Here is a 72,089-nt window from a genome sequence, read left to right as displayed (position 1 = left end):
AAAAAGTGGAACAAAAAGTAACCGCAGGGGAAATCCAACAGTTTTGATGAAAACAAAGATATAAATTTGTGATTACCACTTTGTTGCATGTAAGTCAACAAGTTCGATGACTGGAAGCAACACTAGGAGAGACCTATCCATTATTGGATAACTCATCTACTTGAAGCATCAAATACTCGTCCAGTCAATCCAAACAACGAATGGAATAAGCACCTTATTTGAATTATCAATTTATTGTAGTTTATATGATTCTATTTAAAAGGAACATATCTGTGAATCTATCTTTTATTTCCTTTTATGTTTAACGATCATATTGAGTTATGAATAATAGATATGAAACGTCAAGATCCTACCCAATAGAAACGCACAATATTTGTTTATTTGAGGAAACAAGATCAATCTGTACAACAGTCATTACATTCAATTCTGAAGATACTCTCCACAATTATGAGCATCTTTGTACCTATAAATACAACAAGATCAATCTCCACAATGATCATAACATTCAATTCTGAAGATACTCTCCACAATTACGAGTGTCTCTCTACCTATAAATATGGATTGAAGAACATTGACAAACGTACAAAGAAAGGCAAGAGTCGTGAATCAAGAAACGAGAGAAAAGAAAAATACTTGTTGAGAAACACAATAAGCTTAAGAGAGTCCACCCTTTGTAGTATACAAAGTATTAGTGAGAGATAAGAACCTTATTGTAAATCCACTCTTTAAGTGTTATAAAGAATCTAAAAAGGGGAGACCACAGGTGACAACATTGAGAATTGTAAAGAAACTGGACTCCATGTCCATTGAAGAATTGATTCAAACCTTAAAGGTTCATAAGCAAGAACTTCAACAAGATGAAGGTTTTAAAAAGGGCAAATCTTTGGCTCTAACAACACACAAAGCCAAAGCCTCTCCAACGTGTAATGAATCTTCATCCAGACTTGCGTCCATAAGCTCATCCAAAGCTATCAACACTGATACATCTTATGATGATAAGTCTGATGATGAAAGTTCATACGAAGATGATCAGTTAGCCTTTATCTCAAGGAAGATAAGGAAAATGTGGAAGAAAAAGAGTGGATTAAACTGAAAAGGATCCAAGAAACCATATAGAGAAAGAAATAACAAGGATAGAAGTTCCATCATATGCTATAAGTGTAAGAAACTAGGACACTTCAAGTCAGAATGTCCAGACCTTGATAAGTTAGATCACAATAAAATATACTTTAAACCAAAGGACAAGAAAGTGCTGATAAGCACATGGAAAGAATTGAATGACACATCATCTGATGAGGAGACAAAAAAGAAAGAAGAAGCCAACCCTGTCTAATGGCAAACATTGCATAAGAAGGATCAGATTTTAAATCATATGAAGAGGTAAATATAAACAACCATGAAACTCTTCTATTAGCATATCATGAACTTCTCTCCAACTCACCCATTTTGTCCAAAGCTTATCAAAATCTAAGAAAGGAATTCAAAAGTCTTTCAAAAGATTACAAAGAACTTCAATGAAAACATGAAGAAAAGATAGATAATTCTTCAGAAATTTTCACTCAATCATGTGATGACTTTGAAAGTCTAAAGTTAAAGACAACAAAGCTTCACCTTAAAAATGAGGAAACTTGTCAAGAAAGACCTAGTCTATTGGAAGACCTTCAAAAGTTGAAAAATCAATTGGAAGGCTTACAAAATAAGTATATCACACTCAATCAACTTCATGATTGCCTAAATGAGGAAATGAGTAATCTATTGAAAGAATGTTCACAAGTCCATTAGAATTATGAAAACTTGGAGGCAAGTAAACATAACTTATAGGTTGAATGTGAAGGATATAAGAAAAGCCTGAAATTTTTAAATGATAAATTTGAACAGTATGAGATTCTCCAAAAGCAACCTCAAAATGTTGTTACACTTCACCAAGAGATTGAATTTTTTTAGAGAAACACTATCCAAATTTTTTGGAAGCACTGAGAAACTTAACAAAAATGTTAAGATACAACAATTGCCCAACTGACGAATTTGGAAATGGATATAAAGGAAAAAGGTATGTTCATGATGAAGAAACCATAGTATGTTACTGCTTTGGAAACATTGGACACATGACATCCAAGTGTTAGACATCTACCAAAGACTGGATCGTCCAATGCTTTCAGAACTAACCAGAAAGGACCCAAGAAAATTTGGGTACCTAAAGAGAAAATCATTCTTGTTGCAGATATATTTAACCACAACAAGAACACACCAATCATGATAGTTGGACAGTGGCTGCTCATGCCATAGGACAAGAGAAAAGTGTATTTTCCAATGCTTGACTCCCATGCATGGTGGAACAATCATTTTTGGAGGAAATCAAAAGCAGAAGATAACAAGGGTAGGAAAGATAACTATTGATCCCTATCCTCCCATTGATAATGTACTGTTTGTTGAAGGGCTTAAACACAATTTGCTTAGCATAAGTCAATTATGTGACATTGAACTTGATGCCTTTAGTTAAGATGGGTGGGTTGTCCAACACAAAAATAGGACCCAGCTTTTCATTGCCAAAAGGAAAGCTAATCTTTATAAGATTAATCTTAGTGAACTATCAAATTAAAATATAACATGTCTACTATCAATTAAAGGAAATCATTGGGTATGGCACAAGAAACTTGGACTTGCAAGCTTAAAGTTAATCTCAAAACTACAAAGACACGATGTTATGAGAGATTTACCAAGAATGTCATACAAAGATGATTTACTTTGTGAAGCATGTCAGAAAGGGAAATAGATTAAAACCTCATTTTCAAGAAAAAACTTTGTTTCCACCTCAAGACCACTTGAATTGTTATATATTGATTTGTTTGGTCCAACATGAACAACCTCTATTAGTGGAAAAAGATATGGCTTGGTAGTAGTGGATGACTACTCAAGATGGATATGGGTTATGTTCCTTGCTTACAAGAATGAGTCCTTTGAGGTCTTCTTTAAATTTTGTAAAAGAGTTCAAAATGAAAAGAGATTATTCATTACTTCAATCATAAGTGATCATGGTGGAGAGTTTGAAAATCAGAGCTTTCATCTATTCAATGAAGAAAATGGAATTCTTCATAACTTTTCCATTGTTAGAACCCTTCAACAAAATGGTGTTGTTGAGAGAAAGAATAGATCATTGCAAGAAATGGCCAGAGCCATGCTCAATGATAACTCTATACCTAAACATTTTTGGGCTGAAGTAGTGAACGTTGCTTGTTATTTACAAAACAATATATATATATATATATATATATATATATATATATATATTATATAAATAAGACCCATTATAAAAAGGACTTCTTATGAACTGTGGACGGGATGAAAACCCAATATTTCATATTTCCATCCTTTTGGATGCCAATGTTTTATCCTTAACACTAAGGACAACTTGGGAAAGTTTGATTCTAAGTGTGATAATGGAACATTACTTGGGTACTCTAAAATATCCAAGGCATACAGAGTTTATAACTCTAGTACCTCAGTTGTGGAATAAGCTATTCATGTAAGATTTAATGACACAAAGTTTGATACAAAAATGCCAAAGCTTGATGAATCTTTTATAGATATAAGACTGGACGAAGGCATTGGACCACTGATAGAACAATATCCAGAAACAGACGTGTCTAATCAAGTAACAGAACAACCTCAAGAAGAAAGAGAACCAACTAGATTAATTCTAAGGAAGAACCATCCAGAGTGTCAAATCATTAGAGATCCCTCAACCCCTCAACCAAAGTCCAAACAAAAGGATCTCTCAGAAAACAAGGTTACACAACTCTCATTTCAAAAGTGGAACCCAAGCATATTGATGATGCTATGAAAGATAAGAACTGGGTAAAAGCCATGCAAGAGGAACTTGAACAATTCCAGAAGAATGAGTCTGGAAGCTTGTAGAACTACCACAAGGAAAGAAAGCAGTGGGTGGTAAATGGGTGTTCAGAAACAAGCTGGACAAGGCAGCTAAGGTTGTGAGAAACAAGGCAAGATTGGTTGTCAAAGGTTACTTACAAGAGGAAGGTATAGACTATACAGAAACCTTTGCTCTTGTTGCTCGTCTAGAGACAATACATATTTTACTCATTCGCAGCTCATAAAAAATTGAGACCATATCAAATGGACGTAAAAAGTGCATTCCTCAATGGAGTAATACAAGAAGAAGTCTATGTAGAACACCCCCTAGGTTTGAGAGTAACACTTTTCCACACCATGTTTTCAAACTCTACAAAGCATTGTATAGACATAAGCAAGCTCCCAAAGATTGGTATGAACATCTTAGTTCATTTCTTGTAAACAATGGCTTTGAAAGAGGAAAAATGGATACAACGTTGTTTCGTAAGAACTATGGCTCCCAATTTATATTAGTTTAAATTTATGCGGATGACATTATATTTGGTGCTACTAATGAACCTCTCTGTGAGGATTTCTCTAAGTTAATGCAAGCTGAATTCGAAATGAGTATGATGGATGAACTAAAGTTATTTTTAGGACTACAAATAAAACAAACCAGCAAAAGTGTATTAGAATAAACGAAATCCGTAAAAAAGTTCCTCGATGGTCATACAAATTTATTGACGAATTGGAACAACTGGAGGGAAAAAATGAAGTAGAGAATCATCAAATTCGTTCTAGAAAAGCTAAACGTGTAGTCATTTTGACTAATAAATCTAAATTTTAGGACTACAAATAAAACAAACCAGCAATGGAATCTATATCTATCAAACCAAATATGTCAAGGAACTTATCAAGATGTTCAAGTTGGAAGATGCAAAAGAAATGAAGACTCATATGCATCCAATGACATGTCTTGGACTAGATGAGGAATCCAATAAAGTGGACAACTCTCAATACATAACAATGATTAGATCCTTACTATGTCTAACTACGTCCATACCTGACATACTATTTAGTGTTGAACTATGTGCCTGATTCAAACAAGACCCAAGGGAAGTTCACTTAACGGCTGTCAAAAGAATATTTAGATATTTAATTGGAACTTCTAATCTTGGTATTTACTTTAAGTATATAAAGGATTTCATGTTGATTAGTTACTGTGACGTTGATTACACTGGTGAAAAAATTGAAAGAAGAAACATTACTGGAAGTTGCCATATCATTGGTGGAAACCTAGTCACTTGGATCAGCAAAAAACAAGGATTAGTAGTGTTATCCACTGCAGAAGCAAAACACATATCATAAAAAAGTTGTTGTACTCAACTAATATGGATAAAGAGTCAACTAAAAGACTACAACATATATGAAGAAAACATCCTTATCTACTGTGATAATAAGGCTGCAATAAGTATCTCTAAAAACCTTGCTATGCATTCATGAGCTAGGAATATAGAAATTAAACATCACTTTCTAAGAGACCATGTTCAGAAGGGAATAGTGGAACTACAATTTGTACCCACTGATAGTTAGTTTGCTGACATTTTTACAAAACCCCTTATTGAAAAGAGGTTGATTTTGTTAAGAGATCAACTTGAAATGGCCTTAGTAAAGGAATGCTTAATGTCTAAATTCTTGACAAACTACACTCTGCATCTAAAGGACATGTCATCCAATGGTCATACAAACATACATGCATGACCGAACGACTAAGAGTGGACGAGGGATATTTTGAAAACTCTATATCTTATTAAAACATAGTGGTTTGATTTTTGAGCTATCCTTAAGTAACGAACCTATTAATTACATTTTTAAGAGTCTAGAGAAACTGCTCACATTCCCTTATAAACTCTGAGAAATTAGGGCAGCAGTCTATCTTCACTATCCTTGCAAGAACTCTCAAGATTCTCTAAAGAAAACTCATAAAAACCCTAATCCTTTTCTCTGCCCCTACCACAACCATCAACACCACAGACACCATTACCATCCACATTGATAAAGAACCTATTGTTCACATTGAACACTTCTTCAACATTGTATGCTGGAAGGTCTTGGCCTTAACATATAGCATACTCTGCTTCTTTGTGAAATTTGTGGCTACTTCAACGATCCACAACTGATATACCCAAAACTCATTAGGATGTTCTAGAGGAACGCTCAACTTAAGGACTGGAAGACCATTGTGTCCAAGGTTCTTAGAAAGTAAGTTGTGTTGTCCATGGAGACCATCGCACAAGTCACTAGGTGCAGAAGGAAAGGAAGCACATACTAAGAAGACTAGAAGAAGACCTATGAAAGCCACATTCCAAAAACTCTCTATGGGAAGAAGGTCAAGGAGGCAGATGGCAAGAATAAGGTTTAGGAAAATATTCTATGTGATATGGCCAAAATCTAGTCCAACATCACTCGAAAGAGCTTTATGCATAAAGTAGGTTCAAAAGACTCTGTGTCTGGCCTACAGAAATTTGTGCTCTTCCATTTGATGAACGAGATTTCATCTAACCTTCCACACATTGTTTACCTCAACATACCAAAGAACATGAAGACCTTGGGCGGAGTGATGACATATACTATGCCACCCTCATGAACAAACTCCTCTGGGAACACCAAGTATTCCATGTCTTTGAAAGACTGGACAAGGACTCCAAGCACTCCATCATCAGCAAGGGAACTTTTGTTGCCAAACAACAACACTTTAGTGTTGTCAACCTGAAGGTAATGAAAGTTGACATCAGAAGGAACAAGCCCATTCCTCTAGTAGATCAAGATGATATCCAACAGAGGAGACCGAAGAAGCTGGCCAAGATTGTTGCTGATGAAGATAAAGCTTTGGAGACCTTTGGACTTTCTAAAAAGGTTCAAAGGATCCTTAGAGAGTAGTAGGGCAAAGTTCAAACTAGGAAGTAAGCCCATCAATAACAAGAAGAAGAAGAGATTGTCTCCAAGGAGCAACTAACAAAGAAAAAACATGAGGAGTCCAAACCTTCTCATTCAGTTCAGTCTCAAAGGACTCTTCTACAAACCACTCTAGTAAGAAAGAGTTAGAGATAGATCATTGAGTAGGCTACAAAAGCTGAGGGATTTGTGAAATAAGGACAAAGGCCCTCTGATAATCCCAAGGAAGTGAAAAGCAAAACAAGAAGAACTTGTTGTCCAAAAGAAGCAGAGGCATGATTAGCCAATCATCCCCTTGTCCTTTCCATAGAAGAGGAAGACAAGAGTTAGACGCAAGTCCTTGACCCCAAAAGAACCCATCAAGATTTCATCCTCTGACGGCTCTAGTTCGTTTAATAGTGGGGCAACTTTAATTTCCACTCCACAACCATCCAATCCACCACTAGTGCAAACTAAGAAGCCTCTCTCCCCAATCAACACATCCAAGTTTCCATTACTTGGATCCACATGGAGAAGAAGCTGGAGACCCTGGATCCAACAAACCAAAGAAGAGATTGCTCATAAGAAATCAACGGAAGTATTGCCCTGAGAGTGAGCCCATCCAATGGCCATATATGAAACCCATCCAAAGACAACATGAGCTAGTGACTTAACCTCGATGGATGAAGTACAATCACATCCATACTTCATTTGTTGAATATGCGGCTCTGCCCCCAGATGCCATAGTAGCTCTGGATACCCTTTCTTAGACGAGACCAATGTATCCCAACCTAGTCAAGATGTGTCCTCAATGGATGCCAAATGGTACCATTAAAACCACTCGTCCATCCGTTGTGTCAGCTAAGTAAAAGCAAAAACATGCAATCACTTCCAGTGATCCATATGACAAGCCACCAAAACTCACTATGCTTGCAGCAGATCAACATGGACCCCTCAAAAGAGAATCCCATTCCTCAAACACTATGGTCCAAGAAGGTGCTAATCTAAAATTCTCGCACCAGATTCAATACCTCCCATCTTGGTTGCCTAATACCCTCCGAACAATATCTTAATATGATAGGATGCATCTTAAAGTAAATGTACGTACTAGACTAGGCAACTACTTATCCCATTGGACTCCACATTAGTAGATGCACTGACATCAAGATGGTGCCTAACAGAGTTTTCCCAAGACTGCCCATCTATGATGAAAGGAAGAAAAAGGGCTTCAAGCTCTACTTTAATGAAACCCGACCCAACCAAAAATAGAAGACACAATTGGTCAACTACTCCCACAACTGAAAGACTCTATTCCAGGGACAAAAGCTCATTAGAAAGCTTGATGTTGATGGCGCTAATACCTCTTGGAATTAGATGGTGGGATATGACACCAAAGGAGCCAACTCCTCTAACTCTGCACATGTACCATTCAATAGGCAATAGCTACTCAATTTAGTAGTCTCGGTGAATCTATCATTCTAAATTTACAATAAGCCCTTATGCATCTATTCAATGTTTTTGCAACTCCAATGTCACTTCCACCTACCCAACCTCAACCACTAGTACGTGTTCCACCCACTCTTCCAACCCCTACCCAAACCCAAACACTTAGCCTTGACCCTCCATCACAAATAGCCATTCCCTAAACACTTCAGCCACCACTTACCCACTCTGATATTCCACCACCACCAAACCACCCATCGCCATCTTAACCACCAATACCACCCACTCAGGATCAACAATGATGCCCTTCATCAATTCTTTCACCTTCAAACCCACTGTCCTTTTGCTAATGACAAAAAAGGGAGAAGTTTATGAAAGAAATTTTTTATGTAAACACCAATCAATCAATAAAATAAGGTGTTTTGAAATATATATGTGTCTACAACTGCATCTACTCATGCAAATACATATTAGACTTAGGGGGAGCTGAAAGCTACCAAACATAGCATTATGGTTTGTTGTCATTTGTACTACAATTATTCTGATATATACTTGCTAGATTCACTGCTCAAAATTTATATACATTGTCATCATCAAAAAGGGGGAGATTGATAGACACTGGATGACCCATCATTGGACAACCCAAACATTTCTTACAGTTTTGATGAAAACAAAGATATAAATTTGTGACTCATGCACATACATATTAGACTTAGGGGGAGCTAAAAGCTACCAAACTTAGCATTCTAATATATTATCAGTCGTACTACAATTATTTTAATATATACTTTCTAGATTCACTGCTCAAAATTTATATACTTTGTCATCATCCAAAAGGAAGAGATTGTTAGATGCTGGACGATCCATCACTGGACGACCCCAACATCTTTTACAATTTTGATGAAAACAAAGATATAAATTTGTGATAACCACTTTGTTGCATTTAAGTCAACGGGTTTAATGACTAGAAGCAACACCAGGAAAGACCAATCCATTACTGGATAACTCGTCTATTGGAAGCATGAAGTACACATCTAATCCACCAAACAATGAGTGTAATAAACACTTTATTTGAATTATCAATTTATTCTAGTTTATATAATTTTGTTTGAAAGGAACATATATGCGAATCTATCTTTTATTTCCTGATATGTTTAACAGTCATATTGAGATATGAATGACAGATATGGAAAGTCCTGATCCTATCAGATAGAAACACGCAGTATCTGCTTATTTTAGGAAACAAGATCAATCTGCAAAATGGTCATTACATTCAATCTTGAAGATACTCTCAATAATTACGAGTGTCTCTCTACCTATAAATACGACAAGATCAATCTACACAACGGTCATTACATTCAATTCCGAAGATACTTTCCATAATTACAAGCGTCTCTCTACCTATAAACATGCATCAAAGATTGAAGAACATCAACGAACGTACAAAGAAAAGCAAGAGTCATGAATCAAGAAATGAAAGAAAAGAAAAACACTTTTCGAGAAACACATTAAGCTTAAGAGAGTCCATCCTTTGTAGTATGCAAAGTATTACTGAGAGATAAGAACCTTATTGTAAATCCACTCTTTGAGTGTTGTAAAGAATCTCTAATTCTATATCAAACTTCTATTTGTGAAACCTAAAAATGGCTTAGTGACAAAACAATACTTGGGTGTTCTTAGATTCAAGGGGAGTCTAAGGGTTGTGCCAGAAGTGACCTTGAGAATACTTGTAAGCCAAGAGTGGCCTTGAGAATACTTGTAAGCCAGAAGTGGCAGGAAAAAAATACTTAGACTAATCAAATTTGATTAGTAGAACCCTTTACTGGTTGGTAAAGGAGAACTAAACATAGCTCGGGTTAAATGAACCAATATAAAACGAAGTAGTTTTACTACTCTTCATTAGCTTATTAAAGTATTTCATTATCCATTACTATCACAATTTGCACACAAGATTTTTACCAAAAGACAAGTTTTGCACCACATTGGACGACAGTCCACCTTTTGTCACTACACGAGGTTTTATAAATTTGTTTATTATAACATCTTCCATTTTGAAAGGGTTTTATATTTAAACTAACACACTAGTCACCCCCCCCCCCCTTCTAGTGTGATTTATTATATTTCAGTATTGCTTTTTTCTTTTTCAAAAGAATTTATGGATGCAAGAGATCATTTTGCTGCCTTGAAGAAAGGGAAAGCTACCCAGTCCCAAGATTGATAAGAAGAGGAAACGGGACAAGAAGCTACTCGATCCCGAGTTTACCAATCCCAAGAATGCTCCCATTTCGAAGGTGCAATCTAAGGAAGAGAAGAACCCTGAGGTCAACATAAAAAAGGCTCAAGTTAAAGTTCCTTCTCCTTCCGAGAAGTCCAGGCATGGCAATGCCCAGAAAGATTAAATTAAAGGTACTCATGTTATTGGTGTTGTGAAACTGCCAAATGCAGGTTTAAGTAGCCACACCTAAACCAAGATACTTGCCAGGATCAAATATTTTCTTCTTGTTGGATTAGCTGGGAATCTAGAAGGGCAGTAGAATAGATTCTGTTGAAATCTTTACCACTTATCAATACGATGGTAGTAATTGGGTTGAGATAGAGCCAAAGACCGATAAGTATTCTTTAGACTCAAAGGAAGAAGAAGCTCCTCGTCTCGGAGAAAAACCACAAGGGTCGAGAAATGAATATGTCAACCAAGCCGAGAATTATGTATGCCTTTTTTCTGACAAAAATGTTGATAAAGATAAGGCCTACAAGGAACAACTTGGCAACACAAATGTTCCCACTACTAAGAATGTCCTTCATCACGACAAAGCAATTGATATGGAGAATATTGTCATTGTTGAATGAGATTTTGAAGGGTTAAGATGCCGATTTACTTTGTATTGATTTCCTAAACAATTTATTTCTTTAAGTTTCCATTTCCTTTTACTTGTTTGAATTATATAATCACTTTTGTTGAACACCATCTGTTTTGATAGTCTTTATAAGTATTTTTGTTTTTTTCCATGAATCATTTATAAGCACTTCTTGCTTCTTCCTTTGTAGGCCTATTGAATACTCATTTATGTTTGTTATTGAATCATAGGTGTTTGTGTCTCAGCCCCACCACATTTATTGCTTGTAACTTATTTACACAAAGGTCACACATTTTTGTTACAAAATTTCAAACTTCTCATTTATTGTGAATCCACACTTGTTGCATATATCTGTTTTCACTTAGTCATTAAAGCCCTTTATTGTTGCTGCAATTCTATTGGTCGTGCTTTTTAGGTGTTAGGTGTGACTCACAAATATAAGTAACCCTCTTTGTTATCTCACTAAGAGGCATATCTTATCTTGGTGCTTCCTCCTTCATCATTTATTCCATGTACCCTAAACTTAATGAAATCCTAATGTTCTTGGCGTTTATGTTCCATAAGCTTAGGGTGCTTGAATGGATGATGGGGATTTTCACCATAACCTTGACCCTTTTCTTTATTTTACTCCACATTCCCTTAGGGTATTTTGAATAGATGTTTGTGGACTTGTGCTCTTTTCCAATCAACTCCTCTTCTATTTTGAATAGATGTTCGTGGACTTGTCCCTAGTGGCCTTAATCGAAGCCCACCGAGGCAACCTTGACTGTGTAGACAATCATTCTTTTTTCTGTTTGTTGATCTCATTTGGTACTCGCTTCTTAATGTTTTACTAGCATAAATTAATCAAGAAAACCTGAAAAACCTTATCAGTATTTGGGGTTACTTGATTAATAGATGTTTGTACTATATTAAAGTTCTTAGGGTATCTTGGTTAACTGACGGGGAACCAGGGGCCGAGTTGTTCCTTATGAGAACACCATAGCCAAATCGGTCCCATAACTTGTTGTGGGCTCCCACAAACGCTTAGATTCCTTCATCCTACGTGCTCAAATGACACTTGTTGGAGTAAACACTAGAGGTGCCCTTGTGTTTGTGCTTCCATGATACCAACTCGGTGAGATTTGACTCCCGAAGGCTTTCTTGTTTCTATTTGGCGGTTAGGACTTTTTAGCTCGCATCCCTACTCTTTAATGGGCCAACTGCCTAAGGCTTCCGCTCGACTCGTGGTTGCATCATCTTCTAAATCCAACGAGATTATGACTTCAGATACATCCTTTGTGAATGGCTTGAAGATTGGACAAACAACCTTTGTCTAATCTTGGGGTGTGATAGTTTCATTTATTTTCCTTTTTCCTTCGGGTTTTCTTGGGGTGTGATAGTTTTGGCTTATTGACCAATTCGGTCTTCAACTTTCAGTTGTTGAAGACCCTGCAACTAGAACATTACATAGCCTACCATAGGAGACGAGTTGTCAAAGATGCCTTTTCTCTTTTGGCCTAGTCGTGATCCATCCATGCTCTCTCTCTTTATGGAGGGATATTTTTGTCCAAACTCTTGCTTGGTGTCAACCTTTTCCATATGCATCTTCTCCTTTCTTTTTATGCAAAGAAATTTTGTGTGTAATGCTTTGTGTTGAGGTGTCACATATTTCAAGACATATAGCTTATTATCCATATTTTACTTTGTAACTTGCCTTCTAAAATGAAGATTTATTTTAAGAGATATTTATTTCTGAAACTTGTATTTTAACCTCGTCCTTGAGCTATATATGAATTTTGTAGGTAATGGTGGTTGACCTTACGAAGCTACTAACTAATAGTGGTAGCCACGAGTCTTGTCATTTTGTCGTCCATCTATGTTGGTCGACCTTTTGAAGCTACCAACTAAGGGTGGTAGTCACGAGTATTGTTGTTTCATCGTCCAACTATGTTGGTTGGCCTTTCGAAGCTACCAACTATGGGTGATAAATCTCATCGTTTTGCCGACCAACTATGTTGGTCAACCTTTCGAAGCTACAAACTAAGGGTGGTAGCTGCAAGGCTCGTCATTCTGCTAACCAACTATGGTGCTCGGCCTTTCGAAGCTACCAACTAAGGGTGGTAGCCGCAAGGCTCATTGTTCTTTTGACCAACTATTATGGTCGACCTTTTAAGGCTTCTAACTAAGGGTGGTAGCCATGAGTCTTGTTGCTTTGTCGACCAACTATGGTGGTCGATCTTTCAAAGCTACCAACTAAGGTGGTAACCGCGAGACTTGTCGTTCTTACTGGACTAGCTTTTGACACAAAAGTTTTGTTAAATGATGGTAGTATCATAATGATCATACACAACTGGCTTTTATAAAGCCTATTCTCATCTAAAAGTTGCAAAAAAAGTGTATTGAAAAGGAAATCTTTTTACTCAACTATAATACTTCTACAGATTCATCATGTTCCAAGTTCATGGAATTAACTTCCTTGAAAAAGTTTTAAGTGAATATGTGCCTCCTCCTGACTCAAAGACTATGCGATAAGGACCTCATAATTTTCAATCATTTTTCCATCCTTGGCATTCTTTTTGCCGAAATTTTCCCTTCTAAGAACTAAATCTCCTTCTAAGAAGATTCTCGAAGTAACTTGCTTATTATATTTGGCATCTATCCTCCTTTTCAATTAAGCTTCTCTTATGCATGCCATTTCCCTTATTTCTTTAGCTAAATCCAATTAGAGCCTAATGTTACTCTCATTGTCCCCGTGATCATAATTGAGCACTCTCCACAAAGGTTCTCCTATTTTAACAAGAATCATGGCTTTTATCCCATATGCTAGCCTAAATAGAGACTCTTCAATCATAGAATGTGGGATTGTTTTGTAAGCCCATAGAGCAAGTGGGAGCTGCATGACCAAACATCCTTTAGTAGAATCCAACCTTTTTCTTATTCCTCTCAAAATTACTCTATCACAGCTTTGACTAACCCATTTGTTTTTGGGTCCTCAATAGAGGAAAACTCATGCCTTATCTTCAAAACCTTCTAGCCACTAATTAAACCTTTTCCTCAAAAATTGAGTTACATTTCCCGTGACTATAATATCTGGAATCCTAAATCAATAGATTGTTTGTTGGTATGCAAAATTATCGGCATTCTTTTATGTGGTTTTGGCCAATGACTCATTTTTTATCCATTTAGTAAAGTAATCGATGACAACAATGAGGTAGTTGACCAAACCCATTGCCTAGTGGAAAAGACCTAAAATCTTGATCCCTCACCAAGAGAAATGATGGAAGCTTGCTTGAGAAGCTTCTGTGGAGGTTGGATCTTTGGGCTTCAATGAGGTCCTTCAATGGTGATTTTCAGCCATGGAGTTGCAGCAAAAGATAAAGGAGAAAAGGTGAGAGAAGGCGTCATCCACTAGGGAATAAGCCATGAAAGGAAAAGCTTCACCACCAAAAGAATACCTTGGATAAGAAACTTAGAGAGGAAGCTTCAATGGAGGAAGAGAATAAGGGAGAGAGAGAGAAAGTGGCATGGAAAATTGAAGGAAGAAAGGGAGAAAAGTTGAACTTTGAAGTGTGACTCACAAAACTCTCATTCATCAAAGTTGTGACAAGTATTACACATGTTTCTATTTATAGCATAGGTCACTAACTAAATGAAATTCACTTTGTTTGTGAATTTCATTTTCATTTCATGTGAATATAAGAGGAATATTCCAAGGATATGTCAAAGGCATCTTAGCATATTCCAAGGATATGCCAAAGGCATCTTAGCATATTTCCTTTAAATGCCACAAGAATGGAAGATGTGACTCTAGCACATGAGAAAGGAATATGCCACAAGAATATTCCAAGAATATGCCAAAGGCATCTTAGCATATTCCTTGAGAAGCTAAGGGGGGGAAATTACACACACCCATTCAATAGCTAAGCTCACCCCATGCCAAAATACATGAAAATACAAAAAAGTCCCTACTACAAAGACTACTCAAAATGCCCTGAAATACAAGGCTAAAACCCTATACTACTAAGGTACCCTTAACTCGTAGGGTAGAGTGTTCTTAATTTGTAGGGTACCCTACAAACCTAAAATGGCCAAAATACAAGGCCCAAAAGAAGGAAAACCTATTCTAATATTTACAAAGAAAAGTGGATTCATACTTAGCCCATGGGCCCAAAATCTACCCTAAGGCTCATGAGAACCCTAGGACCTTCTCCTACATCTCTGGCTCAATCTTCTTAGAGTCTTCTATCCAATGCTCTTGCAGGGTAGGATTGCGTTAAGAAAGACCAAGGAGAATTCATAACTTGTAACTTATTTGTGAAAACATTATGCAAGTCTTAGCATCTCTGACATTTGTCACACTTTTTGACATAATTCAGGGCATTTTTTATCATTAGCCAATAGTATCCCACTCTTAATGCTTTTCTGACCAAAGACTTTCCACCCAAGTGATGTCCACAGCTTCCCTAGTGAACTTCTGCCAGTATGCAAGCTTGCTCAAAAGGAAACAAGCATTTTAGTAGTTGTTGAGAATACCTTCTTTTTGTAAAGTTGAGTGTTATTAATTCAATATTTTACTGTCATCATTTGTAATTTCCTGGCTTTCTTGTTGTCTGAGGGTAACTTCCCATCCACGAGATATGTTGCAATTGGATTCATCCAACTCTATTGACTTGACACCGCCAAGACGTGATTTAGCTCACGAAGGGTTTGTTGTATTACCATTTTGTTGTTCCCTGAAATTTGTGTACTTTCCAACTAAGATAGTATATCGACTCTTATGTTCTTTCCTCAGAGTATATCCATGAACTCAGCTGACTCAAATTTAGATTCCAATTCCTTGGATTTTGCTAGATATTTCTGTAGGAGATCATCCTTGGTTTGGCATTCTCCATTGATTGGAGTTGCTTATTACCTTTATCTTTTTTGCACCTAGGCCTTCTTCTAACCGCATTCTGGAAATACAAGCTTCATACTCCGCTTGGTTGTTGGTTGTTGGGAAAGCAAAAGTCAATGCTTGCTCAATGATCAACCCGTACAAGGATTCCAAGAGAACTATAGCACCACTTCATTTCTTGTGGGAAGATCCATCTACATATATCGTCCATACTTTGTCACCTTCTGGGCATTCTGAGGTTAACTTGGCAATGAAATCGGCCAAAGCTTGCGCTTTAATTACTTGTCAAGGCTAAAAAAGAATGTCATGCTCTGAAAACTCAATGGTCCATGCAACCATCATTCCAGCTAAGTCAGGTCGATACAAGATTTTTCAGATGGGTTGGTTGGTCTGCACCACTATCTGATGCTATTGGAAATATTGTCTTAGCCTCCTTGTTGTTGTTATTAGAGCAAAAACCACCTATTCAACTTTTGGGTGCATGTGCTCAACCCCTTGGAGTGTAATACTCATGATGTAGATCGACCTCTGGTGTTCACATGTTTCTCGGACTCAAGGCAACACTTATTGCCTTGTTTGCCACAACGAGATAAAGATAAAGTGTTTCGCCAACTTCTAGCCTTACGAGCATAGGTGGTGACGGTAACTTTTCTTTCACTTTTTGGAAAGTTGCTTCACATTTCTCATCCCATTTCAACTTGGTGCCCTTTCTTTTGAGCTTGAAGAAAGGCAATGCATGTTGGAGAGATTTAGATATGAACCTTGTCAACATCGTTATTCGCCTATAGTGGCGTTGACAAGGTTCATAGCTAAATGTTGAGTTTCCTTCAGGGTCTTAGGATTCCTCATCTTTAAGATGGCCCTACATTTGTTGCGATTCACTTCTATTCCTCTTTTAGTCAACATATATCCCAAAAACTTTCCTAGTCTATAGATATGATTCGATTAAAATGTGGTGGGTAAGACCCATAAAATAAATATTTACAATATAATGGCTATGTTAATTTGATGAGAAAAGTATTATTGTTAAAATAATTCTTTACAATAATTATAATAAAATTTGAATCTATATCTTTATAATGAAATAATAGGAGTTATAAAGTTAATTTTGTGGTTGAGAAACGAAGTTTTAAGAATTGAACCAAGAAGGAGGATGAAGCGTAAATTCAAATTCTTTTCACTAATATTTTAATAAAAACTAACCACTAACATTAAATGATTAAAACAAAATTAGTTTTTTACAAATATCTTTTAAAAATAATCTTGAGATAAAGTTAGATGTTAAACATAGATATCTTCTTTAGTTAAGAAATTATTAAAGGATCCAGAATCATTATATTATTTACGATTCCAACAAATAATCATGTCATATGTAAAAAATTCAATATTATCCTATAATTTCTTTTTAGAGAGGATTTAAGCTTTAATCTTCCAACCACGTTAATAAATTGGTTAGCATTATGATACAATATTATGAAGTTCTACATAGATGCTTTGAATGGGAAAGAAGCCAAGTGAAAAAGGAAAAGATAGAAAGCATAAAAATCAAGGATAAAACAAGCAGGAGATAGGGGGGAACTGGAGTTGAGATCAGCCACAAATATCCCACCAATCTTTTCGTAGGGAAACCAAACTAAAGAGAGAAAAGAAAAGAATAAGGGAGACAGCACAAATACTCTAGAAAGTATAAAGAAAAAAAAAATGAGACAAAGCATAAGATGTTCCATCAAGCTGAGTCAAGATGGGGTCCCTTCCAAAAGAGAGAGAGTCCTCTCAATTGTCTAACCAAACTCGTGAAACTAGTTCAGGCCCCTCTGGATCACCAACTTAGTTGATTTTTTTATATATAAATAGTGAAATTTATCTTTATAAAAGTGTAATATAGTGATATATTAATTCTTAAAAGATAAAAAATATAAATTTAATTTTTGAATATAAAAAATATGATAAATTAATACTGTTACTAAATTTATAAAATTATTTTATCATTAAATTATAATATTTAAAGACTAATTTAACAATAAATTATATTTATTAAAGATCAAGTTAACATTAAGTTGTAATCAAGAAATTCATTTATAATTAAATTATATGCAATGCAGGATTAATTTATTGTATTTTTTATACATTTAATAATTAAATTTAAATTTTTTATCTTTTAAAAATAAATTTATTAGTATTTCATACTTTTATAGACGAATTTAATTATTTATTTAATTTAGTGGTGGATTGATCTGACTCTTATATACATTACACGACTTCCTTTTTCAGACCTCATCAACTTAATTGTCCTTACCTTTTGGTGGCTCCCCACCCCCAATTATACGATCGAGAGCACTTTAACTCATGTGTACCTCAACATTCGTGGAAGGAAGGATTTCTAAGCATAATTTGATGTCCAGGATATAGTCAACTTTTCCGAACTTCTATCCAACATAGGGGCCCCACGTTCCACCATTATATTCTTATACAACAATTATTTTTTTTCCTTAAATATATTTTTATTTCTATAATTTAATATTTTTTTCATTTTTATTCCTTTAAAAAAATCGATTTAGTTCATATGAAATATGTTTGTTTTATTTTTCATTTAAAAGTATTTTAGATGACATTTTGAATAGTAAAAAAAATATTTTGAACAATAAAAAATACTATCTAAAATATTTTAAAGAAAAAAAAATAAAATAAATATAATTTAAAAAGATTAAAATAAAAAATTTAAAAGATAAATAAAAAATAAATTATAAAAATAAAAATATATATTTAAGTTTTTTTATTTATCATCGCTCAAAGTAGTGGAGGTGCATTCATCTTTATTTGATTTGTTAACCTCATCTAATCAACAAAAATATCTATTCAAACTCATGTGCCAATTTATAAGAGAAAAGGAGAAAAGTAGGAATAATAGAATGTAATTTATTAAAAATAAAGAGACAGAAAAATGGAGTATTGAGTGTATTAATTATATGAATATGCATATATATATATATATATATATATATATATATATTAAAAAAATTTCTTTAGAAAAATACATAGTATAGTATAGTTAATATATAATTAGATTCCTTAAACATATTAGGTTTGATTTTTTATTTAGTGTATTAGAAAAATACAATATTAAAAGAGACATATATATCGAAAAAGAATACTCTTGATTCATGCATAGGAATGTATATAAACTGAGCCATTTGTAACATCAAATATTCATTTAACGTTGTTGTTTAGCTACATTAGATTTGATAATTTAATACCTCATGAATAGTTCATGTGTGATCTTTATCCATATAAAATTATAATTATTTTTAAAATTTTACTTTACTTTATATCATGGGGGTATATTAAATATTAAATAAATAAATTTTATTTAACAAGAAATTTGATAATAATAATACAAATTGTAAATAAAGCAACAAGTCAATTTCAAATTTTGAAAATTTCAACTAAGTCGTACCTAAGCTTTAAATTTGACTCATTTAAATAAATAAATTAAACTTTAGTAATTTTTTTTTCCACAAGTACATCTAGCTTGAACATCTAATATTCTCCACTCAAATTAACTTATTTTCACCCTTATTCATGCCTAATAGAAACTAGATTTAAATATGATTTTAATATATTTAAATATAATTAAATTTGAACTTATTCTTACAAAAATATTTTTTTTATAATTCTAATATTTATAAAAATTTAGTTTTTGTAGATGGTTAACTGTGATATCACTTGGGAGTAATAACACTTTGTATAAGACTTTTGACAACAAATCAAATATTTTTTATCTGTAAGAATTAAATATATATACTAAGAAGTTTATAATAATCCACATTTTTTACTCAACCAATTAAATTAAACTTGCTTAATATTTCAGTATCACATGTCTACCTCCATAAATTGATTAATCGAAGTAATTGATTGATTAATTGAAGTAATTAAATATATGATAGTTTTTTTGTACGCAATTAATTGAAGTAAACAATATTCAAATGGATTAAAAATATATTTTTTAAGTACTTTATGTGTGTAATCGAAGTAAATAATATTTATATTTCATATACAATATATTTTATATGTATTTTGTATGTGTGTGCGTGGGTGTAATACTTACATAAATAATTATAGGTTAAAATATAATTTTATTGTCCCTATTTTTTTTGAGACATTTTGTCCTCTAATTTTTTTAAAAAATTAACTTAGATATTATGTCCCTCACTTTTGTAAAAATTTATTATTTTAGTCCCATTTTTTAATTTTAAACTTGAATATGTACATTTTTTTTAATAAATTAAGATAATTTTAAAAAAATATTTGTCACCTGAATAATAAATAGACATGTGTCAATTAACATTTAAAATTAATCACAATAACCAAAATTACATGTTTTTTTTAAAAGAGGGAAGACGAAATTTAAAATTTAAAATGGGCGACTAAAATCGTCACCCTTTTAAAAGTAAAGAATGACATATTTCAATTAAAAAATAGATGAACTAAAATTACATATTTAAAAAATAGGAGAACAAAAATTATATCTTAAACATAATTATATTTACCTCACATAAATAATATAAATAAGGATTCAAACTTGCCACTTATCAGATGCGAGAATGACTTATTCCATTTGATTAACCTTTTCAGGCTAAATTTAAGTATTTTTGAAAATTCTCAAGAATTTTTCTAATTAGAAACTTTTGAATTTTAAAATAAAATAATTTGAGTATGTCATTATGTGAAACAATAAGAATAACTATTTAATCAACAACGATTAATATAAGTAATAATAACTTGTGTCCTCTAACTAAGTAAATCAAATTCAAAATCTCACCTTGAATATAAAATAAACCATATTAGAAAAAAAATTATCCACATGGTATAGGCTCATAGTTCTTACTAAAAGATTGGTCTTCAAACAAAGAGCAAACACAATGATAAGAAAGGAATCACCGAGGATTCGTTTTAATCTTTGGGGTTCCAAATATAAGGCTTCACTCTCACTCTCAGCCTTTTATTTTACATCACGACCCCCCGACATCCTACAAATGTGGAATTAATCCGTACAACTAATCATGAATCCCTTTATTTACGAGCTAAATTCTAAATTAGTCCTCTAAGATTGAAATTGAATGAATTGAACAATTAGATTTTATTTCATAAAAACAAAAATAGTGGGGGTGTAAAAAAAGGGTATAATGGGTAATAACAATTTTAAAAGAAAGGGACTGACTTAGCAAACCAAGAGGTGTGTTTAGGAAGACACCACTGTTTACCTGCTAATATGGACATAATTTTGGTCCATTTCTAATACGGCCTCATAGCTTGCACTATTCACACACCGCTTATGCTCTTACAACCCCTATTTTTTGGTTTCTTTTTTATATTCTCAAAATATCCTATTCTCTCATCTTTACAGATTTTACGTAAAATAGAGTAATTCCTGGGTTCTCAGACAGATGGAAGAAAAAAAAATCAAAATAGAGGAATGTGAACCCGAGAGACAGAAAATAATAAAATATTCTAAAACTTGATGTGCCAACACGTGATAAGTAAATTGGAGGCCGGGTGATTTTTATAAATCTATTGATTAGCTTCTTTAATGTAATAATGTTTTAATATTTGTTCCTTAATTATTAATGTACCTCCCTTTTCTACTTCTTTTGTTTTTAAATTTACATAAACAACCTCACCCCATCCAAGTATTACTAGCAGTAGACAGTATTTAAGCAGTGACGGACGTACGGGGGCAAAGCATGGGCTTCAGCCCCCCTCCTTTCCAAATGTTTCTAATATATATTTAAAAAATAATTAAATTAATGTTAATCATAAATTTATAATTATAATAATATATTTTTTTAAAAGATATGTAGCGAGAATTTGTTGCAGTCAATCTTTCTTTTTTAAAAGTAAATCTTAGATATACTTTAAAAAGATATTATTAACTTTTAAAATATATTATTATGTTTTAATATATTCAAAAAGTTTATAACCTAAATATTAGATATACCTAAAAATGATATTATTAACTTTTATAATTTTGCAAACAAGTTTATAACAAAGACCACTGCAAAATTTTCTTTTTGCCAATTGCTTCCCTTCTTCAGGCACTATTGTTTTCTCAATTGTCACGCACTCATTGTTTGAAGGAAGAAAAAAAAAACGTTAAGAGTAAATTTTTTCCCAATTCGTGTGCCCATTATTTATTTTATATTCATGAATATGTTTAACGTTTAGAAATTAGAACATATTATCTTTTTACATACATTCAAAAATGTATATGGTGTTTAGTTTAGATTTGTTTCAGTATTTTTTTCTTTTTTTTTTTGTGATTGATTGTAGAAAGCATTATGAGAAAATCTACTCTCTTCAGGTATCGACAAACATAGATGAATCTAGATACTAATGAATGAAGTTGAAACTCCTTATTCTTAGGGCTTCTGAGCAGTCATTCAAAGTTTCTACGAAGTTGAAATACCTTTTGGGAAATTTATCAACAATTTATGAACTATGTCAAGGATCATATTTAACTTATTTTTTTATTGATCGTTTAATTCATTTGGTATTAATTCTTCCTATTTCAACTGTCACAACTAAGAAATTATTTTCAACTATGAAGATTGTCACAAATAAGTTCGGAAATATGATGGAAAATGACATGTCTAAATTTCCTGGCAGTTACGAACGACGGGAAAATGTGTGTACAAATTGATCAAACCGTATCAAACAATTTTTGGCGGTTTAAAACCCCAGAAATCGTTTCTCACTTTTACAACAAACCCAATACCAAATAGACATGGCAATGGGACGGGTCGGTAGGGGTATTGTCTCCCCAATCCCTTACCCCGAGGCGATGTTTTCGAGGGCGGAAATGATGGGGTCGAAGATGGAGTTGGTGTCGAGGGAGTGGAAGGCTTGAACGCGGTTTTGCAGTGGGCATGGATGGAGATGATGGTGTTCGGCTCTCCCTCTTCACTCTCAACCCCTTTCCAAGCTCACCATCGATGACTTCCGCGCCGACACCACTTTATGCGTAAAAAAAAACAGTACCTTATTTGAGTTTCGATTTTGGTTTCTCTATTGGTTGATGCTCCCCGCCCTTCCCCTCATCAAATCCACTCATAGGCACACACACGTTTTCTATTTCGTATTTTTGTTGTGAGTGTTGTTCAAAAAATAAGGAATAGATTTCGTTTTAGATAATTTTATGTTTCAGAGATTCTATCTTTCTTCCCTGCTTGCTTCGTAGTTTGTCTAAATATATACTTTGCAATGCAGCCAATGCTAACCAGTGAAGAATGGAAGTGAATTTCGGGAATCTTGCATTTGACTTTGATTCGATTGGTTTTTGATCGAGGAGTGTTGTTTATGTTGATTTTACAGTGCCAGAAAGTGGTTTAATTTTAATATATGAAACTTTACTCAAGCATTTTCTGACAGTTTGTAACTGCCAGAAACTAACTGCCGTAAAATGTAATTAAATAGTAATAAAATGATCATCAAGTCATTATTTAGGAGTGTGATTTAACGGCATGGACCAAAACTATTAACAGAATAAAAGATTAGCAACTGAAACGAGTCAATTTTTTGTATAGGGACTAAAATTGAAAACTCAAATTTAGGAAAAAAAACATAATTAACCTTTTTTGTATTAAGAAAATTAAATTTTTTGGAGTGAAATTCAAGAGGCATGAGGGAAAAATCCTTTTCAAAATACATGTTTGTTTCACGAATTATTTAATTATTCTAAAAAATATAAGACCAAACAAAATTATCTCACGTTTGTTATGATGTCATAAAAAAATAAATACTAAATATATTCTATTCTTGAAAAAGATATAAGTTCACATTCTATCAATATTTCTGCAGAAAAGTTATTTCCATGAGATATAAATACCTCTTCACAAGTAAAAATCCCATAACCACTATCCCACTACTCTCTCAAAAGTTCCTTCAAGGTACGTGCTTAAATTTTTTTCAATCCCGTAAATTTCATTTTTTTTTCCAATTAATATTTCCACAATTTAATTTACTATCAGTTTCATTCATAAAAATATTTTAATAATTATAACATATATTCTCAAGAAAAAAATAACTTAACTAAAACATATTTTAATCATTCCTGTAAATATAAAAAATAATTCCTACTAATTTTAATAATTAATCTAACACAATTTCATTATATTTACAAAAAAAAATCCTGAGACAAAAAATAATCCGTGTAACAAACACCCCTAACGAATGTATGTTTAAGTGTTTAACAATTGTCTAATAATGGTCCGTTTCTAATATACAAGCTAACGCAATGAGATGAAATATAAGAAAAAACATTTAAAGTGAATGAATAGAAGACTGAAATGAAATTTCCCTCTGCTTGTTTAAAAGAGTGAGAAAAACATATAAACTGTAGAAAAATAATTTATAATAATCATAAATTTCATAAAAGACACGTAGCAGGTACCGTAATGAACATAAAATTACATACCGAAGAGCTCTTAATCACCAATCTAAGAATCATCTTCATCGACAAGTACGAGCATGTGTAACTTACACTTGGGACCCAGAACCATTTAACTACCCGACCTAAATAAATTATCCGTAAACCATATTATCACAATTCACAATTACAGCAACTTTTATTTGCTTTCCAAAATTGGTAGGCCTAATAAAATGAATCGAACCTATATCCTATATTATTGTCACAACTTTTTTTCTTTAAGAAAGTGATTGTCATAATTTTTTTGATCATGTACTTCGACAAAAGCTGATGATTATTCACCTTCCTTATTTCCCTTGTACGTGTTTATCAGTTGCGTCTGTACATCATGAGAAACTGGTGAATGTTCCTTGTATTCCATTGTGAATTCACCTTTGCCCTGTTGCAGTTATTAGAGAACAACCACGAAATTAAAAACCAAACAAAAAAATTAACAGCAAAACACGAATTATTCTCGAGTGGCATGATACTTACCTGTGTCATTGAACGAAGAGCTGTAGAGTATCCAAACATATTGTTAAGAGGGACCTGAAATAATTAATAACAGCAACCTATTTAGCAATGACAAAAGGACAGGTTATAGCTATAGGTTCACCGTTCATGCAATACATTAATATTTCAACATGATTAGACCAAATAAAACCAGTAAATAATCATTGCACAGGAGATTTCCAATCATCCGAAATAACAATTTTACAAGCAAGTTATAATCCCCATTAACCCCCATATTGCACTAAAACATGATATCAGAGTCTATCCTAGATCCATCAAATGGATCACCCAACATATTATCTACACACCAGGCCCAAAAAATACTGGGGTATGAGGGGTTGTATTGAAAAAAAAACACCTCCCACATTGACTAAAGATAAGACTAAAATAGAATATATAAGTGGGGAACAATCCTCATCTTATGAGCTAGTTTTTGGGGTTGAGTTAGACCCAAATTCACATTCTAAGAAGCTCTCATTTGTACTTTAAAGATCTAGCAATAAATCAATTGTAAAAATTTGCAGTTACAGATTCAAAGCCAAAATGCTATTTGTGTGTGTTAAGGCTAGTTGACATATTTAGCTTTCACACAGGATCCTCCAGCGTCACATCAAGAACCAAAGTCGTATTTCCCTGAAGCGTGCTTGCCTAATAGCATAATTAATTACCCTTGAAAATCTAGCTTTTGACCAACCCTAATAGCATCATGTAATCCATGTAACTAACCTCATCTAGTGGGATAAGACTGTTTTGTTGTTTCTCCATAGGTGAACCATAACGAACTACAAAAGTAGTTAAAAACTAAAATACTTTTAAGAGATTATTAGGTACTTACATGAGCAGTAATGACAGAATCATCTCCTTCCTGATCATTTCCAACAATCACACCTTTTCTCCTTTACATGAGTTATAAAACTGTCAGAATTCTGGAAATATACCACAATAAAAACTTCGTACCCCATTGCCCAGAGGCTCTTCGCTATGCGAAGATATGGGGATATTGTACGCAGCCTTACCCTTGCATATGCAAAGAGGCTGTTTCCGGAATATCCAGTTAAAAAAGTAAAGAACCCTCACTTGTTGATGTCACCAGCAACAGCTCCCTGAAATTCTGTTGGTACTTTCAGCTCAACAAGCATAACAGGTTCTAATATAACCGGTCTGGAAGCTGCATAACACTGTTACAAAAGCACCACAAATTATCAAAGAATTATTAGTCAATCACCATTATGTGAAGGAATCAATAGATGACTACAGGGACTATATGTGGAATGTCATTTATAAAATGAAATATGGATAACAGAAATGAAAAGGACCTGTCTAAAAGCATAGATAGAAGCCAACTTAAATGCAAGTTCACTGGAATCAACAGTATGGGCAGCACCATCTATCAAGACAACTCGGAGATTTTCAACTGGATGTCCAATTAAGGCACCACTGTATGGAAGAGAGAAATTGAGTTTGCCATACCAAAAGTTTAATCATACAAGCAAGACCAAATTGTATAAACTATAAAAAAAAAGCATCTAGATCATTACATTGATAGAGGACAACACACTACATGATGAATCACAAAAATTAGAAGTAGAATGCATGATTAAGCAATGATTAATTTTTTACTCACGAGTTGGCAGCTTCTTTGAAACCCTTCTCAATTGCAGGGATAAAATTTGATGGAATAGCTTGACCAACAAGCAAGTTTTCAAATTCAAACTTAGTTGATGACCCTGCAGGAAGTGGTTCAATATACCTGCAAACACATTGAATAAAATATATATCATCAAGAAATAAAAGGGCATCAGGGAAGAAGTGCAACCACAACTATCATCTTCCAAATTGAACAGTAAATTTTTTTTACATAACATGATAACATATATGATCATCTGTTCATGTGTAAAACACCATAAACAAATGACTTCAACTCCATGAAGGCGTTCTAAATTATATTTAAATATATTTACTGTGAAATGTTTTTTATTAAGCAATATATCACATGTATATATAATGGACATTCATTCAAAGTCCACAAGGAAAAAGTAAAAATAGTTACGAGTTAGAATTAGGTGTAGGCAAGTAGGAAATACTTCAATAATTCATATCAAGCATAAACTTAGTTTACAGCACTATGTCCCAATAGACACAATTGTTAAGACACATTTACCAAAAGCAATTCTTGAGCACTGATTACTAATTGTGTCACAATTATTTTACTACATTCTACATCATGAAATTTGTTCTCATAGCCTAAATGTGTTCTACATCTTGAGCACCAATTAAATACTTGGACAGCTCATAGCCTCATGAAATGAGAAACTAATGTATTGACAAGTTTCACTTCACAAATCTTGTCTGTGTGAACATATGAAAACAAGACATACAAAAACTTTACAAGTTTCAAATTAAACATGCTAAGTTTAAACCATGTTCATTTTTTCCTTTAAGGTCAATAATGTATTGAAAGAGAATAGACATACAGAACAAGAGGATCAAGACTCCTACTAACAGCACCAACCAGCAGTATTGGATGTTAAATCAGGAAGGAAATTAGTTATAAACTTATAATAAGGCCCAAACAATAGAATCATGATTCGCTCAAACTAGTACAGAACTGCGAATTGGTTCGTGCATACCAATTCACAGTTTGTTTACAAACGGGGACACCCAAACTCATGGTTGAATCTGTTGTGCAGTGGAAAGGATTGTGAATCAGTGATTTACGAATGGGAAGATTGTGAGCAGAGTAATAGGAGAAGGTGTAAGGCAGGGCTAGGGTTGTTCGCAAGTCGGGTTTGGCTAAACCCGTTACAACAACCCGATCAAATTTTTATGGGTTGGGTTGGGTCAGGGCAAAATTTGTTACATAACTGACCCAATCCCACCCGGTCATAAACAGGGGGTTGGATTGGGTTAAACGGGTCTGAATTTTTAAAAAATATTTTTTATTTTGTAAAATTAAACTTTTAAGAATAATAATTTGTTTATGCCTAAATTTTTGTAAATATATAATGACTAAATATACTCAAAAGAGACCAAAGTGTGGCAATATTTAACTGATAAAAGTAATGATTTCAATGCTAATACGATATTTTTATTTTAGATTGAAATAAAGTATTGTTAGCATGAGAAAAATAAACAAAATCAAAGACAGGGATAAAGAAAAAACTTAAAAAGAAAAAAAATCATGGGTGGTTTAATTTAATAAGCTGTGAGCTAAAAATTAATGTGTTTTGCATTTAATAATTAATTTATATATAATAATAAATTTAATTATATGGTATGGATCGGGTCAGATTAAAAAATAGAACTCATTACCTAACCAATATATGATCAAGTCTTAATTGAATTGGGTCAGAGTCAATCCAAACACTTAACAAACCGAACCCACTTTAATTGGGTCAGGTTGGGTCACAGATTTGACTGCACTTGTGAACACCCCCAGGCAGGACAGTGGCTAGGCAAAGGAAAAGAAAAGATGGGAAATGGAAGCTGAAATGATTTTTTTTTTTAACCGAGGAGATATAGTTGAGGAATGGTGTTGTACAGCTGTGCAGCACTTTTCTTGATAAGTGTTACATTTACATATATAATTAAGATTTTAATTTTTAAAATGATAAAATTACCTATACAAATAATTTAACTTAAATGAATCAATCCATTGATTAACTACTGAGGGAATCTAACTCAGTTGGTTGAGCAGGTAAGTTGTTGTAAACCCCCCGATACTTATCTTTGATTTCTACGGATAAAAAAATCCATTGATTAACTTGTGATAAAAAAATTCTATTGTTAACATATTTTTATTAAAAATAGATAACAAAATTTAAAAAAACTATTACAAATGAACCATTTTAAATTCAATTCAGTAAATAATAATTACTTGAACAATTCATAAGAATTACTTTTTAATTTAAATTTTTTTAATAATATTAAAGGCCAGCAGAATTAAATTAACATTTGTAGTAACACATTATATATGTAATTTATAATTTTTAACAAGATAAAAAAAATTCAAATAGCTACAGACTATGTATACCCCTTATGTACCAATACTTTGTAAGGTGGCATGCCACAAACCCATACCATGTACTAAAGAATATTGTGAACCTGGTAACTACGGCCCAAACAAATTGAAAGCAGACAGTTAAAAGTGGGAATTTATTGCTTCAGTTAAAAGTAGCGCTAAAACCTTATTACATTGGGTAAAGCAGACAGTTAAAAGTGGGAATTTACTGCTTCAGAAAACATCAGTTTAGAAAACCTATTTATACATGGCAGGGACAGTACAAAACATACAAGAGAGTATCAGCATGTGCTAAAAACTATTCGGTTATTCTTAATCAAGATTCAGATTAATTCACATGCTTTTATAGGAGTATACTTGTAATATTTCTTTTTAGCTGAAGCTGTAAGTCTAACCATAGTAGTTAGACAGTTAGTAGTTAGTCTGTTAGTTAGGACAGCCATATTACAGCTGTCACTAACTCAGGTTAGTTGACAGTTACAGTTGTGTAACTACTATTTGTACTGAATTGTAATCAGTTTTCAGTTGGGTTGAATTTCCACAATAACAAATCTCTTACAATTTCTCTCTTCTCTTTAAATATTTTATGGTATCACAGAGCTAGGTTGATCCTAAGCTTGTTATTTTTTCATGGCTTCCGCACACGATAATTCTTCTGGTGGTTTGCCACCTCCTCCTCCTCCGCCATCACCAGTGGTGGATCCTTCTCCTCCAGTTTCATTCTTACACTCCATTTCTAAGAAGTTCACGAACTCCGATTACCTTCTATTGTGCAGTCAAGTGCAACCTGTCATCAAAGGCCACGGTTTACTCCATTTACTTCTCATCAAAGTTTGCGACGATTGCTAATCGGGATGGTGGCATAATCTCATCAGAGTATCTCAGTTGGGAAAATCAGGATCAACTTCTGCTTTCATTGCTACAATCGACAACTTCTGGAGCTGTTCTACCTTGTCTCGTTGGGTGCAACACTGCGAAGCATCTTTGGGAGAAGCTTCACTCGCATTTCCATTCGATTGCTCGTGTGAAGAAGTTTCAACTTCGAATGGAGCTTCGCAATATCTCTCTCGATAATCATAAGATTACTGATTATCTTCTCCACATTCAGACATTGGTCGATTCACTCATCTCTATCGGAGATTCTGTTTCACAAAGTGAACATGTTGATATTATCCTTGAAGGTTTGCCAACGGAATATGAATCCAGTGACTTTTGTCTATAACTTGATGATGGTGAATCATTACTCCTTGCTCATGAATCACGAATTGACAAAATTCATAAGCAATATCTAGGCACTGTCAATATTGCTGAGGGTAACCCTAATTCCACCCCCAATTCTAGTTTCCCAATTGCTTGGTGCTGGGAACAATTCTGATTCTCAGGCGCATCTAACTCATGCTTCTAATGGTGCTAACAATAATAGTGATGCTTACAGTAGTGCTAATCACTACACTCCAGGTAGAGAGGTGGTGGTCAGAACTTATCTCGAAGCAGCCATGGCCGTGGTGGGGGTCATGGCAAATATGATTTTTTTTTTTGTCAGCAAAAGTAGTTATATATAAATAGAAGTACCAGAGGTACTAAAGATACAGTATAGTTCTAGATATACTACTGGATTCAATGATCAGGCTGGCTACAAGCTGATAGGATCCAGAGTAATCAACAGTAGGTACATGTACATAACCCTCAGCTGGTTTGCCATCCTAATTACAGAAACCATCTATTAGGTTGCTAGACCACTGGTTAAAGTGTATAGAAAAATCTTTCTCCATAGCTCTGAGCCATGTCCAAAGCAGAAACACTGCATCCTCCAGCAGCTTGGCTCCATTGAATGGTTCATTCAGGAAGATGACCTTATTCCTTTGCTGCCAAATCGACCAAGTCAGGGCTATCCACCAGCTCTTCCATCTATTGTACCTCTTTGATCCAGGCCTCCCATTGACATGCTGCATAAAGTGTTGTCTTGGAATTATAGGGTGCACCCCCAAGGTTCGAACCCATGATTGGGATTCCCACCACAAAGGTTGTGTTGTGTTGCAGTCAAAAAATATGTGGGATGCATCCTCCTCCTTATTTCTGCAGAAAGGGCACATGCTGTCTTCCAGCTCTACTTGTCTTCTTCGTAGGTTAGCTTTAGTCGGTAAACGATCTCTAATTAGCCTCCAAGCAAAGAATGAAACCTTAGCTGGTATCTTTAGCTTCCATAGATCCTGAAGTGCCCCATCCTGATTTTCATCCTCTATATCTCCCTGCAGCAATTTATATGCACTCCTTGTAGAGTAATGACCATTAGGCTCATGCTTCCACACCCAGAAGTCAGGAACTTGTTGCTGGATTACAACCTGTGAGATCTCCCTCATAAATTCGACAGCAGAGTCGACTTCGTTATCAAATAAAGGCCTTCTCCATGAAAAATTTCATTCCCATATTGTTTCAGAAAAGCTACCCACGTGCTGAATGAGTTTGTGCTGCTGGCGAGATATCTGATACAACCTAGGATATTTCAGCATTAATGCTACTCCATCACTAGACCAGCAGTCCTCCCAAAATTTGATTTTATCACCACTCCCCACTTTCCATGTTGATCCAGTTTGCAGAACATTATTCAGCTGGTGGTCCTGAAATACCGCCATTAAGTCCTGCCACCATAATGATTCATTAGTGCCTCTTTTTCCTTCAAGAAATTATCTCCACCCGCCATATTTGGACTCCAATATTCTGGCCCATAACTCTGTTTTGGTGAAGCATATCCCACCGCCATTTTCCAAGTAATGCTTTGTTGAAAGTCCTAACATCTTTTATACCCAGTCCTCCCTTTTCTTTTGGTAAGCAAACTGATTCCCATTTCACCCATGCTATCTTCCTTTGATCCAAACCTCCTCCCCATGGGAACCTTCGCTGAAGTTTGATCAGTTTCGCCGCTGTTTTGCTAGGTAACCTGAAAAAAGAAAGAAAATAAATTGGGATAGATGATAGGGTGGACTGTATAAGGGTCACTCTCCCCCCGAAAGATAGATATCTTTGTTTCCATGTAGATAACTTTCTCTCACACTTTCTAACAACTGGATCCCACAGCTCACTATGCCTTGGGTTTGCCCCAATAGGGATACCCAGATAAATAAAAGGCAAGGTCATAATACTGCAATTCAAGTATTCGGCTGCCTCTTTAGTCCACTGATCTGATTTTCCAAATGCCATAAAACGGCTCTTCGCAAAGTTTATTTTAAGTCCAGATGCAAGTTCGAAACTCCGCAAGATCGCTTTGATTGCCTTGATATTTTGCAGTGTAGCCTCCCCAAAAAATAGTGTCGTCAGCATATTGCAAAATGCTGACTGGAATGTTGTCTTTCCCCACAGCAAATGCAGTGTATAACTTCTTGTGGATTGCTTCTCTCATGAGTCCAGTTAGGGCTTCCGCTACAATGTTAAACAACAAAGGTGCTAGTGGGTCACCTTGTCTAAGACCTCTTTGCGGAGTAAATTGGGGAGTAGAGCTACCATTTACCAATATGGATACCGAGGCAGTTTTGATACAGCCCTGCTGGATCCATTTATTGCAGAAGCCCATCCTACGCATCATGTATATTAAAAATCCCAAGAAACTGAGTCATAAGCCCTTTCAAAATCTGCTTTAAACACCAAGCATGCTTTCTTGCCTCTCTTTGCTTCCTCCACCACTTCATTGGCAATAATTGTGCTATGCAATAGCTGCCTTCCAGCTACAAAAGCAGATTGCCTTTCATCAATGATTTCCGGCATGATTCTCTTCAGTCTATTAGCTAAAAGTTTGGCCACGATCTTGTAGACACAGCCTATTAATGAAATAGGTCTGAAATCATTAAGATTTTGAGGGTCTGGCACTTTAGGAACTAGGGTAATAAAAGAGGCATTGCTTCCTTTGGGGAAGATCCCATTTGCATGAAATTCGTAGAGGAACCGGATGATATCTGGTTTCAAAAGCTGCCAAAATTGCTTGATGAACTTGAAATTAAGTCCATCCGGGCCTGGACTCTTCTCATTGCCGCACTCCCATACTGCCCTCTTAATTTCTTCCTCGGAAAAACATCCTACCAGCAACTGATTTTGTTGCTGGTCAATGCTCTTAAAACTGATACCATTCAATTGCGGTCTGATGGACTCGGGCTCTTGAAAACGCTGTTAAAAAAACCTGTAAATTTCCTCTTTCACTCTGGCTGGTTCATCAACCCACGCAGCATCAATAAGCACTCCATTTACTACATTGAATCTCCGATTTGAATTAAGCAGCAAGTGGAAATAATGAGAGTTGCTGTCTCCTTCCTTTATCCACCTTGACCTTGCTTTCTGTCTCATTAATGATTCATGGGATTGGGCTGTTGTCCATAGGTCCTGCTGGAGCATTTTCTTTTTCGTACATTCTTCAGGGGTTAAAATTCTATCAGCTGACTCAATTTCCAGCTTATTAATTTCCGCCTCTATGTTTTGGACCCTCTTGAAAGTGACTCCAAATTGTTCCTTGTTCCATAGCTTCAACCTCTCTTTGAGACATTTGATTTTTTCTTTGAGAACAAATCCTCCCCAACCTCTTGGTTCTGACTGTGACCAGCAATTGATAACCACATCCCTGAAAGACTTATCTTGAAGCCAGCAGTCAAGCATCCGGAATGGCTTAGGCCCCCAATCCACATTCTTTGAAATGAGTAAAATTGGGCAATGATTAGAAAAATTTCTATTCAAGGTGAATTGTGTACCTGCTGGCCATTTGGTAAACCATTCAGCTGTTACAAGTGATTTGTCCAATCTGCTCTTTGCAGCCCCATTAGGTCTAAACCAAGTGAATTTACTCCCCACACATGGTGGCTCTTCTAGTTCCATATCCGCTATCCATTCATTGAAATGACTGATATGTCTGCCATCTACCCCTAGTTGGGATATAACCACCCTTTCTGATGGGTTTCTGACACTATTAAAATCACCCAGCAAACACCAAAGCCCATTTGGATTCAGGCTTTTGAGCTGTTTGAGTGAGTCCCAGAGATCTCTCCTATTCTGAGCATCACAAGGGGCATATAGGTTAATTATATAAACCTTTTGTGCCTCATTAGTCCAGACACCTTCCAATAGAATGAATCCCCTACCTGTAACCTTTCTCTCCACTTTGAATCTTTTCTCGTTCCATAAGCACAATAATCCTCCCGCCGTGTTTGTTGAAGGCTGCATTTCCCAACATACATCAGCCTCTCCCCAGATAGCTTGGCACATGAATTTATCGATTTGCTCCTTCTTCGTTTCCTGAAGGCATAGCACATCAACTTTGTGCTTCCTTACCATCCTCCTGATTGCACTCCACTTGACCCCCCTCCCAAGCCCTCTTACATTATATGATAAGATATTCATGAGACATCATTCCTATTGCCCAGCTTTTCTGCCTCCTTGCTATCTCTGATTTCCATATCACAGATTCTTTCGATAATGGTTGCATGTCCCATGTCACCTGTCATCCCCATCTCCTGGGCCATTTCCCATTGCTGCTTTGCCTGCTGGAGGTGGTTTTGATTGTCTGCCATACTCTTTGATGGCCCCTCCCCCTTCTGAAATTGAATTGAATTATGCATAGGCTTTACAGTAATAGGTATTGCAAATCTGTTGAGGGGCATGGGGTTTTTCTTAGGGGTTATTTTGTGTTGTTGCTGGGCACAATCATCTGTGTCTCCCTCCATGAGCTTCATATATGTGCTGAGAATACCCTTTTGTTTTTTGCCCTTTCTCCCTCTCGAATACACGTTCCATGAGCCAGGAGTCTCTTTTTTGTTGTGTATTGGGCTTTGGCTGGACTGGGATGGTAGTAAAGCAGGGGTGTGGCTAGTGGAGTCCATAAGCAGTGGCCCAATTTCTGTTGCACAAAATTGATGGGCAACGTTGTGGTTTTTAGGTTGTGTTTTTTTTAAATGAGGCATGTAGGTCACGTGTCTTACTACAAGGTGCCAGCTGTTCCCCACTGCATCCAACGGTCATGTGAAGCTGTTGACTCAGCTCAAGCTCGTCATTGTCCCTTTGGTAAACCCCTTCTACCACGTCAAGTTCCTCCCTACTCCTGATATTACACCTATCCTCTGCTTCGAGATTTTCCTCATTCACGCAACTTTCCCTGTCTTCTTTACGAGATGCGTCATTGCTGCAGGTCCATCTGGGTCTTCCATATTTGGCAACCTCGTCGGGTTGTCTGTGTCAAAGGTCTTCACACAATGGTTATTACCCGCTGCTTGATCAGAAGTGGTCGTAGCGGGGTTGGGTGATGGTCCGTTGGGTAATTTCGTCATTCTTCTGGTCGCTGTCGCAGCGGCGGGGCTGCCGTCATCCCATTCCGGTGTGTTTTCATGCTCCGCTCCGCTAACGAGCTATCGCAAACTGGCTATCAGTGTCGGCATCAGAGGAGACAATCTCCTCGGAGGAGCCGAGGGTGCTGCGAGCTTGGCAAGAACACCTCCTGTTATCGCTCATCGTCTCTTTCACTATGTGGATTAGGAATGTCTCGTCGCCGATGTGTAGATTGACCGTGTGCTAGAGAGTGGGCTTCCATGGGGTCCTAATGAGTACCCTCGCCCTATCCAACCTACGCAACTCCTCCACGTCATCATCCACCTCCACCAGGTCTCCTATAGCAGCAACAAGCTTACGGATGTTTGCCGTATCCCATGCCTCTAATGGAATGTCCCAACATAGGACCCAGACTAGTCTATGGCCCGTTCTAATGCTGCTGCTCCATTTGTCCAGCGAGTAAAACAGCGTCATCCCATGCATATTCTCTTCATTCGCCAATTGTTCCGCCTTGCTATCAGAGAGACCAAGGAGCAGAATCATGTCGTCGCCGAGGTACTTGGGCACGACATCATCACCTATCTCCCAGGTTATCTCGTCTTCAACTTTGTCGAAGCTTGTCATGGTCTTCAGGCGACCAACCCACGCATCAGAGTACCATGGCTTGGTCCCCGTCGAGATGTCAATGTGAACTGACGACTGTGACCCAGCTTGCTTGGTGCCGACATTAACTGGGTACCGCCTTTGCCCTAATATTCTAGTGTTTGAGAGCAGAGCTTGCGCGTACGACGTCGGGGCTGCCTTGTGTTGAGCATGCGTTTGGCGGAGTGCTAGCATACCTTGACTACGGTTGTGCGTTTGGGTTTTGGGCTCCACTCTTCTTTGTGCATGACTTTCCCTCCTCCTTTCATACTTTGGGACGTTCACGTACAGTTTCAAGCCACCTATTATGAGGTTGTCTAACTGTCTTTCCAGTGTACGTTCGTCGGAGACACCTCTAAACCTCACGAAACCATACCTCTTCCCACCTCTGTTCCTTTGTTTGGAGATGAAAATCTCCCGGACATCCCCCCATCTTTTAAACTGTGCCCACAGGTCGCTCTCCGTTACTTCATCGAGAAACCTCGTAAAGTAGAAGGTTGAGATATCTGATCTCTCCCTCCAGGTGTTGTGGACATGAGTGGATGATTGACCAGGCCTATTACCGGCATAGTTATGCCGGGGATCCTTCCTACCTCTCGCTCCCTACCTCTCATTCCTAGACTTGACTCTCACCCAGTGGCTATCACACTCTGTCTCTCTCTCACTCACTCTCTCCGTCTCTCTCTCTCTCATCTCTCTCATCTATATTGAAATTCACATACCAGAACACTTCTCTGTAGTGATTAATACATATTTCATGCCTAAAAAGATATATGAATTAAAGAGAAGGTACATGAGATCTGTGTGTTCAATATGTTTCTTTTTGCTGATGGATTCATGGCAAATATGCTGATGTTCAGTATCAGGTCTGCCACAAATTTGGACATGAGGCCTCTTTTTGCTATCATAGGTATGATGAAAATTATGTTCCCTCTCAACCTATGAATTATACTAACTCAACATCACCCTCTCAAACTTCACAATCTCAGAACCAAACACCCCTACCCAAACCCAAACCTCACAGTGGCATTCTGCTCCTTCACCATCCCCTGATTAACCTCAATTCAGTGCCTATCCACAACCACAACCCTTTACCCCATTCCCTTGTCCACCTCAATACATGTGTTAAATATATGCTTTTATTTTTTGTATTACTTAGCTAGAAATTAGGGATTATTTGAATCCTTGTATCCTAATTACTTCCTATAATGATTATAAATAAACATCAGATGAGTGGGTAACACACAGTTTCTGTAAAAACTTAAAATGGTATCAGTGATTAGGGTTCGATCCCTCTCACGTTTGTGCGCAGTCACTGTTGCAGGAGAGAGATAAACACAAAAATATGTTGTTGTCAAAACTGTTTTATGAATTGGTGTACAAATAATATTTCTCTTTAAATTATACTGGTGATTCAAGTCATACAATTTGATCTGATACACAAGCAATGCCTGCCAGAACTAGGATGGTGTTTTAGCAATTCAATGGTTTCAGGTCAAATTTCATGATTCTAAACTATAGCATGGGTAGCAATGCATTTTGGCTCAAATCTATGCAACCCAACTGAATAATCTGGGGTGCATACATGCATGTGTACAAAAATTTATCTTGAAGCAAAGATAATATTTACAGCAAATAAAATAAGAATGACTAATCAATACTGACCCAATTACCCGTCCATATTGACCTTGTCCTCCACTTTGCTTCTTATGCAAATAGTCAAAATCAGCACGTTGAGTAACAGTTTCTCTGAAGTTAACACGGGGCTTTCCAACTGAAGCATCAACCTTAACAGGTAAAGACAAAAGAATGAAACTCCAGATGAAGCAAACATTTGGCCAGCTTCGAACAAGAAAGAAAATAAATATGTGGAGGATGAAAAGGGTACCTTATACTCTCTCCTAATGCGTTCAACATAGATATCTAAATGCAGTTCCCCCATTCCAGAAATGATTGTCTAACCACAGAAGTTTACTAATATCAACATACGAACAATAATATTGTACTTAAAAAGAGAATGATCAAAGAATTAAAGATAACCTGCCCACTCTCCGGGTCCAAGCCAACACGAAAAGTAGGATCTTCTTTTTGGAAGCGATTCAAAGCTTTTGAAAACTGTAAGCAATTCAGGAGAAATCCAATTAGGTGATACAACTTTTTTCAAATCTAGGCAGGGGGTTGACGTGTTACATAAAATAAATTACTCACTTGCCCTCCAGAATCTTTAGAGACTGGCTGTACAGCTAATGACATCACTGGCTCAGGAACATTCATAGAAGTCATTGTGTATTTAACTGAACCGTCAGTAAAAGTATCTCCTGATGACCAAGACAAATGTTAAACACATATATAATCAAAATGAAACAAAAATAAGAGCAGAAATAAATAATGAATGGAAAGAGACTGCCCCAACAACACATCTTCAGCATATATAACCCAGAAAGCAATACAAGATTTAGTTAAAATCATAACACTAACTGACATTACCTGATGTAGACAATAGATCCTTCCAAAAAGGAAAAGAAAACAAGAATAAATGAAACAGCCTATAGAGAAGGAACATCCACTATTTGCAATTCATAAACATGTAATTCAATCTGTTTATCATTCTGCATTCTGACAGGGGGAGGCATCCTAAGTGATTGAACACAAAGGCCAAATTGAAAAATATTATCAAATTAAATATTTAATAATTTAATTATTAATAATTAATAATAGCAAACATTTCAAAATTGTAGAGCACTATGGAATATTTCAGCCATCTACAGCCAAAAACTACAGCTATTAGTTTGGTGTTCTTGGAGGAAAAACGTCCTTTCACCTAAAAGCAGTTTATCTTATCATAATACATTGCAAAGGCTATATGCCTACAACAAGAATAAGAACCAGAATTAGGTTTTGCAGTGTGTGGTTTACAGGGTTCTATTGCACATTGTTGGAGAGGAATGCCTACATTTTAAGTACATCCCCTAGTCTTTACATGTCATGAGATTGGTTTGTTTACAGGCAACCACTGGAGATCTTTTCATCGTTGTTAAAGGGAATGGGGAAGTGAAAGTTCACTAATTTCAGCATGCAAGCCAGAAAGGTTTCACAGTTTTTCAGCATTGTTTAGCCACTTTGCTCCTTTTCTTCTTTTACAATACATCTTTTGCATTTTCTTCTGTTTTTCTTTTTCAGCCTCGCAAGTGAAATTTATTCTCCAATAAAAAATTTAATCCCTCTTTTATTAATGATGATATATAAACCATCACCAAAAGATTCTTGGCAAACACCTACCCACCCAAAATAAATTAAAATTCAAAAAATGCATAGGTTTAAGCAAAGACAAAAGAATAACCTGATGCACAGTCGACACCAAATACAGCAACTATTTGCCCAGCATGAGCCTCTTGAATGTCCTGCAGATTGTGAGAGAACCCAATTAAAAGTTGTAAGAAAATGGCAGAGAATAACTGAATATATTCAAATTCTTCAGAATGTATTTAGTCAAGAAACAAAACCCTAGCAGTTTATGTTCAACAAAAATAATAGTATATCAAATATGACCTACCTAAGTACCTTATTTTACCTCTTACTCCCTTTTAAAAAAAAAAAAGTATCTTATTATAACTCTTACTCCCTTTTAAAAAAAAACACTGTTTCCAGGGGCATTCAACTTAATAGGGATACTGAAACTCTAAAAACAAACCTCCATCTCATCAGAATGCATCCGAACCAAGCGAGGAACCTGCATGCACAAGAAAGGACTCAGCCACAAATTCACTATATATAATCTCGGAATGCAATACAATAAGACATGGAATGACACCTGATCTTACTAGTGAAATACTGTACTGCATTTATTATGTATCCTGCCTCATATTTAGCTAATAAAAAACTAAAACTAGTACCAATCTTTGTTGCACTGTTTAGTTTTTCAAGGATCTCTGATACAGACCACATATTGTTTCCCAGTCTTTGAATAAACAAAAAATTTCAAGACAAAGAGGAAGAGATATACAAAATGTCCTCCAACAAGAACATGCGGCGAGGTTCCTTGTGAGATGTGTGGTTAAATTAAATACGATACCTTTTTTAAGCAGGATGAGTTTCTTCAAAAATTAGTTCAAAATGCTAGTATGATAGTATCTAGTAAAAGTTTGAATCCATGCACTTAATCTTAAAGATTTAAATCTATGAACTAACAGGATTTCCATGAAAATGAGGCTATATTAATGTTGTTGAAACAACAAAAAAATGCAGATTTGGACTAATGCTACCGTAGAATGCTCTTCAAGAAAATATCATGAATAAAATATTGAATGGAGTTATACCTATCATAGATTGGAAATGAACAAATGAAGAATAAAAACAAAATATGACTATAGAACATAGACACAGAGAATCAGGTCCACAAGGCAAAACACTCATATGAACAAGACTAATACGTTCATGCTAGAACAGTTAAGAGCTATATAAACTTACCTTGATCTTCTTGCCAGTGTTTACATTAATAATAAAATCACCCTTCCGAATCACACCCTCGTAAATTCTTCAGCCAAAAAAAAAAAAAACCATTAGCTTATGTATTTGTGTAATGTAGGCTAACATTCAAAACAAAAGATCAATATATATAAATGATGAAAAACGGTTTCAAATGGGATTAACAGCCTCCTATGGTGAGGGGTACCTTAGATATGTTAACTGACCAAACCGCCCTTCCTCCAACTTGAAAGCCAATGCCACAAGTGGCCCATCAGGACTTCCACGCAACTCAACCTAGATAAGAATAGAATATTACAATAACCCAATATATAGCAAGACAAACAAGGGTAACTGAAACAAGCAAGCATATCACAAATCAATGTGATTGTATCTCTCTGGATTGCAAGAATTAACCTCATAATATCCACAAACATTATTTCATTACAGCAGAGATTTTGGAAAGAATGCAGGCAGGTTGCATCAAACCCAGCTGAGATTGGGCACAACCTGAATGCAAAAGTTCCTTCTACTCTTTTAAACTCATCCCAAACTCATATACAACCAAACCCTCCTTGTTATCATACCTTCGAATACCCAACTCTATCCTGAAATCATAAGCCTTATTTTTTATATTGATAAAGAATTATTTTTGGCGAGAGGATCCTAAACATGTCTAATTTAGTCTTCTCTTAAAAAACATTTATTTATATTTTCAAATTTGAAAGCAATTTGACTATTACTGTGATTTAAATCTTGGTTATGTCAATTCGGATATTAGTGTTTCATTTTCTCCCCTGGCTAGTGACTTACAATATTACAATGCATGCATTACTATGTTTAATATTGATACTTTTCACTTTTCGAATGATTTATGTTTCATTATGTAGAACACACATTCAAAGCAATTTGTATCATTTTAATAGGATATCTTATAATTCATGATTCAAAAATTGACCTTCAAATTCAAAACTTCAAATGCAATTTATGACAATCACAATAGCTACATAGTATTAAAGCAAGACAGATCAACTTTAAAAAAATCAAGTACCTTGTCCTCATTCTTAGTTTGGTCAAGGGCATAATTACTAACTTCTATTGGACATGGCAAATAACTAATTACACCATCCAGAAGTGGCTGTACCCCCTGTACCAGTAACAAAAATTAAAAATGAGATAGAAGGTAATGATGCAAACAAGTGACGAGTCTGATGAAATCTTGAAAGTTCAAGTTTGGATCATATTCATATATTAGCATGCATACAAAAGAATATTTGAGGGGTCGAGAATTGGGACTTGAGAGCAAGGTCGCTTTCCTAGACGCATAGATGATGAAAAGATTCATCATTTACACCATCAATACTAAGTATCAATTTAAGAAAGCATATAGAATATTACCCCAGTCCTGTATATAAGAAACAAAAGGCAACATTGTATTGGTCCTAATTATAGGAAACATAGGACTACTTTATTGCTAAAATTCCTTTTTACCCCTAATTAACTGTGAGATCTATTAATGATTACTCTCTTTTCCCCATGAAAGTGGGTGTGTTTATTGAGCTATCAACAAAACAAGACACATTCACTGGTTGAAAAAATATCTTTTGAAAAATAATCATATCTTAAATCATTTAATGCTATGGGTAGTCTTGAAATAAAAATAAAATTTATGATAAACTAACTAATCTAACGAATCTTGTATTTATTAGTTGATAGAAATCAGTGATTGTATTTCCTAATAATCAGTAATTGATTGATCTTGTAATCAATTACTGATTCTATTTCTCTATTATAAATAAGATCATGTGTGGTCTCAAGACACACAAATACTGTAATATTTTTATTCTGTGTAAAGGTCATAAAGTAACTAGAATTTAAGTTTGGCCTTGGCCCAAAAAGTGACAGACCCAAAAAGCCCAGTGTGGCTGTGGCATGACATTTATGATCACCATTACGATAGTTGTCTGTAACAGTCACTACTCACTAGGTTGCAGGCAAGACAGTTACAAATGGATTCAGGGTGCATTTGAAAGAGTTTATTTACCATTTATTTGGACTTATGACATAAGTACTTGTGTAAGTGTTTGGGAGAACTTATAAAAATAGCTTTTGATATGTCAACAAATTGTTCTTAACTTGTTTCAATAAGCTCTCCAGAATAGCTTATGAAAACAATTTACAACTTATAGTTTTACTCTATTTCCTTTTCAATTATAGAAACAATTTATACAAAAGTACTTATATGATAAGCACTTATTCAATAAGCACTTAAGTTGTTTTTCCAAATAGGCTCTCAATTACAAAAGTGCATATTGGAAAGACACAAACTAAATTAAACCATAATCACAGCATTAAGTCAACAAATGAAAAAAATAGCGCTGCATCAACCAGATAAAGGGGAGGAATAAAGAAAGTAGTGCATTGGAAAGACACAAACTAAATTAAACCATAATCACACCATTAAGTCAACAAATGAAAAAAAATAGCGCAGCATCAACCAGATAAAGGGGAGGAATAAAGAAAGTAGAGCTATGCAGCAATATACAAACTGAAAGTGATTGTATCCGTCATTGTACACACAAAAAAAAGATATACAAATTGAAAGTAATTCACTGGTCACCTTATTTTTGAAAGCACTACCCATGAATACTGGTATAAATTTCTGGGCTATGGTAGCCCTACGAACTGCTTCCTACACACAAAAAAAGAAAAATAATTAAAAATAATAAAACTCTATTCAAAAATAAAATGGTGAGGGAGGATGTCAGGAATGGAGACTAACAAGTGCTATTTGTAACACCCTAAGGGGGTGTTTGGTTTGACTGTTTTCTATTTTCATTTTCACTGAAAACAGAAAACGGTGATGAAAATGTGTTTAGTTGGATTTTTGAAAACATTTTCAGTGAAAATGAAAATAGGAAACAACCAGAAAATGAAAGCAATAAAATCTCGTTTTCAGTTGAAAACAGGAACCTCATTTTGGGTAAAATGAAAATGCGATGACAAGAAATGTAATTTTAAGCAAATTTTAAAATACGAACAAGATAAGAAGTCAATATATCATAAATTTTCAGTGTTTTTATTTCCTGAAAACAGAAAACAAGAAGTAAAACCAAACATGTTTTCAGAATTCTAATTTTTTGAAAATGAAAACAATTTTCAGAAAATGAAAACAGAAAATGAAAATGCAAACCAAACACACCCTAAATTTCTCTACAATATATATAATATATAATATATGATAATTCTAATAATTTATAATGTGTGTAACAATAATATTAATAAATTTTTGAACTACTAAAAATTGATGTATTTATAATTAATGTCAAAATTAAATGAAATAACAATATTTTATAAGACGAAAGTGAGAATAGCTGCATGTCTCAGCTAGGGTGAAATTCCTTTGAAAATATGAGTCAATTTTTACACATTTTACTTGACTCAATTTTTACCAAATAGATTTGAGTGGTAAATAATTTATCCACATTTTCCCTACTATTTAAATACCTGATCTAACTATATGATTGAATGATAAGATCATTTGTATGGCTTTCCTTTTCCACATATTTAGACGACCAAGGTGCCTTATTTTGGGGTTCATTTAATTTAAATATTCTATATTTATTTTACTAGTGTCTAACAGTACTAAAATGTCAACAATCAAATATTATAATTTTATTTAACTTAAATTAAAATTTTAATTTATTCCACACATATCCTGTCTTGACAAAATGACAAAAAAATTTATCAGGAAAAATTAATTTAATTATTATCTTATATATATATATATATATATATATATATATAATTTGAACCTTCAAAATAAATTAATAATTATTATAAAATCAAAATACTATTATTACATTATTTATTATTTAACTTACAAATTAATTATTAAATACACCAATTTATAGTTCTTTAAGAAATTATAAATATTGTTGTTACACACATTATAAATTTTTAAATTTATCATTTAATTAATTTTTTATCCAACATAATTATATACATCTTAGAGAAAAATTTAGGATGTTACACTTCATATATCACCATATAAAATTGTTAGAAGTAAATGTCAGATTTAAGAACATGTATAATGGGTAGTATTAGTTGTTACTGACTCATGCTGGCGTGTGTACACAAAGCATAGGCTGCATTTTATGTTGTGTGTGTCCTACAGTCCTAATACACAGTACACACCAGCATCTGGAGCCTTTGCTGGCCGCCAAATTTTTGTGGCAACTCCACCACCGTCCTCCCATCCTTTCCACAAACCTCACTCACCTCCCTATTCCCTGCCCAAATCAACTAAGAAAACTTATCGCACTAACCTAAGTCCTTTAGCTTCAACCTTCAAGTCAATTACCCCAGCCTCCTACGCCATTATCTTCATAGAAACCAACATGTATACCTTCTAGCACTGCCTCTAATGCACCTTCAGCCATCAGCTTCACCACTGTCCCCTTTATCATGTTACAAATTGGTGGGTGCAGCCAAATTATTCCTGTTGGGCACTGTTCTAGAATTAAGGTTAGAAGAGAAGTGCTGTCATGATCACCTTGTCAAACAAGCCAAGGATATTCCAACTGCAGACCAAGATAGGCAAAAACAAATTGATGCCTCATTCTATGGCATCATATGGTTTTCCATATAACTTCAGTCCTATATTACTCTTTCAGGGCATGATATTATGTTTGAGGCAAGACCAAAAAAGTGTACTTCAATTATGTCAAAGGCCTGCACAATGTTTCTAATTTGGACTTAGGGCCTAACTCAATCCCACAAAACCGGCTTGCAAGGTAAGTCATGGCCAAGCCTTATAAGCACTACTTAAGCCTTATCTCTAGTCAATGTGGGACTATATTCACTCCCTTACACCTATCACAATGAAGGTGCATGAGGCCGCAAATTAAGGTTGGCCAAGGGTGTCTACAATTACGGCAGCTTAATACACACCCTCACCCCAGGGCTACTAGCCTGGGGCGTGCCAATGCAGGTGGCCAACAGCAATGGATATAGGATAGAGTCTTATATTAGAATTTGAGCTTAGAAAGTAACTCAACTCCATAAAACTAGCTTGTAAGGTGAGAATTGTCCAAGCTATCTACGCATCACTCTGGCCTTATCTCGAGTCAATGTGGGACTATATCCACCCCCTAACACCTATCACAATGAAGGTGCATGAGTCTACAAATTAAGGGTGTCCACAATAAGGCGGCTTAACACTAAAACCTTAACCTAATACATGGACATGCAAGCTTGTCTAGGTAAATGATAAGAACCTTGGGAGAACCACAACAAAAAAGGTAGCTATTGTAGTTGGAGGACTCAAGGTCATATAAAACCCCACACCAAAATCCCATACTTTCAATCAATTGAACCCTAATAATAAGCTTAAGAACTTGCTTGCTAAAACTGATTCCCTTATGCACTTTGCTGATGATGCTAAGGGTGTAAGCAGGTCAGTTTGGGTTGGGTTTGGTCAAACCCATGCCCCAACCAAATCAAATTTAAACGGGTTGGTTTGGGTCAATTTTCTAAGAAAAAATGAAACCCAAACCAACCTGTTTGTAAATGGTTTGGGTTGGGTTGGGTCAACAAGTCAAAACATTTAAGTTTATCTATTCTTTTTTAAAACACAATATTTTTTATAAGCTAAAATTTTTATTAAATGAATTAGACACAACTGATTCTTGTTAGATTTTTTATTAAAAAGAAAATTTTGTGATGCCATCACACCTCACTCTACTTCACTGACTCTTATTTATCTATCTATTCATCGGGGATGGAAAATTAAGTATATCATATTCAAAATAAGAAATTTCAACAAGCATAATGAGGATGAGTTTCAAACACTTTTTTCTACCAAAACCAATGGGACATTATGAGGCATACTCTTTGTAAATAAATTCAAAATAATTTTAGAAGCCCCTCGAAGTGACTTCAATCAATAAAACCCTTGTCGCTTTAATCCTGAAGGTTAAGGATGTATTGATACTTACTCAATTCAGGTCGATAAGTCTATATAATCAATAGTCAATAGAATTTATTTTTTTAAAATTTAAAAATATATATTATATATTACATATATTAATAATTATAATTAAATATAAATTAACGGGTCAATAGGTTCTAATATTAAAACCCGTGACTCAACCCAAAACTCAACGGGTTTGATCGGTTCGATTCGAGTCGGACCCAAACACAAAAATTACCCAACCCAAATTGTTAGGGTTGATTTGGGTCAATTCGGGTTCGCAAGTGACTCGCACCCGCTTAAACCCCTAGATGATGCAAACAAATAATCAATATGCCAAACATGTCTTCATGGTCAGTCTTTGTCCTTGATAATCTGCCCCCAAAACTTAACTATTGGATTTTCACTACAGCCTTTTATTTTCATCAAACAGTCTTGTCTGAAAGCAACTATCGCATATCTCCAACCAGCAAATGTTTGTTCTACCTTGAACCTGTTGACATGTCTAAAATGGTTTCTTGGTCCAGCAACCACGGTGAACAGGGAGGAGGTTGTGGTGGAAACAATTCCTGTCCACATCACACTTATGAGTCATGGCAAGATATTTGGTCACACAAAGGACCAATGCAGAACCAAGGCCAACCAACAAGCTAAAACTGTGAATGCTGTTCACGTGACCCCGTCTAACTCAATTGACAAGGTTTCCCATGGGCCTCTGGGAATAATGAATATCTCAAACACAAAGCAGAAATGTAGTCCACTACACCTGTCACTTTTGTAGCTCAAATCAGTAACCTGATATTTTTTCCTAGAGTTCTCTTAGACCTTGGATTCTAGACTAGGGGCTTTTGATAGTATGTTTGGTAATAGATCCTTTTCCTCTCGTCTAGACTAGGGGCTTTTGCTAACTTCAGCCAATGGTTCACAAACCATAGTCCAAAGAATTAGTCAAGCCAAATCCCCTTCCCATACTCTCTTTAAATTATGTATTTTCATGCCTATTTATCCTTTTAATTTGATTTCCTTAAGCAAACACACTCTTATCCTTCCTTGCTCTGTTATCACAGTCAATGATAAAGGAGAAAGTAGTACTATGTTTACGGTAAGAAAATCTGTTTGTGACTATTAACTAAGGGTAAAGCAAGTGGCAAATCTAAAACATAAATGTACTAACATGCTTATGATTTTTAGATGAAACCACACATAGATAACTTAATTGATACATTAATGAAGGGAATATATGAATAGTGAGAATAGATATTCTGTTAAAATAATTCCTTTCTCCCGTCACAAGCTGACAGATCTATACCTTCTTCTCTTGAAGCACAGCTAGGATGCTCAAACCATAAGGTCCTCCATATTTTCGGACAACAGGCCAAGAAACTAATTGATAGAACTTAGAAGTAGAATAAATATGATGCATGCAACCCAATGAATTCAATAATTGACATAAAAAACTCAAAAAAAAATAATTGTTACCTACACACCTCAAGATCAGCAGCTGATATGGTCTCATCACCAAGAAAAGCTTCAGCAAGTTTATCGTCAACCTCTGACACGGTTTCTATGAGTTCACGTCTTTTCTCTGCCACCAAGGCTTCCATATCTGCAGGCACTTCTTCAGTGACAACATTTTCACTGCAATAAGCAACAATAGAGTAAGCAAAAGAATAATGCCAGAGGAGACTTAATCTTAGGAACAAACAATGCAGAAGTTTTTGAAACAGACCCATTTGAACCATGGAAATAGAAGGCCTTTAACTGCACAAGATCAACTAGTCCCTTAAAATCATCTTCCAATCCTATTGGAACTTGTATGGCAGCACTATGATGCCGAAGCTTAGATCTAGCCTGAAAAATAAAATAAAAATGGTCTCAAAATGGAAACAATTTTAATTCAAAAATAAGACTGAGAATTTATAAAATGCACAGGGTTAATATAAAATAAATAGAGAGATCATTAAATCATAAAACTAAAATTTTTTAGTTTATGGCTTGCATAATGCAAAATCATTAATTATATGGTAGGCTCCGTGCATATAAAAACTGAGTCACAGATTATTTTACATCGTGACCAATTTTTTATAAAGATACAGCTTAGGAGTTTCAAAATCAACTTTTTCAAAATAATCACTTTCTCAAATGCCACTGGACCAGTGATAAGGGAATAACCAAAATTGTGTATATGGCAAACAAACTATAAAGCTGTTCGTCTACAACGACTTCCATAAATCTCAAATTCACCTGATTTAACACTTTCCATGGATCTGCTCCCATCCGATCAAGCTTGTTTATAAATGCAAGTCTTGGAACTTCATATCTTCTCATTTGCCGATCAACAGTAATGGACTGACTTTGCACCCCACCAACACTACAAAGAACAAGAATGGCACCATCAAGGACACGCAAAGCCCTCTCAACCTCGATGGTAAAATCAACGTGACCAGGCGTGTCAATAATGTTAATCTGCAACAACACATTTCCCAGGATGTTAAATATATAAATATATGAAGACAAAATTACTTACAACACGATAATTAACCACAATTCACTCAGATAATAAAAATAGTAATAGCAGAAGCATTCAAATCTCAATTCCCCCTTTATATTTCTTGATTCCTATTGGTTCAAAATTCAATTCAATTTAAAATCAACCAACATAACAAACTCTTCAACTCTTCCAATTTTATTGCACTTCAAAAACACATAGCAGTAATGATTTTTACAAACACACAACCAATCATTAAATCATACCAAGTGTGACTTTTGAAATAGTTATTTTAAAAGTCAACATTATCATACAACCTGTAGTTGGATGACAGTCTTAAATGTTTTTCCACTCTGCATTCTAATTTTAAAAAACATAATAATGAAAATAGTAACAACAGTACTTACTACCTTACAGTCCCAATTCTTATTTCTTCAAAGCCTCGTTTTGTTACCTCCATGTCTTAAGGCCTGTTTGGTAAACTTCTTTATAAACAAAATAAATAAATAAATAAAATAAGTTTGTCCAAAAGATAAAATTAGCTTAGCTTATGCATAAGCTAATGAGCAGTTTGTTTAAACTTATTTGTTGAACTAAGCATTTATTTTAATAAAAATAAACAGCTGTTTGTTTTTAGTGTGTTTGCCTAAACTGTTTATGCTTGAAAAAATCAGTTTTCTGTTTATTTTAAGAGGTAAATCCGGGGCCGGTTTGTTTAAACTTATTTGTTGAAATAACTGTTTATTTTAATAAAATAAGCAATATTTTTGTTTTTTAGTGTGTTTGTCTAAACTACTTCTATTTAGAAAAAAAAAAGTTTTCTACTTATTTTAAGAAGCAAATCGTATCTACTTCTTAAAAAAAGGTTATTTTAAAATTGTTTTTGAGTTTAAACAAACTCATCCCCTACCGCTTCTTAAATAAGCGTATATAAAAGGCGTTTATTTTAAAGTTGTATTTTTAAAGTTTAAACAAACTCCTCCAATTTATAGAAGTTCTATCATATTAGCCACCTAAAAGCTTATTCTCAGCTTAAGCATAAGCTTTTGGAGAAACTTATCTCATTTTATAGAGAAGCTTATCCAAACAGGACCTAAATTCAAATTCAATTAGAACTGAACCAACACCACAATAACTCTCCCAACATTATTTCACTAGTTGAATTCAACAAACAAAACCAAACCTTATAATCTTTCCACGTGCAGTAGGTGGCAGCAGACTGAATGGTGATTCCCTTCTCCCTCTCCAAGTCCATGGAGTCCATCTTGGCGCCGACTCCGTCCCTGCCCCTGACCTCGTGGATCTCGTGGATCCGACCCGTGTAGTACAGAACCCGCTCCGTCAGCGTCGTCTTCCCGGAGTCGATGTGCGCCGAGATCCCAATGTTGCGGAGCCGCTCCATCGACTCCTTCCACCAGGGATCCTTCTCCGGCTTCGCGCGCGCCGCGTTCCCGGCCGAGAAGTGGCGGAGATGGAAGGCGCCGCCGATGAGGGAGGACGCCGGCGACCGCGACGAGGAGGTGGAGCAGAGCGCGTAGAGGAGGCGCGGGGCGGAGGACCGGGATACGCGTGCCATGGCGGGGGAGAGGGTTTTGCCCTTGTGGCTTTGTTCTTGGGGTTTTGACTACGGAAATGAAACTAAAACCCTTAGGTAGGACCAATTGAATGGGTTCAAGTTTAAAAATGTTAAATTTTTAAATAGATTTATAATGAGAAAACAAAAAAAAATTAAAAAAAAAAAAATATATATATATATATATATATAAGAGGAAAAATGGAAAAGAATAATAAAAAAAGAAACTAAAAGTATCATACAGAAAAAATGTTTAAGCCTTTTTTAAATATTACATATATTTTTCTTATCTATGAGAACCCATAACAATCCAAAAAAAAAATATCAATGGATTGAATTGTTTATAACAACTCATGCATCCTAGTCTTACTCAACCAGTTAAATCTTTTTTACTAATATTACATATATTAATAAGGTTTAAGTACATTATTAATATTTTAATTTTAAGTTGAATTAAACTAGAATATATAGTCAGAAAAAAAAAAACTAGACTACACATAAATACTTTAAAAATCATCTATAAGATGTTTTTTATTAATTAAAAATATAAAATAAAAAATTAATATTGCATCAAAATTTAAATCATTTAATCAACATGTAGTTGGTTAGAGTAAATTTAAACTCACATTCTTTTATGAGTGTTTTGTTAAGATACCTTTTGAAATTACCATTTTCAAAATGGTGGATTCACATAATGGTACACAAAAATATTTTACTTAAAAACCCTCTCAAATGGCCATGTGAGAAATGGTGGATTCATCAATTAGTGGGTAAATTATAATTTTTTGCCCAATTTTTAGGTGTTTGTGTGGAATGTTGAAAATAATGGATTTGTCAGATGGTAACTAAGTGGTATCCATGTTGATCAATGATTGTAGTCTATAACAATTTAAGTCCTGAGCTTTTGATCGAGACGATTTTTCATGTTCAATCTACGATGTCAATATGATTCTACCCTTTTTTTCTTTTTATTCACTTGTTTTCCTAATATGTCAATTGTAATACAGTTCTTATTTTCCTATATTTTGGTTTATCAATTTTTGGAGATGCGTTCTTTTATTACCTTTATCAGTTTATGTACATTTGATTCTTTTTTTACTTTTAAGTGGGATCTAAAATTTGACTTTTAAACCTTTGAGTTTTTTTTTTTTGCTTTGTGCTCTAGCATTTGTTTTGTTTTCGTTTCTCAAATTTTACGTCATATGTTATGCTATTCAACATTCATTCATAAGTCAATCATGAAGAAAGGTTATGTGATTCTTTTTGCATTTGACGTATATTTTTTTTGGAAAGGTAATTTGTATTGTCCATCATTAGTTTTCGTTTTTGAACTTCCTGTGAGTATGAATGAGTGACTTATAAAATGGTGCTTGGGCGTGGTAATTTTGCACACCTTCCAACCATTTCCTCCTCCTCACCTGTTTATTAACATCGAGCTAAGAAGATGTTTACAGTTTTACCTTTTTTGAAATATTTGTAATCATTGACTATTATGTAGAAAATGATTTTCAAGAAAATATGTCATTTCATCCTAATTGTGATCAAAGAAGAATTGGTAGAAGGAAACGTATTTCATTGAGAGACTTTATACTGCATAGGATACAAGATAGGTTGAATGAAAGAACTTTTTTGTGTAGGGAATGTATGTTGTTTCAACAATTTATTGTGGATTCCTATTCCATGATTGAAATTTAAAGGTTATCATTTATTAGACAACATCAAAAAACTATTACAAAAGAATTTTTGTCTGAAATACAAGAAGTTGTTCATTGTGGTGATGTTGATGTAATTTTTGTTGGTTTTAGGGTGGTGTTACCTTCTTCCTTTGTTGGTGAATTTCGTTATATGTTCAACAATTGTCAAGATTCAATGTCTATATGCTCAAGATTTGGTTGTTTAGATCTTTTCTTGACAATTATGTGCAACCCCAAATGACCAGAAATTCAAAGATACATTGATTCAAAAGGATTGAATGCATTTGGTTGTCCTGATATCTTATGTGAATTATTTCACATCAAATTGCAAAGTATAATGAATGACTTTAAAAACTTGAAATTCTTTGGAAATGTTATTGCAAGTAGTATTTTTTATTAACTATTATTATTATTATTATTTCTCTATAACTTTTTTTAAAATTTTATGCTTTTATTGATGTGATTTTTTTTTGTTATGTATTCTATTGAATTTCAGAAAAGAGGTTTACTTCATGCACATATTTTGTTATTTTTACATTCCCAAGATAAAATTGATTCAATGGAAAAGGTTGATTATGTTATATGTGCTTAGTTTCTTGATCCTGACAAGTATCCAAAGTGGTTTAAAGCTGTTTCAACTTTTATGATTCATGTTCCATGTAGAATCAACAAAAAAAAATTCACCATGTATGAATGATGTCAAATGTTCCAAGTTCTTTCCTAAAAAAAATACAATTTAAGTGCATCACTTAATGATGATGGGTTTGCAATTTATAGAAGGAGAGACACAAGTTTACATATAACATGTAAAGATGTTAAATTGGATAATAGATGCATTGTTCCATACAATCCAATGTTATTCATGAAGTATCAATCTCACATTAATATTGAATATTGCCACAAAAGTAACTTCATCAAGTATTTATTCAAATATATCAACAAAGGTGTTGATAGAGTTACTATGTCGTTGTCAAATGATGAAACTTCTGACAAGATACAAAACTCCATTGATGAAATCAAGTAGTATTATGATTGTAGATAATTTATATTATTTAATTTTGTTACTTATATTTTTCAATTATAAACTAAGATTTATTTATTTTTTATTTCTTTCAGGTATTAGTCAACATGTGAATCAATGTGGCATATTTTTGCATTTGATATACATATGAGATGGCATGTTGTTCAAAAGTTGAACTTTCATTTGCCTGATGATCAAGTTGTTTGTTTTGGAGATCAAGAAAAAATGATTATGTTCCTACTAGAAACTATGAAAACATGACTTTGTTTCTTTCTTGGATGAACACCAATGATAACTATCTAGAAGCTCGAAAATTGACTTATCTACAATATCTTGAATATTTTGTATTAAATTTTGACTTACAAGAATGGCGTGCAAGGAAAAATGATCTCGCAATTGGAAGGTTGAATTTTATTCCACTTGGATCTGGTGAATTGTATTATTTAAGGATGTTGCTTCATTTTCAAGTTAGGTCCGCTTCATGTTCAAGTTAGGTCCATTTCATTTGATGATTTGAGGATTGTTCAAGGAAAAATATATGGTACATTTTGTGACGCATGCATAGCTCTTGGACTTTTAAGTGTTGATAAAAATTTATTGATGGTATCAAGGAAACTTTTAATTTTTCTTTTGACCATTATCTTAGAAGACTATTTGTGAGTTTACTTTTATCGAATTCTATGGTTAATCCTTCAGTTGTTTGGGAAGAAACTTGAATTTATCTTCTAATGGTATCTTATATGACAAAAGGAAGGAATTGAACTTACCAGGTAAATTTTTTTAACTTTAAAAGTATTATGCTTTTTTTAAAAAATAAATATATAATTTTTGTGTTTTTAGATATATTTATTGAAGATGATACAATGAAAAAACTTTGCTTGATTGAGATTGAGAAGTTAATGTTATCAAATAGGAGATCTTTGAAGGAGTTTAAGTCAATACAATTGATTCTTGATGAATATTTTGATATGTACGGTAATGTGCTTTTGTTTAATGAGCTCAATTATCATGTGAATGAAATGCAGACATTATTTGATGAACAAGTTGTCATGCTTAACGAGGATAAAAAAAATATGTATGATCATGTAGTTTATGCTTCTATATATAAATACACTTCCCAAGTTTCTTTCAAGACTTTTTTCCCTATTCAATTATTAGTGTCTGTCCAATTCTACTTTTTAATGTCCATTCTCTGTTTTGCTTCTTTTTTATTTAAATTTTATTTTTAATGGTTACTATTATTTGTTTTAGATGGACATGAAGTTGTGCGTACACGAAACAACTTTTGCTAACATGTTTGTAAGAATACACTTGAATTATTGTTCTGACATGCATAAGCTGAAAAGTTGAGAAATATGTTCCTTTTTTATTTTAAAAAAATATATAAAAATTGATATATTTATATATTGTAAGTTCTCTTTCGGATAAGATAGAAGATACCAATTAAAATTTTGACTTTAAATTTTATGTGTAATCTTATCATTTTGGGCTTCTTATAGGATAAGACTGATGAGCAAGAACATATATTTGTACGACCTCCCTCTCAAGAAATCTTCTACAAAAAGCTTCTTTGATATGTTCTTCTTCTTCATGAGAATCTTCCTTTGGTTCTCTCCTTTTGGCTTTGCCCTCTCTTTCCATTCCCAAACTTCTTCGTCAATACTCACTCTCTTTGTTGTGTTGTCATTGGCGCTTACCATCCTTTTCAACGCCCTTTCCTTTGTCATCTACTCCCGCTCCTGTGACCCCTTTCGGTCGCGTCGCCTTTTGTAGTCGAGATTTGACCTCGCAAAAGAATTCTTCAAGAGGGACAACGACTACGAGGATCTTTGATTTCTGCTTTAATTGGGGTTATTGATTTCTTTTCTTAAGTTTCTCTGTTTTGTTTATTTTCAATTACTACAAGAGTGGCAGAGATAGGAATGCACAAAAAGACACAAGGTCCTTATGAGCAGCAAAGACAAGAGCACACGAATAAGGTGAGTTGTTCTTCTTTGATTTTTTTACACTTTTTTTACTTCCTAAAGTTTTTGATTTTTTTCTTCTTTAAAACTTCTACCGAAGCAGCAGACCCAAGAGCGCACGAGAAAGAGGTTGTTCCTATTTTGTCGTGTCCAAGGGATTAGGGAAGACAAGCAAGGATCCCTGCCAATTTTAGAGACGAGGCTCACTCTAGCATATGGGATCACTCCACTTATCTAAGGATATATGCTATGTATCTCAATCAGAGGCTTGAGTTGATGTTGTTTATTAGATAAAGCTTCTTCAATGATGACGGTGATGATGGGTTAGGAGGAAGAGACAATTTTTTGTCATCGTTGTATGACTTTGGTGGTGCTTATGACAATGGTGAATTTAAAGGAGAAGGTGGTTATGGATACCTCTTCTGGCAGTGGCAAGCATCATTTCTTTTTTCATTTGGGTGCTTTTCATCTTAGGAAAATTGAAGTCGTCACTTCTTTTGGTGCTTCTCCTTTACAGTGTGGTAAGCCATTTTTTGCTCTCTTTTTCCCCCTTTTTTCTATTGGTAAGAGTCTTTTGATAGTAAGGTTCATCAATATTATTTTCTCCTTTTCCATTTTAGCATGACTTGGTTTTTCCTAGTATGTTGATAACTGATGTGCATAAGTATATTTTGTAATTAAAACATATAAGGATTATCAATATTCTCTTATTTTATTGCTTCTTTCGGTGTAAATAATTGGAATTTTAGAATCCTCTAAGTTTTTTGGTGCAGTAGATGCCTAAACTATTAAAATTATAATGTGTTTGGTGGTTTTTATTTTGTAGAAACACAGACAAGGGATTGGAAGAGAAGTTGAAGCATAAGGATTCGCGCTTAGCGCGCCAGGCTCACTGAGCGAGCTCTAGTCGCTTAGTGAGAAGACCCCTACTTAGCGTGAAGAAGAAGCTTGGAGAGTATGAAGTCATGCAAAGGGGCGCTTAGCACACGTTGCATGCTTAGTGCATGTTGCGCCATTAGTGTCCAATCACTTACTCGCGCTTAGCGCACAGATGCGCTTAACGCAGAATCACAAAATCTCAGCTTAAGATGGTTTTTAAGTGAAAAAAAGAAGAAAAAGAGGGGATATTCGAGTGGGAGATAATACAAAACACTAGAGCTCGAGGGAGAAGAAGAAGAAAATAACCATTGAGAGTCATTCCTTATCCACTTATTCATCTCCATTCCATTTCTCTTCATATTTTCACCCTTTTTGTATAGTTAAGCCTTTCATGACAATCAGAGGCTAAACAACCCATTGTTGGAGAGATTTCCACCAAACTCTCTTGATGTAATGATATTTAATATTATTACTAGTTTCATTGTCTCTTTTTGTGCTTATTTTCATGTATTTGGTTTGATCACCCATTTATATGCTATGTTAGGGTTTAGGCATTGGAAAATGTGATTAATCCTTAGAACTTGAAAGAACATCTAAAATGCTTCATTGCTAGAGATAGTGTGAGGTGGTTTAGCCTATTTATACATCTTTCTTAGTCATGCAGTTCAACTAATTTAATTCTTGAGGGATTAAGAAAGGAATTAGGGGAATTAGGCTCTCTCATGTGAGGAATCACAATTAGAGTACTTCAATAGATGTAGGTGATAACTAGAGTACTATTAGACAGAGAAAAATTAACTATCTTACGTCAAGAGAAGTTTTGGTAGGAAGCCCCCAGCATAATCAACTCTTGCATTCACAGTTCTTCGTCATTCCCAGTGTTTGTTTTCCTTGCTCAGTCTTAGTCTAGATCATATAAACATCTCATTTACAAACAAAATGACTCGAATCGCAATTCTTAAATCCATTCATTAATTGCACAAAAATTGGATATACACCATCTTGAGTACAAACAAAATCCTTGTAGAAATGATACTCAATCTTACCATTTTAGAATACTACTTGGACGAATTGGTATACTTGCCAATGAGTTAACAAGTTTTTGGCACCGTTTCAGGGATTTTGCTTTTTATACTTAATTGTTGCATATTTCAATCTTGAAGAAATTATTTTTTATTCTTTGATTCTTTAATTCCATTCTTATTATTAATTTAATCCTTTGTCCTGGTTAATTGCTTTGTAGTATCTTGATTCTTGTATACAAGGTAAAACTCCAACGGAGGACTTAGCTCCACTAAACTTGGAGATTGAAACAGACTGTAGAAAGAACAACATAACTAGAAGAAGAAGAGAGCTACATGAGGGGTCAGTTGACCAAGGTGATTGAGGAATCCCATCCTTTGAATCATCTTCTTCATTTCCAGTTAACTTGGAAGAGCCCATGGTGTCTACCTTTGAGGCAACGATCATGGCAGAAGACAGACCGCCAAGGGTGACCCTTGAGGACTACTCCAACTCCTCCAAACCTTAATTCTTTACTAGTATTGCACGACAACCTCTTCCATGGCCTACCGAGTGAAGACCCCTATGCTCACCTAGCCACCTACATTGAAATATGTAACATGGTGAAAATAGAGGGAGTCCCAAAAGATACCATACAAGGGGGAAACTTCTCTCATAATCAAGGCCAAGGCTGGAGGTCCCATCTTGGGAATCAGTTCAACAAGGATCAAGGAGGTCCATCCAATCGACCTCCTAATCAAGGGCCTAACTTGTGCGAGAGAACCACTAAGCTAGAGGATAAATTGACTTAATTTATGCAGGTATTCATGTCTAACCATAAAAGCATGGAGTCATCAATTAAAAATTTAGAAGTTTAAGTGGGCCAACTAGCCAAGCAACTAGCTGAAAAGTCCACAGGCAATTTTGTGGCAAATACTGAGAAAAAGCCAAAAGAGGAGTGTAAAACAGTTGTCACTAAGAGTCAAGGGAGGGAGAGAGTGGAGAAGAAGGAAGAGAAAACTAAGGGAGAAGTAGAAAGTGAGGGAGAAAAAGAGTAGAGTAAGGGGGAAAGGAATAAAGACAAAAATATGATGAGTGAAGAAAAAAATGAGAAGAGAGAAAAAGAAAAAGATGAGAGGAAAAAGAGCGAGGAGGTGGTCTTTGAACCTAAGACCAAAAGTCAATTGGTGAGGGAGAATAGGAGAGAATCATCCACCATGCTGGTGAAGGAAGCCCCTTATCTTCTCGTGCCTTCAAAGAAGGAAAAAATAGCGATACTTTGCTTGATTCCTTGACATTTTCAAGAAGCTAGAAATATCAATTCCCTTCGGGGAAGCCATGCAAGAGATGCACTTGTACACTAAATTGCTGAAGGACCTCCTCACCAAGAAAGGGAAATACATCAATAATGAGAGCATAGTGGTAGAAGGGACTATAGTGCCATTATTAAGAGAATCCTACCACAAAAATTCAAGGATCTTGGAAGTGTGACCATTCCTTGCTCTATAGCGATTGTATCAGTGGGAAAGGCTCTCATTGATTTGGGGGCGAGCATTAATCTAATGTCTCTCTCTATGTGCCGACGGATAAGAAACTTGAGGATTGCTCCCACCAAGATGACACTTCAACTAGCAGGCTACTCTATCACGAGGCCTTATGGTGTAGTTGAAGACATTCTAGTCAAAGTCCGTCAATTCATATTCTAGTGGATTTTGAGATTATGGATATTGAGGAGGATTTTGACATCCCGTTGATTCTGGGCTGTCCATTTATGCTGAAGGCTAAGTGTGTAGTTGATATGGGCAATGACAATCTGGAAATGAGTGTGGAGGACCAAAAGCTGACCTTCAACTTATTTGAAGCTATCAAGCATCCCAGCAACAACAAAACTTGCTTCAAGGACATTAATGAATGCTATTGGTTGTCTAACCAAGGAGGAGGAAAAAGATCTCAGGGCTTGCCTGAAGGACTTAGATAGACCGAAGGAGATCCCTTCAGGGGAGTATGCTTTTGAAGAGATGAAGAAGGATGGAACAACGAAGAAGCATAAAGTGGACTTGAAGGTTCTACCAACCCACTTGAAGTATGTGTTCTTGGAAGAGAACGGCACGAAACCTATGGTGATTAGCAATGATTTATCTTCTGATGAAGAGTCTAGGTTGGTCGAAGTGCTCAAAAAGCACATGGCAGCCATTGGGTGGCACTTTTCGGACTTCAAGGGAATTAGCCCTTCTTATTGCATGCATAAAATTATTATGGAGGCTGATTATAAGCTAGTGAGACAACTGCAAAGAAGGCTTAATCCTTTGATGAAAGAAGAGGTGCGCAAGGAAGTCCTTAAACTCCTGGAAGCAGGGCTCATCTATCTTATCTCAGATAGTGTTGGGTGAGTCCAGTGCATGTGGTTCCCAAGAAGGGTGGGAAGATTGTGGTGAGAAATGAGAAAAATGACCTCATTCTAACCCGAACTGTCACAGGATGGAGAATGTGCATAGATTATCGGAAGCTGAATGATGCCATCAGGAAGGATCACTTCCCTCTACCATTCATAGATCAGATGCTTGAGAGGTTAGCAAGCCAGTCTTTCTATTATTTCTTGGATGAATATTCTAGATACAATCAGATTGCTATACATCCCAAGGACTAAGAGAAGATTGCATTTACATGCCCATTTGGTGTCTTTGCCTATAGAAGGATGCCATTTGAACTATGCAATGCTCCAGCTACCTTTTAGAGGCATATGCTAGCCATATTCGCTAACATGGTGGAGAAATGCATCAAAGTGTTCATAGATGATTTTTCAGTGTTTGGTCCATCCTTTGATTGTTGTCTGACCAATTTAGAGCTAGTGTTGAAGTACTGTGAGGAGACAAATTTAGTATTGAATTGGGAGAAATGTCATTTCATGGTCCAAGAAGGAATTATGTTGGGGCATAAAATTTTTGCTAGAGGTATTGAGGTGGACAAGGCCAAAATTGATGTTATTGAAAAGCTGCCTCCACCAGTCAATGTAAAAGGCATCATGAGTTTTCTTGGACACACTGGTTTCTTCAGGCGTTTCATCAAGGACTTCTCCAAGATTGAAAAGCCATTGAGTAATTTACTTAATAAAGATGTCGTGTTTAAGTTTGATGAAGAGTGTTTGGCAGCCTTTCAAACTTTGAAGGACAGGTTGATGATAGCTCCAGTGATTACAACTCCTGATTGGAATAAGGAATTTGAGTTGATGTATGATGCAAGTAATTATGTAGTTGGTGCAGTTTTGGGGCAAAGAAAGGATAAAGTATTTCATTCCATATACTATGCCAGCAAGGTCCTGAATGGTGCACAATTGAATTATTTGACCATAAAAAAAAAGTTGCTTGCCATTGTGTATGCATTAGAAAAATTCAGATCCTATCTGGTGGGCTCTCGAGTGGTTATGTTCATTGATCATGTAGCCATAAAATACCTTCTCACAGAGGCAAACTCCATACCAAGGCTCATTAGATGGGTTATCCTACTCCAAGAGTTCAACCTCGTGATTAAAGACAGGAAAGGGTCAGAGAACTTAGTGGTTGACCACACTTATCAAGGTTGATTAATGAAGAAGTCACCCAGGAGGAGCTGGAAATCTGTGATGAATTCCCTGATGAGTCACTACTAGTTGTGAATGAGAAACCATGGTTTGCAGATTTTTCCAATTACAAGGCAACGGGGATCATTCCCAAGGATCTAAATTGGCATCAGAGAAAAAAAATTCCTTCATGATGCACGCTTTTATGTTTGGGGTGATCCTCATCTTTTCAAGATTGGAGCGGGAAATTTGTTGAGGAGGTGTGTAACTAGAGAAAAGGCCAGGAGTATAATGTGGCACTATCATAATTCTCCCTATGGAGGTCATTATAGTGGGAATAAGACGGCTGCGAAGGTTTTGCAAGCTGGGTTCTTCTAGCCCTCTATTTTTAAAGATGCTCATGATCATGTGCTACACTGTGACCAATGCCAGCAGAATGGAGGCATATCCCTAAAAAATGAGATGCCTCTTCAAAATATAATTGAAGTGGAGGTTTTTGACTGCTGGGGGATCGACTTTGTGGGCCATCTTCCATCGTCTTATGGGAACGAGTATATATTGGTGGCTGTGGATTATGTCTCCAAATGGGTGGAGGGTGTAGTTGCTTCCAAGAATGATGCCAAGATAGTCATCAAATTCTTGAAAAAAAACATATTTGCCCGGTTTGGGGTTTCAAGAGTCCGGATAAGTGATGGGGGGGGGGGTTCACACTTCTACAATGCCCAATGTCATACCCTAATTTGGTTCAGGGACAATTATTTATCGACATGCAGGTCTTTGTTGGTCACATTGAGGTGCTTAGAGCCAATTGCCGCGCAATTCGTAATATTTTGCGATGTTTCGGAAGGAAATAAGCCATAAACTCAAAATGGGGGTGAACTAATCAATTTAGGGGGTGTTTTTCAGCCTTGGGCCCATCTAGGCCCATCAGGAAGCTTCTACATGAAGCAACCAGCTCGCCTGGGTGAGCATGTTACTTCAGGCTTAAGCCACCAACTCGCCTGGGCGAGTTGGGCGACAAACTCCTCCCCTATTTTGGCTATAAAAGGGCGTGAGAGGCTGAAGGAAAATGGTCAACACCCTGGGAAAGCATATTTCACTTAAAATTAGTGAAAAAAAGGAGAAAGAAGAAGAAAATCAAGGCCGAGGCGCTTCCTTAACGCTTCCGTAACATTTCTGTAACCAAATCTGTGAACGTTCTTCGTCCTTCGACTGGTTAGTTTTCGATTTCGAAGCTTTGAATTCATTCTATGGACCCTTAGGGGTCCATTCTTGCTTTCTATGTTTTCATCTTCATCTCGTCTACTTTCGGTATTCCTTTTCTTCATTTTAAGCGAGTTTTGACCAATCATTCATACCGTCATCTCGCTTAATCACCGTTTAAATAAAATTCAACCAATCATTTGTGTTGTAATCTCACTTAATCACCATTTAAATGAATTTCAACCGATCGTTTGTGTTGTAATCTCACTTAATCATTGTTTAAATAAGTTTTGACTGGTCAATAACGCCGCAAGTTATCTTATAAAAGGATTGAAGATTAATGAGCCAAAACCAAATAAAAACCAACTCATAAACTTCTTCATTTCATCAAAAAAATCAAGAGATCATTTCAAGGTCCAACACCTTAACGATTCTCTCCTTTCAAAAGTCAAGAGAACGTTCAAGGTCCAATGCCTTAACGATTCTCGCCTGTCAAATTTGAGAAGATCGTTTCAAGGTCCAACGTCTTAACGACTCTCTCCTCTTTTCAAAAAAATCAAAAGATCGTTTCAAGGTCCAACGCCTTAAACGAATTTTATTCGCAACTAAAATCAATCTTTCAAAAAAGATAAAAACAACTTAACCAACGTTCAGTTCTTAAATAACTACGTAGGTCTGATTTCCTCATCACAATTGGGGAATACATAAGAGCGAGGGAAACACCCTTGTCGACAACAAAATAGTAAAAAACATAAAAAGGCAAGAAAAACATAAAAAGAAAAAATACATAAAAAAGCATAAAAAGGGAAAATACATAATGTTGAAGTCATGTCTTGCACACTAGATTAGAGGCTGCCGTTCCGTGTGACGGGCACGTGGGGTGCTAATACCTTCTGACGTGAATCTTACGGGGCGGAACGTTTGACACAGGATTGTTGACGGAGAGGGACACCACTTCCAGAGATGGAAGATAAGTCACGGTGACGCCACAAGGAATCAACCTTGATAAGTCAGAATTTGGTTCAACAGGAACCCTGAGAGAAGCTTTCTCACGTATTTGAAAAGAATGCCAAAAGTGCTTCATTCATTTTGACGAAAATATATATAGTTCACCAAATCCTAAAAACGAAATAAATTGGTGTAGCTGAAAAGGCATACGTTTCAGCCACAACCACCAAATTATTTATTTAATTGCAATAATTAAATAATAAAATAAAAATAAAAATAATGGAAACATGGGCCTTCAATCATCATCAATGGAAGCTATACAAATAACCAGCCTTGTCTCTGTGACGTGTTGGGCCTGTTTAAGTCTGCCTCTGGTCATGGGCCCTTCAAGTGCTTCATGGTCCTTGCCCTTAGTTGTTTCCTCATCACTGTGTTGGGCCCTTTTAAGTATGCCTCTGGTCATGGGCCCTTCAAGTGCTTCATGGTCCTTGCCCTTAGTTGTGTCCTCATCACTGTGTTGGGCCCTTTTAAGTATGCCTCTAGTCATAGGCCCTTCAAGTGCTTCATGGTCCTTGCCCTTAGTTGTGTCCTCATCACCTTCCCCGTGCGTAAACAACTCCCAAGCCCCCATTTCAAAAATATGCAGGCCATCGTCTTTTGGGTTTTTCTAACGTTTTCCTCAAATAAACGTTGGTGGCGACTCCACGCATTTTCCTTCAACGGAAGACGCACCCTTGGCATGACCGAGAGGCCTTTTCGCGCCCCCCCACCGGAGGGCAGGTCACGACAGTTGGCAACTCCACTGGGGACTGTTAGAGAGTTAGGCCATTCAGTCAGTGTGCAATGTTTTTTTATCATGACTTCTTCGTCATTTATGTTCCCTTTTCCCTTATATCTTTTGTTTTGTCCATATTTGTATATAACCTTTACTATGTTATTGTGTTTGGTGTGTGTTTGTCTATTGATTACATTCATAGTTAGAAATATTTTTTTCTACGCACACATGGCACCTACACCTCACACACACATTAGGCCCTATGCCCGGGTCTATGTGAGCCATAAGGAGTGGAGGTTGATCTGTGGTCATGCTGAGTCTCCGACTCGCTTGATGATAGTGAAGCCTCATCTAGAGTTTTCCTCTTTTGGTGATGCATTGTCGCTGATAGTCCCTATCACCATAATGTATTACCTAAGAGGATGATATCTCTAGAAGCCAGTAAAGTTACATGAAACCACCCTTGGGAATTATCGCTAGAAGTGGACTTTTGGATCCTTTCCATTAGGTTCCTGAATTAGTGGGGCACATAGCAAATTCACTCTGGCATTTTCCTTGATTTCATTATACATCCCTCCATGGAAAACTTACTCTAGCATATTCATTGATTGCATCATGCATCTCTTCATGGCATCACAATGGACATATCATTCTCGCATTTGTCGTTTATCATATTCGTGCATTGCATTTGCATAAATCACTACATTACCACACATCTGCATTTAGCATGCTCTTTTGTTCTAACAATTGCATACATTCTATTTTCCTCATTTGCATGTCAAGTTCACTCATGCATGACCCTTGCATTTTCCTCTGCAAAAAAGGGGGGGAGGGGACAAAAAATAGAGAGAACAAAAAGAAAGTCACACCACATTCTTAGTTACATGTGTCGGGTACCATGATGATGGCTATAAACCAACCATGTTGGGATTATACACCCATTTCTGAAAAATGATTGAAAATCAAGTGAATGTGGTACCTAATGCATGGTTAACTAGGAAAATGATGGTTCCTAGGGCATCTCATGTCAATCTCATAATTGCATTTTGCCGTGCATAGCATAAGTATGCCTGAGTCATTCATCTCTATGAGGTGCAGCGAAGTATTGCCAATCAAAATTTCTTTTCCTTGGATTATGGGGTTGAATCAAGCATATGCTTTTAAGGAAAGGTTCATCAAGTCAAGGTCAAGTATGGAAGTAACCAGCTTGCAAAAATTGGGGCAAAAAATGGATCGAGTTACATCATTTCTTTGTCTACTGCCAACACATAAATTATGCCAATTTACAAAAAAAGTTGAGAACTATTGACGTCCATGTGTTACTTCCAGTTTCACTTTGACTTTGACAAGATGTAATAAACAATGTTGTCTGAATTGATTCAACCCCATATCCTGTGTAAAATTTGCAATATTTCAACAATGCATTATTCATATGCATTCATGTTTTTCATTGGTTGCATTGCTCATTGCATTCTTTCCTTGAAATTAGAACTGTAATCATTGTTATCAAAAGGAAAGAACGTGCTTTATGACGCCCTCACCGAATGCATGCTAGAGCTAGAGTAATGAGTGAAGAAAAAGACAAGGTGCAAGAGCAGATAAAGGCCGACATAGAGGCCCTGAAAGAGCAAATGGCCACAATGATGGAGGCCATGATGAGCCTGAAGAAGATAATGGAGGTCAATGCGGCTACAGTTGCCGCTACCAATGTCGTTGCTGAGGTGGACCCGACTCCCCCATCTGGCCTCAACCAAATAAATCATCTCATCTCGGATATGGTAGGACAGAGAGGCAAAGAATTGGGAAGTACGGGCGGCCCCCATTTTGTGCAAGTTCAAAACAAGCATGCCTTCCCGCCATATGGCTTGCCTCCCAATTATACACCACCCAATGTGGCGCACACTCCTAATGAGAATGTCAATAACTCCACTCCCATACTCATTGAGAGCCAACAACCTCAATCTGATCATGCACCTATCCCTCAACCCATGGGGGGACACATGAAATACCCCACCACAATCTAGCCAACTTCGAGCCTTGCCTCGAATTCACCACTGAAGGGCAAGCAGTTGGTGGTGTACCCCTGCCAAACACTTTGGAGGGCCCTCAGTTTTGCCCACAACCACAACCCTTGCATTTTGCGGTGGGAAGAGCCCCTCCTGCTATGGCTGAAAAGGGAAAGTGGATCAGATAGAGGAAAGACTAAGGGTCATTGAAAGAGGCAAAGATTATGCCCTCACTGACGTGGAAGATTTGTGCCTAGTATCCGACGTGGTCATTCCTCCAAAGTTCAAGGTATCGGACTTCGATAAATACAAGGGGACTACCTACCCCAAGAATCACCTAAAGGTGTAGTGCAAGAAAATGGGAGCATATGCGAAAGATGAAAAATTGTTGATGCATTTCTTTCAAGAAAGTCTTACTTGGGCAGCTGTCACCTGGTACACTAATCTGGAACCTTCCCGAGTCCATTCCTGGAAGGACCTAATGATTGCCTTCATTAGGCAATATTAATACAATTCTGATATGGCTCTGGATAGGATGCAACTACAGAACATGTGCAAAAAGGAGCACAAATCTTTCTAAGGATATGCCCAAAGGTGGAGGGATATGGCAGCTCAAGTAGCGCCCCCAATGACAGAGAAAGAGATGATAACAATGATAGTAGACATCTTACCGTTGTTCTACTATGAAAAAATGGTGGTTACACACCTTCAAGCTTTGCGGATTTAGTTTTCGCCGGCAAAAGGATTGAAATGGTGGTTACACACTATGAAAAGATGGGTACACACCATACATGGGGCAATTTTGAAAGTTGTTGTTAGATGTCTCTAATGACTCATTAGGATTTTCAAGTTTATGCCATTATTGTAAACCACAATTACAATGCTAATAATATGGATAAATTTGACATCATTGTCTCTCATCCTTTCACAATTACATCTTTTCTTATTTGACTTCCATTGGAATGTGAATGTAAGTCGTTGGTTTGTTTGCTCAAGCAACCTGCGCTCCTGAGTTTTGACTTCCAAGACTGTTCAATCAGAAATTACTCGTTCTGCACGTTTGGTCGGGATGCTGTAAAATGACGAGTAAAGTTCGAAACAAAAAAGAAAAAAGCATTTGATTAATTGTGTTTCAAATAAAAAATACAGACATTCATGTGGCCTCATTTTATCATTTCTGTTGTCTTTTTGAGAGAGAAGTGAGTTATCAAGAATAAGAGTCATACGACTTAATCTGTCAAAAAATCCTTCAAATGTTTCTCGTCCTTGAAAAATTCATTTTCGAGAATCTGCACAGCTTATTTCATTCTTCCTTGCTACAAGGTCATGACAAAAAAAAAACAACAATAGATACCTCAGAGCCCTACACTGGGGGCAATGAGGGGCACCATGCATGAACATCAAGCAAACCTAGGGGTAGATAAAAAATCCTCACCTGGTAGGTTCCCTGCTATAAGGCCATAGCAAAAGGCATGAATAGATACCTCAGAGCCCTACACTGAGGCAATAAGAGGCACAGTGTGTGAGCCTCAAGCAAACCTAGGGGCAAATAAAAGTTCTTACCCGGTAGGTTGAAAACCCGAAAGGGCGACCTAAGCAAAAATTAGGGTTAACAAAAAATAAAAAGAATAATAAAGAGAAATAAAAAAACAATCACGGGCGTGTTGTTAAGGTTTTGTCCCAAAATCCAAACTATAAAAAGATCTAAGTCAGGATTTGAAATGACACATGACCATGTTTCAACATCCCAAACACTAGTGTTGGACCTTGTGGCCTCAATAATCTTAAGAGGGATAGGCTTAGAATGCAGAAGAAGCAATAACAATCAATTTAATAATGTTCTATAAACATGTAAGGCAAAATTGATTGCAATAACATAAATGAGATAAGGGAAGAGAGAATGCAAACACAGTTTTATACTGGTTCGGCCACAACCCGTGCCTACATCCAGTACTCAAGCAACCCACTTGAGATTTCCACTATCTTTGTAAAATTCATTACAAAGTCTGAACCACACAGGGAAAACCCATCCCTTGTGTTCAGGAATCCTTTACAACAAGAGACTCACAGTCTCTTAACCAATCTCATTGAATAAGAAGAATGGAAAAAGAATTCTCTCTTCAAGAGAAAAATATTACAATAAAGATCATGTAGGAATCCTTATAGATTTTGCAAGTGTTTGGCCAAGGATTTCTTTTGAGAGAGAATTTGACAATGAAGTTCTTTTGGAATCTCTCTCATTGTCTTTTGAGAGGATAAGACATTTTTGCCAAGCAAAACTCTCTGCATAAAATTCGTGCCCAAGTCACCTATTTATAGGCCTTTGATGGCTATTCACAAATCTAATGAAAAGATGTGACTGTTGGCGATATTCCTTGAAAATCTTCTCTGGTAATTGATTACAGAATTAGTGTAATCGATTACACAATTGTTTTTCTTGAACAGTTGTGACCCTTCATTTAAAATTTGAATTCCCAACGTTCAGAGTCTCTGGTAATTGATTACATATGATGTGTAATCGATTACACACTTTCAAACCATTGGTAATCGATTACATGTGCCTTGAATGACTTGAAACCTTTCATTGTGAGGCAAGGCTTGATCTTGAAGAAATCTTGAATCAAGGCTTTGTTTGTTGAAACAATCTTGTATTAATCTTGAAGCAAAATGAGCCTTGTTTGATTCTTCTTTTGACATCATCAAAATCATGTATACATACATTCACATTCTCCCCCTTTTTGATGATGACAAACATGTGATTTCTTCTCAACACCATCAAAGCTTGCATGATTTACATTCTCCCCCTTTCTGAAGCAAATTCTTAATTCTTCTTGACATCATCAAAATCTTCATGATTTACATTCTTCCCCTTTTTGATGATGACAACCACCTGTAGGTTAGGAGCAACAACAAAGAAAAAATATCTATTTGCATATGGTTTACTCCCCCTTGGTTTTGCAATGATTGCTTATATGAGACAGTTGAAGATTTCATATTTTTCATATGTAAACAAATTTTCTCATAAACAATAGATAATTTTTCTTACTATTTTATCTTTTATCTTTCTCTCCCCCTTTGTCAACATCAAAAACAAATCATGAATAGAGAGGAGTAAGATGTTACCACTTGTTGCAATGTATGAGAATCAAGTGATACCAAAAGGCATTAAAACAATCATTCAATATTATCAAGCAAAAACAAGTACAATAACACTTCAATCAAATACAATCAATCATCAAATATTTCAAATCAAATTAATTAAATTAACAATCAACTAACTATACACAATAATTTCTATTATTAAAAAAAATTCAAAATTCAAAATTCAAATTTCAAATTTCAAATTTCAAATTTCAAATTTCAAATTTCAAATTTCAAATTTTAAATTTTAAATTTCAAATTCCAACTTCCAACTTCAACTTTTAGTAACTTCCCCTTCCAACTTCCAACCTCCATTTTCAACTTTCAACTTCCAATAACTTTCATTTCCAACTTCCAACTTCCAATAACTTCCACTTCCAACTTCCAACTTCCATTTTTAACTTTCAACTTCCAATAACTACTTCCAACTTCCAACTTCCAAATTTTAATTTCAAATTTCAAATTTTAATTTTCAATTTTCAAATTTAACTTTTCAAATTTCAATTTTCAATTTCAAAATTTCCTTTTCTAAATTTGAAATAATTTTCTTAAAACATGAAACTAATTTGAAAAGTTTTATAGATTCTTTAAAAACAATCAAAAACTCAATCAGGAACAAACATCAAAGATAATACAATCAAACACACAATCAAAAATACAATCAATCAATCATCAAACACAGTCAATCAAATTCAATCACAATCATCAAGGACAGTCTAAACTCAAGTAGAAAACAAGCATCAAAAGTAATCAATCAAAGACAAGTGACCTGTTGGTATCATTTGATATTACTTGTTGGGGTTGTTGATCAAGTGGCCTTTGTTTGTTGTCTCCATAAATCGCATATTCACTTTTCTTGGGGAGAAATGTGGCCTTCGTTTGTTGTCTCCATAAATCACATATTCATTTATCTTGGGGAGAAATATGAATAAACTTTGATGCATGCCATGTGTTTGGAAAAATTGCTATCAATGTATCGACTTTGCTCTTCTCCATTTTCATAGTCTTTCATCATGATACCTAGACTTATGATTTTCTTCTCTGAATCACTTGAATAATTTATGACATTATCTTCCCAAGTGGTATATCCTTTCCTTTCTTTCTTCTCTTTGAAATTCATCTTGTCGGATTTTTCCATTCTTCTTTTAAACATAGGACAATTGAATCTCATGTGCCCAAGTTGATCGCACTTAGCATTTTGGGGCTAAAGAGGAATATTCTTCTTTCTTCTTTCATCATCATCTTCTTTCTTCTCTAGTTTTTTTTATATAGTTGCATTTCTCTCTACCATTGTAGGAATAAAGGAATCAAATTCAATGGCTTCCCATATCTTTAGATCTATGGCTTCTATAAAGATCTGCATTCGGGTTTTCCAATAATGATAACCCTCACCATTGAACATAAGAGCCTATTGATAGAATTTTCCTCAGGAAATGGAAATTTTGATGAGGCCATATCTATTCTTGAAGTTTTTAAACTTTATACAAGAATCCCGCTCTGATACCACTTGTTGGACCTTGTGGCCTTAATAATCTTAAGAGGGATAGGCTTAGAATGCAGAAGAAGCAATAACAATCAATTTAATAATGTTCTATAAACATGCAAGGCAAAATTGATTGCAATAACATAAATGAGATAAGGGAAGAGAGAATGCAAACACAGTTTTATACTGGTTCGGCCACAACCCGTGCCTACATCCAGTACTCAAGCAACCCACTTGAGATTTCCACTATCTTTGTAAAATTCATTACAAAGTCTGAACCACACAGGGAAAACCCATCCCTTGTGTTCAGGAATCCTTTACAACAAGAGACTCACAGTCTCTTAACCAATCTCATTGAATAAGAAGAATGGAAAAAGAATTCTCTCTTCAAGAGAAAAATATTACAATAAAGATCATGTAGGAATCCTTATAGATTTTGCAAGTGTTTGGCCAAGGATTTCTTTTGAGAGAGAATTTGACAATGAAGTTCTTTTGGAATCTCTCTCATTGTCTTTTGAGAGGATAAGACATTTTTGCCAAGCAAAACTCTCTGCATAAAATTCGTGCCCAAGTCACCTATTTATAGGCCTTTGATGGCTATTCACAAATCTAATGAAAAGATGTGACTGTTGGCGATATTCCTTGAAAATCTTCTCTGGTAATTGATTACAGAATTAGTGTAATCGATTACACAATTGTTTTTCTTGAACAGTTGTGACCCTTCATTTAAAATTTGAATTCCCAACATTCAGAGTCTCTGGTAATTGATTACATATGATGTGTAATCGATTACACACTTTCAAACCATTGGTAATCGATTACATGTGCCTTGAATGACTTGAAACCTTTCATTGTGAGGCAAGGCTTGATCTTGAAGAAATCTTGAATCAAGGCTTTGTTTGTTGAAACAATCTTGTATTAATCTTGAAGCAAAATGAGCCTTGTTTGATTCTTCTTTTGACATCATCAAAATCATGTATACATACATTCACAACTAGTCTATCCTTTGCTACCCCCTCCGAGCCAAAGCATGTTGTTTTCTAAAAACAACAACAAAGAAAAATAGCAAAAGCAAAATAGAAACCCTGAGTGGGAACCACTGCTAAACCAGCGGGAAGAGCAATGCAAAACAACACATGTATGAGATTGGGCAACAATGAAAAAAAATAAAAATCCGCCAAAGGCGAGCAAAAAAAGAGACAAAAGATCTCCAAATTCTACAAGAAAGGCACAAAAGTGCAATGGAAGATTAATGTACAAGGCAAAAGGAGTAGAGCCCAGCTCAAAAGTTGAAATGAACAAAAGGTACAAGCAAGGCGCTCTTGAGGTTCTTACTCAATATAACCCTCAAACACTCCACCAGACCAGATCGTTCCCATGTTGTAGAGCATTCATTACTGGTAGTGCTTGCTAATCTAGAGCCTCCACAACCTATCCCAGCAGCAGTCGGTCATAACCCTTCGGGATTTCCTAGAGCAGGTGGCCTGGCCCGGAGTCTAGACTTCCCTTGTTCGGGGGGGAGGGGGGGTGAGGCTCTGAACCTAGATGCATAGGCTGATGAAGCTGATGCTGGTGTTGCAGAAGTCGAGATTGATGCTGATTATCTAGCCGATGTCACCTCCACATAGGGACCTTGGGCACCATGGCCTACCCATGATTGAGTGGCAGTGTCAGGACTTTATTTATTTCCTTTGCATTATAGACATTTTATTTTCATTATGGTTTTGTAGTTATTTGTGATTCAACACTTAGTAGTTTTGATAATTGAAACAATTAGTTACGGCATGATAGACTATCTAATACTTTTTGGGTTTGATTGAATGATGTTGGTAGGTAGACTCTCTCTTTTTGGTATGATTGATTCACAAAATTTTGGTGCAGTTTGTTGTTTAAATCTATTGCATGATTTGGGGTGAGCTGCATTTTGATAACCGTTTTTCGAAAAATTTCGACTTCAAGTGAGCGTGCGTTGTTTTGATTGATAGAGTGTGAAAATCTTGCGCGTAAGTGAAGCAGTTAGCTTGCAT

The 72,089-nt window shown here is 35.5% G+C and overlaps 1 protein-coding gene across 1 annotated transcript; it reads right to left on the bottom strand.

Moving 5' to 3' along the window:
* Nucleotides 1-24,337: 24,337 nt before the first annotated feature.
* LOC114376467 (elongation factor G-2, mitochondrial) lies at nucleotides 24,338-50,475 on the bottom strand. Its single transcript, XM_028334607.1, has 20 exons — nucleotides 50,001-50,475; nucleotides 48,574-48,795; nucleotides 48,059-48,180; nucleotides 47,817-47,967; nucleotides 42,976-43,047; nucleotides 41,407-41,502; nucleotides 40,564-40,652; nucleotides 40,359-40,425; nucleotides 39,583-39,621; nucleotides 39,232-39,292; nucleotides 38,100-38,209; nucleotides 37,932-38,006; nucleotides 37,780-37,848; nucleotides 37,557-37,678; nucleotides 26,556-26,681; nucleotides 26,248-26,368; nucleotides 26,009-26,109; nucleotides 25,767-25,827; nucleotides 24,914-24,967; nucleotides 24,338-24,818 (listed from the first exon to the last, which is right to left on the bottom strand). The coding sequence occupies exons 1-20, from the start codon at nucleotides 50,391-50,393 to the stop codon at nucleotides 24,714-24,716; spliced, it is 2,256 nt and encodes a 751-aa protein (XP_028190408.1). The 5' UTR covers nucleotides 50,394-50,475; the 3' UTR covers nucleotides 24,338-24,713.
* Between the last annotated feature and the right edge of the window lie 21,614 nt (nucleotides 50,476-72,089).

The sequence above is a fragment of the Glycine soja genome, chromosome 11, assembly GCF_004193775.1.
Source record: "Glycine soja cultivar W05 chromosome 11, ASM419377v2, whole genome shotgun sequence".
Classification (NCBI taxonomy): Eukaryota; Viridiplantae; Streptophyta; class Magnoliopsida; order Fabales; family Fabaceae; genus Glycine; species Glycine soja.
This window is presented reverse-complemented; position numbering and strand designations above follow the sequence as displayed.

Bases quoted from the DNA above. Each gene is read 5' to 3' on its own strand.
- LOC114376467 (XM_028334607.1), bottom strand. From the start codon at position 50,393: ATGGCACGCGTATCCCGGTCCTCCGCCCCGCGCCTCCTCTACGCGCTC. The intron at 41,503-42,975 runs GTGACCAGTGAA...TTACTGGTACAG, and splicing joins GTAGTGCTTTCAAAAATAAG to GGGGTACAGCCACTTCTGGA. The intron at 38,007-38,099 runs GTGAGTAATTTA...AATTGCTTACAG, and splicing joins CTAAAGATTCTGGAGGGCAA to TTTTCAAAAGCTTTGAATCG.